At 33.1% G+C, this 72,089-nt stretch overlaps 2 protein-coding genes, 2 long non-coding RNA genes and 2 pseudogenes across 7 annotated transcripts; 4 read left to right on the plus strand and 2 right to left on the minus strand.

The window, feature by feature from the left end:
* The first annotated feature begins 1,747 nt into the window (after window positions 1-1,747).
* Window positions 1,748-3,804, plus strand: LOC120193245 (annotated as a pseudogene).
* Window positions 3,805-4,203: 399 nt separating this feature from the next.
* On the minus strand, window positions 4,204-6,467 carry LOC120193753 (dormancy-associated protein homolog 3-like). Of its 4 annotated transcripts, none has more exons than XM_039196216.1 (3): window positions 6,118-6,467; window positions 5,721-5,866; window positions 4,204-4,518 (listed from the first exon to the last, which is right to left on the minus strand). In XM_039196216.1, the coding sequence occupies exons 1-3, from the start codon at window positions 6,230-6,232 to the stop codon at window positions 4,408-4,410; spliced, it is 372 nt and encodes a 123-aa protein (XP_039052147.1). In that variant the 5' UTR covers window positions 6,233-6,467; the 3' UTR covers window positions 4,204-4,407. The 4 variants fall into 4 exon arrangements, with proteins under 4 accessions (XP_039052147.1, XP_039052138.1, XP_039052131.1 ...); XM_039196207.1 differs by having other exon boundaries at window positions 4,204-4,521; XM_039196200.1 differs by having other exon boundaries at window positions 5,705-5,866; window positions 6,118-6,276.
* A 5,231-nt stretch (window positions 6,468-11,698) lies between these two features.
* Window positions 11,699-12,734, plus strand: LOC120193790. The gene is made up of 5 exons (XR_005522909.1): window positions 11,699-11,780; window positions 11,951-12,039; window positions 12,377-12,443; window positions 12,535-12,609; window positions 12,713-12,734. It is a non-coding gene; the product is annotated as an uncharacterized LOC120193790 (long non-coding RNA).
* Window positions 12,735-23,496: 10,762 nt separating this feature from the next.
* LOC120193797 lies at window positions 23,497-24,545 on the plus strand. Its single transcript, XR_005522911.1, has 4 exons — window positions 23,497-23,635; window positions 23,859-23,916; window positions 24,270-24,319; window positions 24,431-24,545. It is a non-coding gene; the product is annotated as an uncharacterized LOC120193797 (long non-coding RNA).
* A 27-nt stretch (window positions 24,546-24,572) lies between these two features.
* Window positions 24,573-26,652, plus strand: LOC120193777. Its single transcript, XM_039196220.1, has 5 exons — window positions 24,573-24,660; window positions 24,749-24,847; window positions 26,273-26,306; window positions 26,391-26,489; window positions 26,587-26,652. The coding sequence occupies exons 1-5, from the start codon at window positions 24,573-24,575 to the stop codon at window positions 26,588-26,590; spliced, it is 324 nt and encodes a 107-aa protein (XP_039052151.1). The 3' UTR covers window positions 26,591-26,652.
* A 1,274-nt stretch (window positions 26,653-27,926) lies between these two features.
* LOC120193258 lies at window positions 27,927-31,778 on the minus strand (annotated as a pseudogene).
* Window positions 31,779-72,089: the final 40,311 nt, after the last annotated feature.

Consider the following 72,089-nt stretch of genomic DNA (forward strand, 5'->3'; position numbering starts at 1 on the left):
AGGAATGAAAACATATTTTTAATAAAAACATAGAAGCAATATAAAATGTATAGTAATTTAAATTTTCAGGGGCGACGATCACAACCCACCTCTTGATCCACTTCTAATTAGAATTAGATGACAATTTTCTTATAAGAGTTCTTTTTTTATTCTATTAGTAAAAATTTCTTTATTTTCCATGGTTTTCAGAACCGGACCGGTTAGCGAACCGGCCATGCTATTGGTTCAACAGGTCCGACCGATCGGAAGAACCGGACGACGTCATAATTATTTAAAAAATTAAATAAAATACCAAAAATATTTAATAAAAAATAATTATTTATATCACAAGTCATATTCAAAGCAAGTCATAACATATATATAAGTTAAAAACCATAAAATCAAGTGAAACAAAATGATTCAAATTAACTACAACATAATATTTAAGGTAAAACATATTAAATAATAAATATAATTATATAACTATAATTAAAAAATAAATTTGGGGCTAAAAAATCATAACAAAATGATATTGTTTAGTTTAATTTTTTTTAAAAACAATCCCACATGGCTAAGAAACATAGAAGAGCATCCCAAAAGTCTAAAGAATAAAAATATGAGAACAAAACAATCTCACATGACTAAGAAACATAGAAGAGCATCTCAACTAACTTCTATAAATAATAGAGGTAATTTGACATTCAAAATCATGGAACCTTTTGGTGAGCATTGAGTGAACTATTCTTTCACTTCAATCAAGCTCGAATTTTAGGCTTCAATCAAGCTTCTAAATTTTTTTTAGTTCAAGCCTTTTCGAATTCAAGTTTCAATATTATATTTCGAGTTCGAGTTGAACTTGATAATTTTTAACTCGTGAGTTTGAGTCGAGTTGAGCTTACTTTTAAAGTTTTCAAGTTCGAGTCGAGCTCAGCAATACTCGAGTTCGACTTGGCTCGTTTAACAAACGACGTCGTTTGGTTTAATTTTTAAAAAATAAAAATAAAATTGGTGTTTTTTTTTGTTTTTCCCGGTTTTCAGCCGGTCCGGTTCGAACGGTTCAGCGATTTCGGCCGGTTCACTAGTAGCGGTTCAACCGGTGTAGATTGAACCGAACTAGGCAGCGGTTCCCGGTTGAACCGGCCGGTCCGGTCCGATTTTCAAAACATTGTTATTTTCATGTAGTTTTTTTTTTCAAAAATATTTTTTCAAATAGAATATTAATGTCGATCGGTATGATTGTCGATATCTTTTAGGATAAACGACACGTTTATTATTTCAACTATCACTTTTGTTTTGTTTTTTTTTGTCATCCAATTTTTTTTTCAAAATCATATTTAATATTATGTTTTGATTTTATTTTGGTCACTCAAAAATTAACAGTGATGTTGATGTAACACCACAAGGTAATATCACATCTTCTTTGAAAAATTTTAAAAATATCACATCAACAGTTTACTAATTTTTTAATGAGTGGCCAAAATAAAACAAATAACGTTAGATATAATCTTCAAAAATAATAATTAAATGATCAAAATAAAACAAAATTGATAATTGAATATTAGGCGTTGTTTACCCTGTCTTCTAACATATATCTAGTCTGGCCTAGTATATGCCTTTTTTTTTGTCACTACTCCAGTGTATATTCGATTTCGTGTACTATCACATCGATCCACAATTATTTGTATTGGCGTCAAGTGGTTAAAGTCCATATTTTAGCATTAAATTTCCCCGGACCAATCTGATTATATATTCATTGTTGTCATCTGCAGTTCCATTTGCCGGTCCAGGGCTTTTTTTTTCTTCCCTTTTCACTTTCGTTTGCATCTGAATTCGCATCAAAATGCTTACTTTAGCCACCAGCTGTGGTTTACTAGGAAATATAAAGTAACTCCATTTTTATCTTTTGATTCATCAAGATGAACAAATCCCAGAATGAATGCATGCATGCAAAGTATCATTGATCTCTGCTGACATGTTTTTTTTCAGGTAACATTACCACGGGTCTGGTTTACCTTGCACCAGTGTAACCTGTGAAATTTTAAGCTTTAAAGATCATGATTCATCGAAACCTATACGAATCATGTGTAACTCGATTCTTGAATCATTTGATTGTCGTTGTTTTTCAGGAACACATTCTGGCATATCGTACAAATTGGATCGACAGAAGAATTCGATAGCCTTCCGTATGTTGTGAAACTATTAAACGGTGCCTAACACTGTTCTCGTTGCCACTGTTAATGGCTTTGGTGCTTTACTCGAACTCATATATGTTATCATATTCCTAATATTTGCACCTCCAAGAATGAGAGTAAGTTTTAATTTAACATTATAAATGAACCCCCAAAGGACTGAAAATCGAAAATTTGACCCATTTTGTTATAATACTTTGTGGGGAATATGTAAATTTCAGGCCAAGACTGCCATACTTTTTGGGACTTAGGATGTGGCGTTCCCAATTGCAACCGTTGTGATAACTCAGATGTCATGTAATAGAGAAATGCATATCAGTATTGCAGGCTTCTTGTCTTTGCTTTTCATTGTTGTTACCTATGCTTCACCTCTCTATCATGGCAATAGTGTTACAATTCTAAGTTGTTACTAAAGGATACAAAATTTTATGTCTGGGAAAATTTATAAAATTTTAGACAATAAAATTAAATCGTTAATAAAAATATAAATAATTAAATTATATAAAATTTTAAAAATTTCAAGGACGGTTACTCTCAACTCGCTTGATCCATCCTGTTAATAATGCTTGAATTTTTTATTAGTTATGGTTATCCATGAGGTGCAGAAAACAGTGGTGACAACAAAGAGTGTAGAGTACACGCCTTTCCTCTTATCTTTCATCCTTTTCATCAATGGATTAATTTGGACAGTCAGTTCTGTGATTACTCGAGACTGGTTTATCGGAGTAAGTTCTTATTCACAATCCTCCGTTAATTATTTACTGAATTCTACTTATATATAGTGGATATTGCTGGTAAAAAATATCGATGCAAAACAACATAGTTAGAATTTAGGGTAAACTAATCTTTTAGTATCCAAACTATCAGTTTTGGTCAGTTTCAGTACTTAAATTTTCAATTTTTTTAAAATCTTACCTAAAATTTAATTTTTGTTTCATTTTAGTACCGTATTGTTAAAAACTTAATGCGTTTAGTAGCTAGACTATCAATTTTGATCCATTTTAGTACCTAAACTTTCTATTTTTTCAAAAGTTAACATGACGGGTACTAAAAAGAAACAAAAACTAAACTTGAGGTATGATTTTGAAAATTTTGAAAGTTTAGGTACTGAAATAGACTAAAACTGATAGTTTAGGTATCAAATACGTAATTTACCCTAGAATTTATTAGAGTTAAATTTTGTACAAGTGTAAGTTCTTTGGATTACTATAGTTTTCACCTAATTACCTAATTAGGTTGTGCTTTTTTCTTTATATAGGATTAAGAGTTTTTAAGGAGATTCACAACTTGGGTGGTGTTATTATAAATAAAATATTCTGTCAAGTAAAAAATTGATTATCACATAATAAAGAAAGAAAGAGAAGGATTGATAATGATTTTTACGTATTTATCGTGAATATAAAGTTAACACATGCTGGATTTTGGGTGTAGATACCAAATGGGAGTATATTTTTCTTTGGAACAGCTCAGTTGGTGCTTTATATATGCAATGTATTGGAAACCTAAGCAATCAAAGAGGAGGTTCGATCATGTGGTGGAAGAGGGATGCCCAACAGAGCATCTCCTGGACCATTCTGGTCCATTGCTACACAAATATGAGAGCAGGGCTGTGGCCAAATCTCATTTTGCTCCGTAACGAAAATAACAAATAATATCTGTCAATTCGTGTATTGGTATCGTATTTACGTATTTTTATACAATCGTATCGTACTTATAATTATGTTTGAGATATTTTACCTTCTATATATTTGTTTGAAAAATGTCTTGCTTGAAATGAACATCTAATGGTTCAATCTCTTTTATTTTATGTGGTGTTTAAACTATTATGCTTTTGGTTAGAAGAACACCATACTATCTGTTCACGAATAATTTTATACTTCCAAGGATTTGCAGGCAGCTGGTACGGTAAATCTGTGAATGGTTGCATTCTATGTAGCATGCACTACCGAACTGAATCCGAATCCAGCATCGAATAAGTGAAAACCGAAACCGAAATCTTATTTTCAACAAGAGAAAAAGAAAACGTACATTGCCATCTCTACATTGTTTACAGATCTTCAGCGCCGTCTATAAACATTATCCCATGCTAAAGCTATATAGCCAGAAGTACACATTGCTTTGCAAAACAGACGCAGCAAACTCTATTTGACATTACATTGTAGGCTTCAGCAGTAAAGACGTCATCCTCGACACTAAGCAAATATCGATACTTCGTAGAATAAAGGATCACCGGAGAGGCTCACATCTCACACGTCATAAGGAGGAGGAGCGCTCCTGGGTCCAACATCGCTCCCGGATTTTTCGTATGCATCCGATGTAGGCCTTCTCCGAAATCGAAACGGCTCCTTACCTCCTATACGACATTTCATCCACACTAACAACATTAGTCTAATATTTGTATATTTATAAATATTATTAGTTTACATCAATATATAAGGACGGAGCCACAATTAAATATTGACAGAGGCGAAATATTAGACTATTTAAGAAAAAATATAAAGACTTATTAGGTATTTAAACTAGAAATTCAGCATGAACAAACGACCTTAGTGATTAAGGGGTTGTTGTTATCCTTGAGGTTCCGAGTTCAAACATTGCGTATATAGGGATATGAGCGTTCATTGTCAAATAGTTGAAAGTCTTTGTACATACACTACCTTGTATTCACCTTAAATTTATAATAAAAAAACTCAAAATTCACAAGACAATTTCTAATTTGTCTAATATTTAAACTTACAATGACCTAAATTGTAATTAGATTAAAAATTTGAAAAAAAATGTATTTATCATTATTTAGTTCGAACAATACTTGATTAAATATTTAATAATTTTTTATATTCTTTTAAATATTTATTTATACATGAACCAAAATACTATTAAAGTAAATTATATCAAATATATAAATTTTAACCGGGAGCGAGACCTATCGGTTCCTAAGGGAGCTCGTACCTGTCAATATGAGACATAAAATTACAAAAGGACGTAGCTACTAATCGGGACAGTGCACGCAAATGTAGGGCATAGACAGTCAAAAGAACAAAAACTTTTAATAATGGTACAACAAATGAAGAAAAATCCTGCATGAAATTACAACTTAATGTGATATGTAGCTTTGATTTTTAGCGTCAAAATATGTAGATTGTTGTGACATTATACCCCACGTATTTAAAAGAAATTCCGTCTAGCCTACTTAATGGACCAAAGTAGGGTATATATGTTCCTTAAAAACTTTTTTTTCTTTGCATGCATTATTGTACGTCAACGAGGACTCTATTGTCATTTCATGACACCCGGACAAAATACACGCTTGCATAAACCTAACGTTGCATTGATCTTTGTCCATCGAGGAAACATACAAAGTTTCCAAATGACATAACTACCCTCCTAAAGTCCGCTTATCAGGTAACACAAATGACGTTTACCGATTAACCCTTCGAGTCCTCGACAGTCCACCTTCCAGGGAGGACAGTTCTGTGGTTTACGAAATAATTACGGACAAACTCGACAATCACAGATGATTTTTTACATATATATACCAGAAAAAGGAGATACCGGAGGAGTAGATTCGGCCGGCGAAACCGGAGACGATCCGCTCTGGTAACGAGGCGATTTTACGATCATGATCGAACGTGTCACTTTGGTCGTTTTCTCCGTCGACGTTTCATCATTGAACGATCTCACACTCTCGCCATCGGATTCTGTTCATCCACATCGGAGAACCAAAATGAAAAATTGATGAGTTAAAAAAGAAATAAAATCTTAATCTTCTGACTGGAAAATAATAAAGTTTGGTTTTCGTAACGATTCTTCTTTATTGATAACTGCTCAGCAGTTCAATTCAAGGCTTTTCAATTACCTTTGGTGACAATTTTCAATATATATATATATATATATTGCTGTTTTGATGTACAGCAGAAGTAGTAAAGTGGAGTGGCCTAACTAAGCATACCCTTGGAGGAGTTAGGCCGGGAAGTGAAAGAGGAGTGCTTGCGGAGCTTGCCCAGACCGTTATCGGGTCGAGGACCCGCAACGGTGTCGTCCCACAACTGGTCAAGTAGCCCCATACTGATCAGAAATCTTAAGATCTTTTTTTGTTTTAAAAAGAAGTCGATAGCCGGGATGGAGAGGTGACTGAACGGAGATATTTAACGACGAATGAGGGGAGTTAAAGGTCGAACAAGTTAGGATAAACTTGGACCGTTGATTTAGATCGGAGGAAAAGTAACGACATGGCAAATAAAAGGAGGGCGCGTGGTTGGGGATAAGATCAGGTGGGACCCAAAGTGTCTAGCATCGCTTTAACTATCACTGTCACGTGACTAGGTCATCTTCTACGAAGTTGAAGCTGAAAAACCTAAAATGCCCTTGGCTTTCAATTTTTTTAGATTAATATTAAAATTAAGTGTTTAGATTGTATTTTAAATTGATTTTTTAAAATTGATTTTTAGTGTTTAGAAATGTTTTCATTAAAAAGTAAGTATTTAATTTTTTTATTATACTTTTATGTACATATCGTTAAGAATAATCGTTAAGTAACTCATGTCATATTTATTTTTTTTAAATATTTTAAAATAATATTTGTTTTTGAAAAAGTAAAAATATAAATATTATGTATGTCACTTAATGATTTTTTTAACAATAAGTACCTAAAAGTGTAATGAAAAAAATATTAAACACTTATATCTAACGAAAAATTTTAAACATCAAAAATTAATTTTAAATATAAATTAGACATTTATTTTTATATTAAACATTTTTATTCACCTTGACTTTCATTTGGATGTAAATGGATAAGGATGTTATATAAAAAGGCATAATATCAAAATTATTATTCAATGTTTATCAAAATAATCATTTTGGTTTATATTTTTTTAGAATATTTTGACATAATGCTTCATTTTAAGGTAAAATATCTCCTAATATTTGATAAAATAATTACTTTAACATTTATTTTTTATATAATATTTTGACAATCAATATTTTATTTTAAGATAAAAATACCTCTATTTAAAATATTAATTGTGTGCTAATTAATAATTTTCATCTATAAAAGTGACTTATTGTCCCAAAATATAACAATAAGGTAAAATACTCCGGAGAATAAAACATAGGTGAATATGATTATTTTGATAAATATTGAGAGTTAAAATTAGTTTATGTTTATAAAAATATTATTTTATATTTGAGATAAATACAAAAGATAATATCTATTTAAATTATATTAATCATTTAATAATAAACTTTTATACTTCCAATATTTATAATTCTCAAATTCTAGACTTTATAAAATAATAAGAAATCTCTTAACAACGATTTTTCCCCCTGCAAGAAAACTTTGACTCATGACAGTATTGGTGATTATTAACTCCTCTCCTATATTCTATTAAAAAACACGCACTCCTATATTATATATTATCAAAGGTTAATATATATTTTAATACCTAAATTCAAATTTGAAAATAGTATTAACTATAGCTTTTTAATTGCTGTTATAGATATTAAAACATTTAGAAAGGATGTAACCCGAGTGACGTTATATTTATTATAAATATTTTTAATTATTTAACAATAAAAACTCACTTATAGTTTCAATATGTTATAATTTTTTTAGTAAGCTAAGATAATTATAAAATAATATTTATTTTAAATATTCTCAATTATTTGACAATGAACGTTCAATCACCCTGTCTATTATAATCGTTAGTGTTCAAACCCGTTATGTTTAAAAATTACAACGATTCTTTCAGTTACTGAAGTAAATTAACTCATACTTCAAAATGATATCTCGTGACCTTTAAAAATAACAACGATTCCTTCAATCACTATCTCCAGACCTCAAGACTTCTAAAATAACGACTCTTTGAGCTACTAAAGTACATTGGTTCGTACTTCAATATACTATACATAGATCATGTTCACTCTTAAACAATGAATTAATTAACAGTGATTACTTCATTATTTAAGAACCTTTTAGTGTATAAGTTGGAATGATCATCTAGCTCAGTTGGTAAAATACAAGGTTCTTAATCATGAGATCGAGTTCCACGGAGGACATTTCATAATTCGAAGGTCTTCTACAGAAACTGCTCTCAACCTGGTGTTGAGAACAGCCTACTATCCTACATCTCCTTACCCCGTTACATATGAGAATAAAGGTCAACTAATTTTTAGTGTATAAGTTGGAATCATTTATTGATTAAGCAAATGGTGAAGAAATTAAGTTGTCAAGTCGATTTCTTTTGTCGCTGTCCAAAGATTTAAAGTCAAATTCAATTCCTACCCACAGGCATAAAAAATCTTTACTGGACAACAACAATTTTCATGCACATAGCTTTAAGAAATTATATCGATTGTATCGACTAAACACCAGGATCTCAAACAAAAAAATAATAATAAAAATAGTAACAACATTTCACCTAGTTTGGAAATGAAATAAAAGTATGATATATTCTATAAATAAGATGGTGATGATCATTTACCAAGAGAATACAAATTCAACCAATCAATATGATAATAAATGTTTAATACAAATTGGAATCAGCCATCCATCAATAGATGAAAAAGAAAAAAAAGCACTCTGTTTTCTGTAAATTGCTCAGATGAAAACTTAATCTCAATCCACTCAGAAGCCCCACATGTATGTTTTATGTAAATAAGGTAAATAGTTGAAAAGAATGTAATGAGGAATGGGGCAAAATTAATCAAGAGTCATCTACTCTTTGTGCGAGTATGGAAGGTACTTTGCATATGGATCGGGTTTCGGCTTGTTCCTGTGATCATAGTATTCAACTACTGCAGCACCAGCTAGTGCAGCCAATGTAAGGGCTTGTGCGTGCAACCTGAATTAAAGGCGGATGACAATGAGTTACCAATGAGGCACGGTAAGTAAAGAAAGGTGTAGACATAGAAAGCTATCAGAAGTTGAGAAAGACAAAATGAAAGCTCAGCTCGAACAAAAAGTGTGCAATACATATCAAATCAAATAATCCCCTAGAAGAAACCATTAATAAGCAAGAAGAAGATGCAAATGAGTAGAGACGAACTACAATGTTCATAAACCCTTCAACCGCGACCCCCTTGTCAACCATTTTTGTCTTTTTAGGACGAGGCAGATTATGCAAACATCAATTTTGCAACAAATACAAAACAAATGCAACAATAAAAGAAGCTACATAATAAGCAAAATGATAATGGAAAAGAAGAGTAAAGCATGGTTTAAAGAGGTAACAATCTTGCACATGTAAAAGGACATAACTATATTTTGTAAACCCTTGAAACCCTTCTCTGTACCCCTCCTCCCCCACAAACCACCACGTTTTAACCATTTTGGCTTTTAGGCATAAAAGCCTAAGAGGTACACATATAGTCTTTAAGCAAACTTGCAGAATAAAACAGAAAGTGTCACATAAAGCTCAAGCAAAGTAACATGCAGCGGTATTTTCAGCTGCATGTGTAAAAAGAGAGAAATTCTGTTCTGTAAACCCTTGAACCCCCCAAAAACCAAATTCAACTGCTTTTGTTCTTTTGAATATATTTGGCATAAAAGACTAAAGAGGTAAGCATATACCCTTCAGGCAAACTTAAATAATGAAACAGATCATCTCACATGAAGTTCAATCAAAATAACATGCCACGGTAGTTTCAGCATAACTTTGAAAAAATCCAATCATAATGAACGAAGGAAAATCATTCCACCCGTTCGAATTCATTTATTGCCCCCCACCCCCAAAAAAAGGTTTTATAATTACAGTTCAATTCGTCAAATATCAGAAATTCTGCAAAAATCCAAACATAACAAATGATCGTAACTCCACTGATGTTGGAAGGGAACCCACACAGTTCTCAAACCCCCTATTTCAGTACAGAAGATAAGACTTAAGAGGTGAGACCTAGGAAGAATTGAGGAAGGGAAATTCACAAATGGGGAAGTGGGGATTGAACCCCAGCCTTGCTGGAATCCAGATCTTAAACGAGGTGGATGAACCATTTTGGGATACAACCTCTCTCATACCATACCAAATTCATATCTAGCAACCGCTATGGAACAAAAATCAAATTCAGGCTCCAAATATAGCATTACTTGCATCATCTAGCTCAGATGGATGATATACATGCCTCATCTAATCAAAACCAACAGCTACAAACACTATTTGGATGATATCTAGCGTGTTGTTCTGTTGCACAATGTTGACTAGTTTCCCTACCAGATTCGCCTCTACCACGTGGAGATTTCTTATCAACTCTATTTGGAAATTTTCCTTCCGAATTTTTTATTCTTTTAATTTTGAATAATTATTCTAAATTATTTAAAAATTTCAATTTTTTAATATTAAACTTTTAGAAAATAAATTTGGGTCCAATTGAGTTTAAGTACATTGTAAACTTCTTTTAACTCCACAAACTTAAAATAATAATATAATTATTTTTTATATATTTATAGATTGTTATAATAGTATTTTTATATTTATATATTTTTTTAATTGAACAAATTTTAGCTGATTTTTTCTTAAAATCTTAAATTCATTTACCTATTTTTTTGGTTGATAGACGACGTCATTAGTCTTTTTATTGGTTGTTGTCGTTGATTTTTTTAATTTTTTTCTTTAATTTATTATATTATAACTTTATTTTTTTATATTTATATATTTTTATGTCATATTTTCGATCGTTTAGTCGTTATTTTAGTTTATTTTTTTAAGGTTGTATTCGACGCCACAATTAATTAATATTACATTTGTTTGTTATTAAGTTGATATTCTCTATTTTAGACCATCTTTTTGTATTTAGATACGTGATTTGCGCTCGTGAATAGTTTTTTTCATTTCGTTTGATTCTGATTTGTGATTTGTTAATGATCTTTTCACAATTTTATCTTCTTTTACGGTTCGTTTGTCGATGCAGACAGATCTATTCATATCTATCTTTTGTTTGATCCTTGTGTAATCTTAAGTGACTAGCTTTCGTGTCAATGGTTATAGAAATTTTCTAGTTACATGATTATTTTACGTCTGTAATTGTAAACATTCATTGTAATTTTAGATATTTCATATTTCGAATAAAACTAGTGTCTTCTATTAAAGATATTTATATATTTTTAATAAGATGTCAATTTTATGAATAAAAATAAGATTATGTATATTTGTCTTAAATTAGATTAAGTCAAGTATGAGTTTTTTTTTTAAAACCAGGTAAACCCTTTTAAAATTAAAATCAAATAAAAAAATAAGGTTAAATAATGCTCAAATTAAATATGAGTCGAAAAAAATCAAATCCGACATATGTACACCAAAAATTATCATAGACGATAATGATAATAGAAATACGGAGAAGCCCAATGGGCGACTAGGATTGTGTCAGTAACCAGCCCTTATATGATTTTCAGAATAAATAGAGTAGCGTAAAACCGCAAGGCAAAAAGAATCAAAAGAGGAACACCGAACACGTGACATGAACGTAGGAAGAATTAAGAAACTAGAAGTGCGTCTCTCGTCCTTTAAATTACACCTTCTAATGTAAACTCCTTCCGAAAGCCACGAAAGCCTTCCAGATTAATCTATTTTCCCTTTGAAACCAAACTTCCCTCAATCTTTCACCATTCAGATCTCTTCCAAGGTAAGTCTTACATATTTACACTCGATTTTTATTTATATCCTTGTGTGTAGTCTGCTTTCTTTAATGGCGACTGAAAGAGGATTGATATATGTATCCTCGGGATTAGAGAGCTCTTATTGTTTAAAATTGAAGTTTTCTGGAAATAAATCTATATATATGCTATGTTTCAGGGAAAATGGGTCGTTCAAGCCGCACGCTCTATGTGGGCAATCTGCCTGGTGACACTCGTCTCAGAGAAGTCGAAGATTTATTTTACAAGGTTTTAATTTCTTTTCTTTTTATTGTTCTCGCTTTTTTAATTTTTTAAGTACTTTTGTTCTTGATTATTTAGTAAATATATCATGCAAGCAGTACTACAAGTAAAAGTGTCTTCAGTTGTTTTTATAGGTACGTTTGTAGATAGCCGAGATATTGCGTATGATTATATACTCAGAGTGAAAAAAGATTGAAGGATTTCTTTATATTTAATTAACTTTAGCTTAAAACTACAATAAATTAATGAGTTTCCAAATGATTGTTCAATGCATTTTTTTCTTAAAAAAAGAAGAATTGATTTTTTTTGTGGCTTTTGTGTTTTCTGTGTTTCTATACTGCAGTATGGGCCCATTGTTGATATTGACTTGAAGATCCCACCAAGTCCCCCCTGGATATGCTTTTATTGAGGTGAGGTTTCCTACTTCGTTTTTATGGGGCAACTGGCAAAGAAATAAGAAATAAATCTTTGAGTTTTAGTATTCCAAATGGATAATTGCAGTTTGAGGACCCTCGTGATATTGAAGATGCAATTCGCGGTCGAGATGGGTACGACTTTGATGGCTACTATTTACGGGTTAGTAGTTAATCTTGCCTTGTTTCTGCTTTCAGGTTATAGTCCCTTTTCAGTTTAAGAACTTTTGACACTCTAACAACGTGTATTCTTTTCTGTATTTTAGGTTGAACTTGCTCATGGTGAGCACTCATTATCGCTCGGAGTTATTTATATATATATATTTATTATATATATATATATAATAATATAGTTTGTGAAAATGTTTTTTGATGAAATATAATATATAGTTTTCAGAAAACGATTTTCGAAATTTTATATATTATATAGTTTTTGAAAACATTTTTAAAATATATATAATATATAGTTTTGAAAACATTTTGAAAACATTTATATATTATATAGTTTTTAAAGCAATTTTGAAAACTTATATAATATATAGTTTTTAAAAACATTTTTGAGAAATTATATAATTTATCGTTTTAAAAATATTTTTGAAAAAATTTTATAATATATAGTTTTAAAAATATTTTTGAAAAATTATATAATATATAGTTTTAAAAAACATTTTTTGAAAAATTATATAATATATAGTTTTAAAAATATTTTTTGAAAACTTATATATATTTTTAAAACATTTTGAAAACTATACAATGTATAGTTTTGAAATCTTTTTTAAAAATATAATATAGTTTAAAAATATTTTTTGAAATATATATATATTATATAGTATTATTATTTTTTTATTTACTTGTTTTATTATTTATTTATTTATTTATTTATTTATTTATTTTTTCGTTTTGTCCAAGTCCAAGAGAGTCCAACGGGTCCAGTCACGTTTGGGCCTGACCTAGCCCAATCTCGGGTTAGGGTTTCCAGATGTTCAACAGGAGCCTCAAAGGAAACAGGGAGACCGAGAGCCAATCAAGGCACATCACAACGACGCGAGATTTACGGCCGAGGAAATCGGGACTGACCCATTCCGAAATCCCCGGTCAACAACGAGTGTCACCATAGTAATCGGAACCAACAGGCCACCGGTGGGGTATAAATACCCCCACCAAGCCACAACCATGGAGGAGGAAGAACACACAGAACCCACGACAGTACTTACGGGGGGAGACAGAAACGAGCATCTAGAACTCACAAGACAGAGAGAACCACAGAGAATCACCGAGGGATCAACAGAAACCCATCGCAACAAAGGGTACGAACAGTATACCGAGAACATATCATCGGAGAGAACACAGTAAACAGACAACCATCACAGTGAGCCAACAACAACGAACCGAGAGCTAACGAGAACAGAAACAACAAACCAAACGGCCAGAAGCCGAAACACAAACAATCCAAAAACATAGCCAACACAAACCACAACCATAGACAAAACCACAAAACCATAGTACACCACAATAGACAAGCAAAGCAAAGCAAAGCACGAGAACAAATACACCGGGAGCCGAAGAGTCATCGTTGGTGAGGTAAAAATCGAAACTAAAAAATGTAGATCTACTTTTTTTGGGGTCGTTTTATGGGATTTTGTTTATGGATTAGTGTTGAGGAGGTAGAGGAGGTTATTTTGGAGAGGTTTGGGTTTTTTCAGCCGCCGGTGGTGGCGGCCGGTGCGGTAGGTGGCCACCGGAGTGGTGGCCGAATTTTGGCCGTTTTCTGGGAGAGTTGAGAGCATTCTCTCGGTTGAAGGAGAAAGCATTTGAGAAAAATGTGAAAATGAAATAAAATAAGGTGTTTTAGCTTATTTATATACCAAGGACCATCCTGCAAATACAAGATTCTTAAATTCCTTCAGCAGTCCCTGATACTTTGAGTCGCAGTTCATTTTGGTCACTACCTGTAAAGTTGCCTCTGAATTTCCAATTTAATCAATTTAGTTCATGTTTATATTTTTTTATATTCTGTGAATTGACCCCCTAACTTTTTATTTGTTCTTTTACAGTTCATTTTCTAATCTATTAAGCCCAATTTGTTCCAGTTTGATCCTACAATTTTTTATTATTTTATGTTTAAATATTTTTTAAAACTAACATTTTGTTATTATTATTTTTTACTTTATTTCGTTTTTTATTTATTATTTTTATCTATTATTTGTATTTTTTTAAATATTCTTTTTCATTTTTATTATCTTTTTTATATATCCTTTTTTATATATATCTTTTTTCTATTTTATTTATTATTTGTTATCATGTTAACATTTTTTCGTATTTTTTGTTTTTTCTCTAACATATTTCGTTTCAGTCGTAATTCCAACCGATCAAAGGGTAAGTAATTCGGATCGAATAATTTAAATTTTAATTTAAATTACAATTTTCGCAAATAAAGACAACCGGTAAAATAATTGGTACCGAAAGGGCGGTTCAAGGGTGCTAATCCTTTCTTGACCGTAACCGACTCCCGAACCCGACACGTTTTTGGTACAACGCAGATCAAGTAAGATGGTGTCCGACCCACCTAAATTTATTTTAAAATGGTCGGTGGTGACTCTAAAGCATTTAATCCAAGTCGAAGCCCAATTCCGGGGCCCAACCGAAAGCCGACAGCTTGGCGACTCTGCTGGGGACCGTTAAGTGAGTCAAGTCGAAATTAATTTTCGGTTGTCTTTTTAGCGAAAGTTATAAATTTAAATTTTAATTTATTTATTCGATTCTAATTATTTACCTTTGATTATTTTTGAAGTAAATAGTTGTACTGACGTTTTTTAATGATTTTAGATTTTTCAAAAATTTCATCTCAGTCTCTATACCCGAGCTCAAAACCCTTTTAAGTGGGGGTGAAAGCGACGCCTTTGTGTGAATTTATTCACCGTATGAGCTTAGCAAGTAACATTCGGGATTCATATACCTTATTCCTTCGTGTGAATTTATTCTCCGTATGGGCATAAGGGAACGTATCCTCTCGAGTTTAACTTAGTCCACACAAGCCTGTGATTGGTTTAGGACTAAGGGTCTGGCAAGCCCAAGGGGGCACCAGCAAGGAGAACTCGAGTACCTTTTTAGAACCTAAACCAGGAGAGTACAGGGAATTAGAGCCCACCCCAAGACCTCATTCCAAACCTTAGGCTACTTTGTTTCCTTCTTTATTTTTTGTTTAAAGCATGCGAACTAGACAAATATGCGGTTATGATTTATTTGAAATTAACATGCGGGATAGAGATCATGTCCGGGTAGAAATTAAAGCATGTGGGGTAGATATCATGTGGGGTAGGATTTTTCATTTTTATTATTGTTTTGATTTACCTCACTAACGCTTTTTATTTTTTGTTCTCCTTTATTTTGTTTTCATCATTCGCGTCATTTAAAACAAGGTGTTGATCCACCAAAAACATGTTTGTTAAACATGAATAATCTGCATTAATGGACAAAGGGGTTGTAATACAAGAGATGAAAAATGCAGAGGACAGTCTACAAGGCGACTATGTGTCGCATTCAATCCAGAAGACGTGGTGCCCACAATTGAAGAGTGTATCACTCTGCTGCATTATAAAGGACTCAGAATGAATCGAGTCTACATCAAGCACAATGAAAGTCTATCTTTGAAGAACTGACTGGCAAAGGTTGCAGGGGAAAGATGAAAGGAGTCCCTTCAAAGACAACAATGACAAAACGATAGCTAAAATTGGAGACCATATCTGACGAATTCAAGAAACAGACAAATGAACTTCACATAGTTCCTATCAATTGAGGGCTCCAACGACGTATTCGTGGGGAACAGATTCAACAAAAGATAAATGCCAGAGATGTAGTCATTTGAAACTTCTTGGGCTAGTAAAAAAAGCAACTCAACTTTTGCACGGTTCTTCCAGAGAAGCCAGAGCGGTTCGATAGGTTATTCAACCGGTGATAGACGAAAGCAGAAGACTAGTCAACATGTCAGAAGCTGCCAAGATATTTTTCTCTTAAAAGATAAAACACTTTTATCCCAAATAAGGATTATTTATAATAACAAACATATTTTTGGATCAATACCTCGGATATTTCATGCATCATGTATTTAGACATTTTGCATTTTGTTATTTTCTTTGCATTCACATTAACTAACATATATATGTCTCATCAAAGAGGAGCAAATACTAGATACACCACCTCAAGCGTCGGACGCACCCCCATCCGCATAACACCCGTTTGAAGAAGAAGAGGATGGAAGCCAGAATTACATAAATCGAGGAGAATATGTTGAAACTACAGAAAGAGCTAGAAGATAAGATAAACCAGAACAGTCGAAATACTCTGGAAACAATCATAAAGAACCAAGAGTCCTTGGTTGATCAGATCGTTGCCAAGTTAGTTGGCCTACAACAGACCAGTGCGCCTGGGGCAGGTTCACCGGAAAGGGTAACTATACAATCTACCCCGCAAGTGGTTATCTCACCTGAAATCTTACCAGAACTTCGAGGGGACTCATCTGCTGCAAAAGTGAAGCCCTCGTCCTCTGTATTTAACCCTAAGAACAATCTGGGTTATTACCATGTACCGGATTTGGACGAAGATGACAAAGCGAAGAAGATGGAGGAAAAAATCAAATAATTGGAGGACCAAATAAATGTAGTCAAAGGAGACCATGACTACCATGAAATCGATGCAGCGGAACTTCCCGGACTTGGTTCTTCCTCCGAAATTTAAGTCCCGAGAATTCGAGAAGTTTGACGGGAACAGTTGTCAATCCGCTCACATCACCATGTTCTGTCGAAAGATGACAGGATATGGAGGAAACGACCAACTCGTGATCCACTGCTTCCAAGAGAGTCTGTTGGGATCAGCCAATTCGGTGGTACAACCAGCTAAGCCGATCAAATATCAAGACGTGGAAGGACCTGGCCAAGTCATTTCTGGAACAATACAAGCATGTCAATGACATAAGACCAGATCGAGTTATGCTACAAAGCATGAAAAAGAAGCATAACGAGAGTTTCAGGCAATACGCACAGAAATGGAGGGACTTGGCTGTGTAAGCTCATCCACCGTTGGACGAAAAGGAAACCCGAAAGCTCTTTGTACAGACCCTGAAGGCTCCATACTTCGGGCACCTGGTTGCGATCACATCAGGAAGCTTTTCAGACTTGGTTATGGCCGGAGAAATGATTGAGTCGGCCATAAAGCAAGGCAAAATTAAGAATGGGGAGGCCAGTAGGAAACCTCTTATGCGAGAGCGGGATAGAGAGATTAACAACATCAATCATGCCAGTAAAGGTGTTACGATCTCCAAACCAAAATCAACTACAGCTGTACCGTCAGGTACTTCTAAACAAGATTCCAAAGAACCAAGGAAGGAAAGGGAACATTTTGACCCTATTCCGATGACATACAAGGAACTCTATCAACAACTTCTTGACACCCACGTAGTGTCACCATATCCGGTGGAACCCATGAAGCCCCCATACCCCAAGTGGTATGATGAGAATGCACATTGTGAATATCACGTCGGTGTCCCAGGGCACATAATTGAGAACTGTTACGCATTCAAAAGAGTCGTACAAAAGATGCGTAACCACAACTGGATCAACTTCAACAACTTGGGGGCATCCAAGTGAGGAATATCATTTCATCATTCGAGGCATTCTGTTTGAACTTATTTTTTTCCCACTTTTTCAAGTTTTTGTAAAAACATTTGAATAAATTTATGTTACTTTAATGATGACGAGCAATGAATCACATTTGCAAACTTGCAATTCTTTGAATATCATTTGAATTAAGAAACTCTGTGAATGGTTCAAAGTTACGGATCTTTAACAAAGTAACATGTTTTAAAGCAAGGACCTTGACCTTACCCAGAATATACCCTCAAACACCGTACCTTACTCTTACAATTAACCAATACAACCTTTTCCTTTCATAAGGTGCGGACAACATGGGGCATCATTTGCATATGACAATTACTATGCTTTTCATTTAAGACGTTCAGTGATGATCATGATCTTTACAGATGGAATATTCAAGTAAGTGAATCTAGTTTAGGTCAGTTGCTGGAAAATTGAACTCTAAAGATGAGATTCCTTGACTTTCAAAAAACACCTAGGCTATGACAGGTTCTTCTTGACAAACTTAAGAAATTAAATCCGTAAAGCTGAGCTATTCCACTAAGGCAATTGGTTATAGAGGAAACTTGAAAGCCCTGGTCTTATGAGTAGATTATGTTCAAACCGTGACATTGCTCGAACACTTGGCAATTCGGTGTTTGCTCCACTGCTATTGTCCGGTCGAAGACTTTGTGATGAGATGAACCCTTCAGTGAACTTGATAAAACTGATTATAATGTTAAGTTGTCCCTCTAAAGCAATTGGTTAAACGCCCTGGCTTTATGGATTCAACTAGCTAGATAACGATAAATTAAATCAAATTTATCTAAGCAAGAAATTTTCGGTAATGATGGACTAAGGGAGTTAAGGAACACCTGTTATAGTCAACTACACACGAGCACTCAAGAATTTCATTTTTAGACCAATATTTTTTGCACTGCCTTTGTTAGAGGAGTTTACAAAGCTTGAACAAATGGAAGATTTCAGAGGACCGAAATAAAATATATAGTAATTGATCATGCTAGTTGTGTCATTTTGTCCGCACCCAATTGAAATGCCAAAGCATATTTCGATATTTTAAAAAAATGACATTTTGGGGTTACCAAAACTTTAGAAAGGAGGCCAACCTAAAGCCAACTCATCCATTTGAACATTTGTTAAAGAGTTGTAACTCTGAAAGCATTAAAAGAGCTCTTTGATTCCTTTGATATTCTTTAAACTCACATTTATAATTTGATTCAATTGCGAACAATATTTTACAGCATTTTTATCATTTTCCCTCCTAAAACAAGAAAAAGGAGAAAAACATTTTCAAATAGAACAGTCTCATATATGAAAGGTCCGTAAAGCCAAAACTCAAAAAAATAATGGGGCACGATCGATTCCAAGGACCAGATTGGCAGACAAAGCATGAGAATACATCCAGGAGATAACACATAATTCATTCATGTTGCATGCATCTTAGACATACCTAGGTGCATCACATTCATCATTTTTAGCATACATGATTTTTTTTACAGCTTTTTGAGTTAAGTTTCAACTTCAAGACGAATGATACTCGATTCAAAAGCACATTTAAAGATCGATGGTGGTTGCTTAACTCAGCAGCGAGAAGCTACCCCTCAACTAACTCGACAGATTGCAAGATTGTCAATCAACTTCAAATGAGTTCGAGAATTTATTTTGAAGAAATTCATTTCTGCTAAGCTCAACAACGAGTAGCAGGTTTCCAGTTAACACTTTCAAGCCAGATTTCAATTCCATGACGGAAGATATCCGGTAGACAGAATTTATCAGTGGACTTTCCCGTGAAGATGAGTCATCCAAAAAATCATATTACTTGGTTTAGACCCGCTCAGAGGAACCACCTGAAGAACTATGACCGGCTTAGACCTGTGAAGGGAAACCATTTTTTTAAGACAACGTTTGTAACATAACTTAAATCGAGAAGGGTTATCTGCCAACCAAAGACCTTTGAGTTTGACTACGCTCAGCTCTGAGGCACATCATTTGCAGTATAACTTAAGTAGAGAAGGGCTATCTGCCAAAGACCCCCAAGTTCGATTACACTCAGCTTCGAGGGCACATCATTTGTAGCATAACTTAAGTCAAGAAGGGTTATCTGCCAACAATAGACCTTCGAGTTCGACTATGCTCAGCTCCAAGACACATCATTTGTAGCATAGCTTAAGTCGAGAAGGGTTATCTGCCAAAGACCCCCGAGTTTGATTACACTCAGCTTCGAGGGCATATCATTCACAGCATAACTCAAGGCTAGAAGGGTTATCTATCACCAAGGACCTTCGAGTTCGACTACGCTCAGCTCCAAGGCATATCATTTGCAGCAATAGCTTAAGTCGAGAAGGGCTATCTGCCAAAGCCCCCCGAGTTCGATTACACTCAGCTTCGAGGGCACATCATTTGCAGCGTAACACAAGGCTAGAAGGGTTATCTGCCACCAAAGACCTTTGAGTTCGACTACGCTCATCTCCAAGGAACATCATTTGCAGCATAGCTCAAGGCAAGAAGGGTTATCTGTCAATAAATTGTCGAGTTAGATTCTATTCAGCTCGGTGACACCTCAATCACACTACTATCCGGCTGCAATCGAGGTTTTCAAGTCAAGAAGAAGACCTGGATTAACTGTGCCTTAGTGACAATAAACCATTTTCCGGCAGCGTAGCTTAAGTCAAGAAAAACTATCTGTCAACGAAGATTTTTTGGGTTCGATTTTATTCAGCTCGAGAGCTTGTCAACCAGATGGTGGAGTCAAAGAAATATTTTCCAGTTGAATTTTCAAACCAAGGTCTTCAAACCGAGAAAATACCAAGGCGAGAAGCCACATTTCGATTCAAACTCCGAATTACGGTTTCATAACATATATTTCAAGATAGACTTGACTTCGCAACGGAGGAGCCATCCGTTACCCAATTCGACAGGGAGTTATTCTTCAACTCCATCAGACGAAAATTTGTGTCTTTTTATCTTTGTCCTACTTTTTGTTCCACGAAAAAGGACAAAGAGGGGCAGCTGTAGACACTCATTTTCTCCCGGAGTTATTTTTATATATATATTTATTATATATATATATATATAATAATATAGTTTGTGAAAATGTTTTTTGACGAAATATAATATATATTTTCAGAAAACGATTTTGAAATTTATATATTATAAATTTTTGAAAATATTTTGAAAATATATATATATATTTTTGAAAACATTTTGAAAACATTTATATTATATAGTTTTTAAAGCAATTTTGAAAACTTATATAATATATAGTTTTTTAAAACATTTTTGAGAAATTATATAATATATCGTTTTAAAAATATTTTTGAAAAAATTTTATAACATATAGTTTTAATAACATTTTTGAAAAATTATATAATATATAGTTTTAAAAAACATTTTTTTTTGAAAAATTATATAATATAGTTTTAAAATATATTTTGAAAACTTATATATATTTTTAAAACATTTTGAAAACTATACAATGTATAGTTTTGAAATCTTTTTAAAAATATAATATAGTTTAAAATTTTTTGAAATATATATTATATAGTATTATTATTTTTTATTTACTTGTTTTATTATTTATTTATTTATTTATTTATTTATTTTTTCGTTTTTGTACAAGTCCAAGAGAGTCCAACGGGTCCAGTCACGTTTGGGCCTGACCTAGCCTAATCTCGGGTTAGGGTTTCCAAATGTTCAACAGGCACCGCAAAGGAAACAGGGAGATCGAGAGCCAGTCAAGGCACATCACAACGGCGCGAGATTTCCGGCCGAGGAAATCGGGACTGACCCATCCCGAAATCCCCGGTCAACGACGAGTGTCACCATAGTAATCGGAACCAACAAGCCACCGATGGGTTATAAATACCCCCACCAAGCCACAACCATTGAGGAGGAAGAACACATAGAACCCACGACAGTACTCACGGGGGAGATAGAAACGAGCATCTAGAACTCACAAGACAGAGAATCACCGAGGGATCAACAGAAACCCATCGCAACAGAGGGTACGAACAATATAACGAGAACACATCATCAGAGAGAACACAGTAAACAGACAACCATCACAGTGAGCCAATAACAACGAACCGAGAGCCAACGAGAACATAAACAACAAACCAAACGGCCAGAAGCCGAAACACAAACAATCCAAAAACATAGCCAACACAAACCAAAACAATAGAAAAAACCAAAAAACCACAGTACACCACAATAGATAAGCAAAGCACGAGAACAAATACACCGGGAGCCGAAGAGTCATCGTTGGTGAGGTAAAAACCGAAACTAAAAAACGTAGATCTATGTTTTTTGGGGTTATTCTGTGGGATTTTGTTTACTGATTAGTGTTGAGGAGGTAGAGGAGGTTATTTTAGAGAGGTTTGGGTTTTTTCGACGGCCGGCGCGGTAGGTGGCCACCGGAGTGGTGGCCGAATTTTGGCCGTTTTCTGGGAGAGTTGAGAGCATTCTCTCGGCTGAGGGAGAAATCATTTGAGAAAAATGTGAAAATGAAATGAAATAAGGTGTTTTAGGTTATTTATATACCAAGGACCATCCTGCAAATATAAGATTCTTAAATTCCTTCCGCAGTCCCTGATACTTTGAGTCGCAGTTCATTTTGGTCACTACCTGTAAAGCTGCCTCCGAATTTCCAATTTAATCAATTTAGTCCATGTTTATATTTTTTTATATTCTATGAATTGTCCCCCTAACTTTTTATTTGTTCTTTTACAGTTCATTTTCTAATCTATTAAGCCCAATTTGTTCTAGTTTGATCCTAAGTTTTTTTATTTTATGTTTAAATATTTTTTAAAACTAACATTTTGTTATTATTATTTTTTACTTTATTTCGTTATTTATTTATTTATTTATTTATTTATTATTTTTATCTATTTTTTGTATTTTTTTAAATATTCTTTTTCATTTTTAATATCATTTTTATATATCTTTTTTCTATTTTATTTATTATTTGTTATCATATTAACATTTTTTTTCGTATTTTTTGTTTTTTATCTAACATATTTCGTTTCAGTCGTAATTCCAAACGATCAAAGGGTAAGTAATTCGGATCGAATAATTTAAATTTTAATTTAAATTTCAATTTTCGCAAATAAAGACAACCGGCAAATTAATTGGTACCGAAAGGGCGGTTCAAGGGTGCTAATCATTCCTTGACCGTAACCGACTCCCGAACCCGACACGTTTTTGGTACAACGCAGATCAAGTAAGATGGTGTCCGATCCGCCTAAATTTATTTTAAAATGGTCGGTGGCGACTCTAAAGCATTTAATCCAAGTCGAAGCCCAATTCCAGGGCCCAACCGAAAGACGATTCCGACATAAGGCGACCTCATCTTCTGTGGATCGCCATAGCGGTTACAGTGGTAGCAGTAGCCGTCCTTCCAAATGCTCTGACTATCGTGGTAAGCCTTTGACAACATTGTTGAAGTTTGCCAAACTGCTTGCTTATTAAATTAATCTTATTATCGCTTAATATGCAGTTCTGGTGACCGGTTTACCCTCGTCTGCCTCATGTCAAGACCTAAAGGTGAGTTGTTTAACTGTTCTTTCTTCTTTAGTTGTTTCCATTTAGTCAAATTGTATAACCAGTACATAAATGACGAAACAATAAAATTTTAGTAGAATTCTTCAATTATACTCCATATGAAAGAGTAACATAGTCCTTGCTTAACGGTTTTCAAAATGAATATTAGTATGCTGCTCATTTGATATGATTTATTTGCGTTAAATGGTCTTTGATTTATGACCAGGATCACATGCGCAAAGCTGGGGATGTTTGTTTCTCTCAAGTGTTTCATGATCGTGGAGGTAAGAAGAATCCTTATTTCATGCATCAATGCATCATCCCATATGTTTCAGTTGAAATAGCTTAGATTCCTGTAGGATACTTAACACTGAATAGCTTGTTTTGAGAATGCTGGGTCTATATACTATACAGACTGGGAGGAGATCTCTGATTGTAATGTGACCAATGAATCAGAAACTGTTGAGCCAGCCAGTTGTTTCCTAGGTTGACAGATGAAATTCTATGTATTTATTTTACGTGATGCATTGCAAGTGTGGTCCTGCATTTGATTGCCTTCTAAATTGCATTTAATTGACATTTACCTTAAAGAAATTATATGTGATGTTATATAAGTAACATTGCAATTTCTTTGCAGACATGACTGGGATTGTAGATTACACGAACTATGACGATATGAAATATGCTGTAAGCTGCTTTGCTTTAAACCTTGTCACATTTATGCTTTAGCTTGTTTATGTGGAGTTGTGTTTTGTTGAGTCTTTTAACCTGCTTTAATGAGTTTTATTCGACCAACAGATAAGGAAGCTTGATGACTCTTTGTTTCGGAATGCATTTAGCCGGGCTTACATACGGGTATGTTATGATGCATATTTAATTCCTGATCCATGCTTGTGCAAAACTACTTGATCAAGTATACGTCCTATTCAGGTGGAGAAGTATGATTCTAGGCGCAGCTACTCCAGAAGTCGTGGTCCATACAGTCGAAGCCCTAGTCGCAGCCACAGTTATGGTAGCAGAAGCAGGAGGTCAGTCTTCATTGTTTGGTGAAAATAGCTGTTAGGATATTTATGTTTCACTCCATATTCAAATTACGTTATTTGGTCTATCTTACAGCAAGTCTCCGAGGGCAAGATACTCGAGCCGGTCTCCACCTGTATCTAGGTCTGTTTCACCGCGTTCCCGTTCAGTGTCACCAGCCCGCTCCTTTTCAAGGTATTGCATAAGTGTATTTATTATTTCTTCCTTTGCATGTTGTTGATGTTTTTATTACTGTTTTTAATGGTTTTATCCTTTTCTTCTGCTAAATGCAAAAATTGCTTTCACGCTGAATTTGTTTATGTTTAGTGGTTCACATCTTTTCTTTGACCACTTTTATTTAAACGGAATACTTCATTGTTTGATACTGCAACTGTTCTTAAGAATCTTGAGGTGCATTTTTCAAGCTCTTTGTGCATGGTGTCAACATTTTAAAACCTGCTCATAGTTCGATTAATGTCGGCTTTTGGCTTTGACAAAGAAAAGTTTGCAAACCTCGGATATTGTGTAGGCAGCGAATTGCTTATACCTTTCCATGTATGAGCCTCCTTTAAGTATCTAGGAGTTTTCAGATTGCATGTGCTGTTTTTAGAGTTTTAAGCTACCTATTTTTATCCATTGCTTGTGGGGTTTTGTGGTATCAGAATAGGGATTGTGTGTTATATTCAACCAATGTCATTTTCACTATTAAAATATGCTTTACAATTTAGTCTCAAATAAGGATCCGAGGTTTTTTAATCTATCTTTGTCACGTTGAATGCAAGACCAAAGCACTATTGATGTTCTCTAATCTAATAAAATTCCAGACTAAAAAGCTCTTCATCTTTCCACAGTGTGTTTTGTTTTGTGAACCCTTAAAACTCTTTTATCAGTTTGAAGTTTAAAACCAAAATCCAAACTGGCGGGGTAATTAAGAAAAAAAAGTTTACTTGGTTCACCAGCTTTCATACCTTTTTCATAAGGGCTGCCTTGTTTCCTTGCTAGATCTGGCAATTTGCGGCCATCTGGGGATGGGATGTTAGGAACTTGATGGGGTGTGGTGCTCAAATGCCTGCAACTCATTTCTTGTTGAGGTAATTCTGTTGTTGCCGAGCACCTAAGGAATCTGTTGAAAGGCCTAAAAATTATAATTATATTGTGATTTATGGAATTCAAAGAGGGCTCGACTGGATCAGAATAAATGAAAGGGTGTTGCAATTTAAAAGCTAAAGCACTATGAAATAAATGCTTTTAATTTTGTTACTCCATTCTCCACAATCAGGGAATATGCCGAACTTGGGACTCCATCATCTAGTGTTGCAAAGGAATGTCTTTGGTGTAGAGAATTGGAGGATGTTCTTCATTGTTTCAAGTATTTATGTATTTTCATTGCTCTACTGAGTACTGATTTCATCCTCTATTTTTATTATTTCTTTATTTACATGTTACCTTCCGTTAAAAACCAATAGTGAGTTTTTAGTAGCGCTGGATTCTGGTTAAGATCTTATAATGTAATCCATTTTTATGGTTAGCTTAACCCAAGGTGAATGTGATGATGCCTTGGGACCGAAGTAGAAATTGCGGTGGATATTTTATTAATTGCTTCTGGAACTTTTATTGCAGATCTTGCACTAGGTCTAGGTCACCAATCCCATCGGTAAGCTGAAGCTAATTCAGGTGTAGTTATTTCAATTTGGGAGGGAGGTTTTATCGAGTGTTTTGCATTTACTTGAATGTGCAGCCTCACAGTAAAAATGAGAGAAGAACCCCACCAAACCGGAGCCCTAGGAGCAGGAGCCGGAGCCGGAGTCGCAGTTTATCTCGTTCTCGTTCACCATCTGTAAGTTACTTGAATCACTTTCCCTATTCCCCAAAGATTCTTACCATTGCCATCTCCTTGCATGATTCTGATAAATGCCTGCTTTTGTGGTTGATAGGTGAAATCTGATTGAGCACAAGGATCACAAGCTTACATCGTTATAGCTGGTTGTAATATTTTCTTAGCTTGAATATCAGGTTACTTGTCTAAAGGATTAGCATTTGTATTCACATTTAGTTTTTAAACCTTGGCTGTGGATTAAAACATCAACTAGTTGGCCTGGACTTCATGGTTGCATGCTCGAGTATTTTTCTTTCATATGAAATCATCTTTCCTAATCGGGTATTCTCGATGCTCATCTTGTTTTTATGTAGAGGAAAGTGAATCGATGGAAGATCCCGAATTAATTTTTTAAGATATCGGGATTCATAAACTAGATATTTAATTTGATTTGTTTTGATCAAACATCGAGTATTAATTAAAAATTCAAAACACTATAATTTTGGTTTCATTTTGTGGATGAACACCTTAAGTAGAACTTGGCCAAGTTGGTCGAACCCTATCTAATTGTAAAATAGAGGCCATGCAACTCAAGAAAAAGTTAACCTACAAGCTAATGATATGGTTGCAAGGGGTAGCTCTCCTGTAGTCCAAAGGGGTCTCGATAATTTTGATCTAATAGTATTTTAGATAATGAAAATATAAATATTCATATTTGATAATTTTGATCTAATAATATTTTAGTTCATGAAAAGTATAAATATTCAAATTAAAAATGATTTATTAGTATTTTAGTTCATGAAAAAAAAATATAAATGAATATTTAAAAAATGATTTAATAGTATTTTAATTCATAAAACTAAATATTCAAATTAAAAGATGATAATAATAGTATTTTATTTCATGAAAAACTAAATATTCAAATTAAAAAAATATAAAAATTAAAAGATGATAATAATAGTATTTTATTTCATGAAAAACTAAATATTCAAATTAAAAAATATAAAAATTAAAAGATGACAATTCAATGTTTTTAATTTTTTTGATCCAATAATAATTTAAGTCAAAATAAATTTAAATATTAGATAAATTAAACATTATTTTCTGAATTTTAAGTTTATATATCTAATAAGTTATTGTACTTTTTTTAAAAAATTAATATTTCAGTGGAAAATTTTAATATTTCATTAATGTTTATATCTAATTTTTACTCCGTCCCTTTATGGTTAATTCAATTCAACCACACGCAACTGCAACTGCAAAGCGATAAAGCTTAATCCGATCATACTATCCAACATTTGTTTTTCCAATGTTTTATTGGACATGCCTCAAAGCCAAAGGAAGCAAAGGAGAGGAAGCCATCTAGCTACCGAAATTGTTGATTCCGGAGCCTCGTACCAAGTTTTTCAGCCTGCCAGGATCGACAGTTTCAAGCACCATATATCTGTCTCTCAAAGCATACACAAACTTTTCAGTTTCATTCATGGTAGGGGTAGTTTTGCTTCAGCCAGCAAGGGTGTAAATGAGGAAAGATAAAGTTATGAATGATCTTGTCATTCCATCCTCTCAGATCCGTGCCTGTCGAAAGCTGCTGTATCTTACACCAGGATCTAATGCACCCGCAGCGGATTGATGGAATGTGCCCCAACTGGCTTCTCTGTCTACCTGGTTTAGTGAAAATGATCTCTTTCCCATCCATGGAACCGAGTTGGTAGAGGATTTTCTGCCTCTTGAAAGTTACGGCCAGATGGAATGAAATAAAAGCCACCCACCTGGTCAGATGATGAGCTGCTGACCCAGCTTGAACATGATTTCTATGACTGCTTGATCTTCGGGAGCTGGAAATAATGGGTGTCCGTAAGCCAGGCAAAGTGCTAGGAAGTTGTGGTTGATAGTATGCCTGGAGAGCCTGTACTCTATCACGGGCCCGAGCATTGCTACCAGGGTAAGGAGGGATCAATGAGGTAACAACTGAATTCCCTGTTCTTGCACCAGAACTGCGGAAACAGAGCACTTGAATTAAACTAGTTGGCAGAAAAACCACCTTCCATATGATTATATCTATATAATGAAGAAAATGTGACCGTGAGTAAATGTTCTCTTTTCCGAGTGATGAGTCCGTGATAAAAAAAATGCAGCTCATAAAAGTCGAACTTTATGTTTTTGTCAACTCGTCTCGTATTGGCACTTTTAGGGAATGAGTAATTCTTTGAGGGAAGAGATTGTAGATGTTCTCTAGGAAATGGTTGCAGAACAAACTGGTAAAATGTTCAACATATTTTCACTTTTCATAAAGAAAGTACAAAAAAACTCAAATCACATCACGAATGTCATTGTATTGACGAATACCTGTGTCCAACAACAACTGGATGCATAAAAGATCCTGGTCTTGGCACATCAGAGCTGCTCCTGGTGGACCTTTGACTGATAGGCGGATTTGAAGGTTGATCAGAACTACCAATTCGACTGCTTGGTGTGGAGAACGGAAGGGAATGATGCTCCCAACTATTATAATGGAGACCCATAGCAGGAAAAGCATAAGACGCAGGCATCTCACCAGGCACTGATGGACCATTCCAGTGACTGTGAAACTAGAACTATCTGGAACGCTTCCACTGGAATTTGAGGATGAGGGATGAATAGTTGGCCCGAAGTAAGCTACATAAGGACATGGATGAGCTGCAGATGCTGAATGTTCGGCAAAGATGGCTTGTGGTCCCAGCAACTCATGATCTGCATTCCAGCAAAACTTATAATTAGTATATAGGCCAGAACCTCCATATATAAAACCACCCAACACATAAGCATTACTCAAAAATAAAAAAAGAAGGAAAAATCTTACATGAGGTGATGAAAACTCTCCTACCCTGAAAATGATTAGGGCGGAAAAGAAATGTTAAAGGAAAGAAAATAATTGAACTTGAACAAGGCAAGAAGAACTAGCAGACAAACTGTAATGATTTAGAGTAAAGGAATAAAATGGAACGATATACTTAAGCAGCTTTTTCAACTTAGAATAATAACAATTTGTAACTTCCAACCAAAAAACAATAGGCTGCACTTATGCCACGATTCTATACTCCATAAACTTAAGCTCATGAAATACTTTCGGTCCATAGATGAATCTGGTGCATAAACCTGGTGCATCCTATATGGAAAGAATTTGCATCTGAAAGAAAACCATCGAGAAATTTTAGTAGTTGGGCAGCATGACATTAGTTTCAGGTTTAGATTGTTTATGACAGCTTAAACTCACTCAAGCAGGAGTTTATTTAATTTTGGTTAGGTTAAAGGAGGTCCTCTAATTGCTTGAATTCCAATGTCATTGGCCATCACAAATAAGAAGCAGAGATTAATCTTCTCCAATTTGAAATCAGTATCAACTAAGAAAGTACCAACTTCCCACCACTCTCTCTCTCTTGAAGTTATTATCACAAAGATCGCCATGCAAAAAGTAAAAGATGGCAGATATTGATGTTGAAGAAGAGACAAAGGACCACCACATTTCAGCACTGAAAATTTGAAGCAGAAAATATTCATGCTTACTCAAATGAAGGAAGTCGTGCTAAGCTTCCAAACGGACACCACTGAACTCCAAATGACTACAAATACAATATAAAGAAGAAAAAGAAAATAATAAGAAGGAAAATATATTTCAATTTGACTTCTGTAGTAATCAAAATAGATTCAATTTGAGTTGTCAGTAAGTCTAAAGTGAATGCTACGTAGAGCCAAAGAAGGCAAAATGCAAATACTAACATGTATACGAGTTTGTATAGGTTTTGCAAAACCATGATTAGGGAGCAACGCAACTCAAACCCTAATCTGTCAAATTCCCATTTGGGGATAAATTATGAACTTAAGAAACCCACATAACGAAACCATGCTCAGCTTTAGCAAAAGAGATTTGGTTCATTAACTATGAGGGTTAAAAATAAAGTTTCACTTGCTAGATAACCAACAAAATCGCTGGCCATTAAATTGGCATGACGTGGAGGGTAAGTGATGAGCAATATGATAGCCTATCAGATGCAGAAAAGAAATATATAAACCGTTACCATTTCAGAGTAACTTAGACCATAAGGTCCTCATCATGTGTCAGATCATCCATATTAAATTCCGGATATGAACAGCTACTGTTGGCATAAAGCCATTGACCTTTTTCGATTTCCTACAATTAGGGCATTGCATTGCACCTTTATGTTGAATGCTGAACCAATGCAATCTGGTGAAAATCATTGCAAACATATTATAATTGATTAGAACCCTTAAAACAGATTTAAAACAATCATCACCTCACACCGTTAACGACCACATCAACAAATATAATATACGACCTATGCTCAAACCCTTCAAATTCCACAAATGTATGCCAGTAGCCATTTACCCCATGCTGCAGCCTATGTTACTCGGGCTCAGGTGCAAGTGTCAGGACAAAGGTATGTATCCGAGACAGGTATGGATAGATTTCTCTAAGTTTTCTATATATTGGAGGATCCTCGGAGGTCAATCCCCATGTCCGAGTGTCGGAACATGCAGTACATGAAAAATGAAGAGTCCGAGCAACATAGGCTGCAGCTCATCAAAATATAAGATAAAACTGACTGAGCCATCCCAGCTCGTATAAACTTTTGCTTCTATCTTTACGATTCTTCACTTCACCATCAATCAAAACTAAACTAAACACACCCAATAAATCAAATGCGCAAAACTTCGAGCTCAGATCTTCCAATCCCATTTTTTTTTTGGAGAATGAAAATTCCTTGATAAAATCAGTTTCAAATCATGACAATTTGACTTACCCAAATGAAATTGATGCCCACATGAAGCTTAGCCACGATCGATCACCATTATCAGTAACCGATTCAAGGCAAATCGAGCATGAAACCGAACCCAAGGATTTCCCTCCACTTTCGCAATCAGCACCACCAACACCTCCGCCACCGTCGTCCACCACCATCTCCCCCACCTTTACTCCCTAATCCCATAATTAAAGCAGTTATAAACTCAAATCTAAAATTAATCCAACCCCAATATCCCAAAACCTAAATTCCTAAGATTCAAAAAAGAAGTACACCTTTAAATCAACCCCTCCTCTTCTCCCTTATTACGTACTCGACCTCAGATTTCAATCGGATACATTTAAAAAAAGACTCGTCGTCCTAAACTCGTTTTCTGATTGACTAACAAAAAACACAAATCAGATTCTTTTTCCCAAAGAAATTTAGAGATGAAAAGAGTGCAAAATGAAAATTTTCTTTGATCTTCTGATCTTTTTCGGGCAGAGTTTTTGTGTCTTTTAAATTTTGACTTCTCTCTTTCAATTTCTTTTCATCTCTGGGTGTTGAATGACAAAAATAACTGCTGTCTGAACAGAAATCATCGAATGGCTTAGATTCTTTTCAAGTTGTTTAACGGACAGGATTGCTTTTATGGCATTAGTTATTGAAAATAAATAAATTAATATTTTCCTTTTTTTATAATTATGTACATAATGTAATTGTCCCAAACTATTAAAATAAAAAAATTGATCAAATTGATGAGTTTTATTCCACTATTTAAATTTTATAGACAAGAATTTAAGTTTCTATTTAAGGTAATTGTAATTATTTAAATATTATATATATATTTTTAATTAAATAATTTCTCTAATTATTGCATCATATTAAAGAGTTTTATATTAATATATGATTATTAGATTTAAAAAATCATAGATGATATTAACAGTTGAAATGAACAAGTAAAAAGATGCGATGATGAAAATATGTGAAGTAATTGAGTTTTTAATCAATTTGTCACAAATCATTGTGCATAATATAAGTAAATTTATTGTCACAAAATTGTTATAGATTGAGAAAACCTTAGAATATAATGCCATTAAGTAAAAGAAATGGAAATAGATATGGAAAAGTCGGGATTTGCGGCAAAAAACAAGCTGAAAAGAAATCCAGGAGACGAGGGTTCTCTCTTTTGTCTGCGGTTTCAACACTCAAGTGAACGAGGATTTGTTGAGCTCACATCTTAAGTGCTTCCGAACTCACCTGTCCATGATATTAAGAATCTCACCTCATCCACATTTACTCCCTTTCATTCACCCTCACTGTTAAAATTGCTTAACCACGCATAATCCACTGGTCATGCCCATTTATCGGATGGGTCGGTATCCAAACCTAATGGATCTCGACCTGATCTAATGGTTGAGTCAAATTCTTTTTAAAAAGGATTTCGTGTTCAAATTGGAATAGTTCTTTTTATTTATAAATAGTTAGGGTTGAGACAATTTTGAATTTATGGTGAAAAATATTTGACTGACCCTAGTAAAAAAATTACCTTTTATATTTAGGGATAACTACAAAGTAACTCTCTATATGTTATGTTTTCAATTAGATCTCTAATTTATTTAATAAAAAATATTTCTTATACATATATTTATTTTAGGCCGGTGGGTTAGAATAAGTTGGGTATATTAAATATCGACTCGGATTCGGGTGAAATAAAATCACCCTTAAACTGAATGGGTGAATTTCGAATGAAATTTATATTTTTGATCGGATCAGATTAACTGAAAATCTAACATGATCTAACTGATACTAATCCCTAATTTTACCCTACCAAAATTTTTATTATAAAGTTAATCCTATTAGATATTCTCGTGTATATTATACGCTTTAGATTATAATAAAATAAATCTTAAAATTATTTTATTTTAAACCTGTGAAATCATTTTAAATAATTATTAATTTAATAATAAAAAATCATTAATATCTTCTAACTTAATTTTTTTATTTTTTATATTTTAATTCACGTTGACTCCATATCTCATTATTATGCCACGTAGGTAGATATTTCAATCAATAATAAAAAATCATTAATATCTTCTAACTTAATTTTTTTATTTTTTATTTTTAATTCACGTTGACTCATATCTATTATGATCCACGTAGGTAGATATTTCAATCATTAAGGGGTCGTTTGTTTACAGTTGAATAGAATCATTCAGCGCTGAATGTTGAACCGTTCATCATTCAGCGTGTTTGATTTTCACTCTAAATGAATACTATGCTAAATGAAACAGCAAAAACACTGCTGAATGATTCAACATTAAAGTACATTCTGAATCATTAAGTACCCGATATTACCATAATACATAATTTTTCACATGTGTTTTTAAACAATCTTATAATATAATAAATCATTGTGAAGGTAAAAATGAAAATATTCATAATTCAATTGTACATTCAGAACCATTATCAAACAGCATGTCACATTCAAAGCCAATTCATACAGAGCCTTTGAATCATTTAGGCCATTTAATCATTCAGCGTTTAATCATTTTATTTATCAAACAACCCCTAAGGGTTTATTTATTTAATTATTCTCTCTTTTCTTAGGAAAATTGTGAATATCTATACATTATTTGTGCAAATTTTAATTTTAATTTTGTAAAATTTTTGGTTTCTTTCTTTCAAACTAATTTTAAGGTCACTTTTAAATCGATAAATTTTTAGTTATTTTTTTACGTATTATTTTTATTATGTTAACATCTCTAAAAAATGTGACGTTAATATTCATTGATTTATTAGTTAAGATAGTATATTTTTAATGCATTTAACGTAATATTTTTAATTCTTTTAATAATAATAATCGTTTCTATAATGTTAATACTTATTAAGTACTTAGGTTTGCGTATTGAGCAAGACTATTGCATTGAAATAAAAATCTTTTACTGTTTTAGATAGTTTGCTATTTTTACGCAAAAGGGTACAAGAGACCTTTGTATTTGTCTAAAAAAATCAATGTGGTCCTCAACATTTCTTTGTACTCAATGTGACTATCGATACTTTTTTGCATTCAATGTGGCTCTCAAAACTTATAAAAGAACTTAATATGACCCTTTGACCAACGGTTTCCGTCGTTACTGTTATGATGCTGATGCAACATTTAACGGTGCTAATGTGGTGATCCACAGTGATAACATGACAGATGGGCTAATTGTTTTTTTCTTCTCAGTTTGAGGGCCAAATTAATTTTTTAAAGTTTAAGGGCTTATTTAATTAAAAATAAAAATAAAAAAATTAAATTCAAAATATAAAGATAATCAAAAACTTAAATATAATAATTAAAAATAAAATAAAATAATTCAAAATAAAAAATATATATTACTTTTTTACCTTCAAAATAAGTCTTTAAAGTTCAAATTATGTTAAAAATATCATTAAAACATTTTAGGACAATTTTTTAAAGTCATGTCTTTTTTAAAATGTCAAAAATATCTTTTAAAACAAGCTTTTGACTAGAAGTTTCGAAAACTTTCCAAAAATAGTAGGCTTTGGAGTTTCGATTTTTCTCAAAGTTTCAAAACTTTAACAAGAGTTTTGAAACTTTCCTTGAAGTTTCGATACTTTGATTTCAACGGTCATATTTTTAGTTCATCTTTCGAGAGTTTCGAAACTTTGTGTGCATGTAGCCTTAAATGCGCGAATTAATTCTTCAAACGGCTCCAAACTCCTTCCAACAACCAAGAATGACTAGAAATCAACGAGGACGTATAAAAGGGGTATTCAAACAACCAATAAGAGACAAGAAAACTATTCCAACAATCAACGAGCAATTAGAGCCAAATTTATTCCCTTGTGTCTTTCTCCAAACTCTTCCAACAACCAAGAATGACTAGAAATCACGAGGGACGTATAAAAGGGGTATTCAAAAACCAATAAGAGACAAGAAAACTATTCCAACAATCAACGAGCAATTAGAGCCAATTTATATTCCCTTGTGTTCTTACTTACATAAAACAATAATGTTGAACAAACTTTTGATTTTGATATAACATGAATTTTTAAATATTTAAGTTGTTAAAATTTGCATTTCACAATTTTATAAAGAATTTTCATAAATGATTTTAAAGTGTTTTAAAGTGTGAAACGTAATCATGTGTTTTTGAGTAATTAAAAATTATAAGTTCTGTTTTAAAGATAAAAAACACTTGTATTTTAGCAAAAATCCGTCTAATCTCGAGACTAGGGGCTAGTCTCGATATCGAAATCCCAGAAGGCTTATCAGTCTCGAGCATGGTACCAATATCGAGACCGATGGTTGAGTATCAATACTTCAAGCAATATCGATAACAAGGGTTCAACAGTTATAGTTTTTTAAATGCTCAAAATTAACGATTCTGATGACTTAAATCAATCCCCAAATGGCTCCAAATGGCTAATTGATGTTAGAAGACATAAAAGGGACCAAGATTCAAATGGAGAACAACAAGAAAGTTAATTGCAAGATCAAATCAACTCAATAGAGTTTTAGAGCAAATATTGTCAAATTCATTTGTAACACACTTGTAAGCTACATTGTTTAATTTGTGCAAACATATTTCCTTTGTAAGATTTTTTTGGTTTGCTAAATTTGTAATTACTCTTAGGAGAGTGTGTATTTGGATTTTGGGTAAAACCTTGAAGTATTTGTAAGCTTACACCTTGTCCTAAAAGGTTTGCAAATCTAGTGGATTTGAGAAATCCTTAGTGGATGCTAAGGTAGTGGATGTAGACTTTGGTTTAGAAAGTCAAACTACTCTAAATTCCTTGTGCAAAATTTTATTTTTTTTTGATAGCTTCCACATAATGTTTTTAAAGGCCAATTCAACCCCTCTTGGCTATTTCAGTTGATTGATAAGTCAACAATTGGTATCAAAGCGGGTCACATTCGACGGTTTTAACAACCTTGAGAAAATCCTAGAAGAGCTCTATCAAGTTATTCTATCAACCAATAAAGATGGCTTTAACTTCCAGCTCCTACAATGTTGAAGACTCTCAATCCATTTTAAGATCTCCATACTTCAATGGTGTAAACTACTACTATTGAAAGAATAGGATGAGTTTGTTCATTCAACCTACCGATCTTGATGTTTGGGATGCAATCGTTGATGGTTCTCCCTAACCTGACAAGAAACCTGTCGGAGTGGACCAATAAAGATAAGAAGCTCGCCAAGTCACGCTAAAGCCATGCATATTCCCTTTTGTGCACTTGGCCCGGACGAATAGTAAAGTATCTTCATGCTCTAATGCTAAGGAGATACAGGGAAACTTGGAGGTGACTCATGAAGGAACAAACCAAGTGAAAAAAATCCAAGATTGACATTTTTACTCTCAATTACGAGAAATTCAAAATGAATCCTAATGAAGACATAAATAAAATGTCTAATTGGTTCACTTTAATAATCAACAATTTGAAGAACATTGGGAAGGTCTATCCCAATGAAGAAGTAGTGAGAAATATATTTGCCTTATTGCCTACATCTTGGGAAGGCAAAGTAACCGCCATCAAAGAAACAAAAGATTTGGAGTTGTACGCCCTTGATAAGCTAATTGGGTCCTTGTTTACTCATGAAATGAAGCTTCAAAGAAAAGAAGAAGAAGAAGGAAAGAAGGAGAAGAAGAAAAGGAATATTGGCATTACTCTCAAATCCACCAATGAACACAAAGAAGATTCAAGAGGTGGATGATGAAGATGAGAGATGGCCAAGCTCTTCAAAAAATTAAAGAGATTCATGTCATCCAAAGAAAAAGAAAAGAAGCATGAATCGAAAAAGGAGAAGTATCCTATCATATGCTACCATTGTCAAAAATCGAGACACTTTAAGTATGATTGTCCTCACTTAAAGAAGAAGGATTTTGTGGCTACATGGTCTGATGAAGACTCCGCTGATGATGAAGAGGATGAAGTAGACAATCTTTGCTTCATGGCCATCCAAGAAGATTCAAATGTGTCATCTAACTCATCTAATTTAAATTCATATACATTTAATGAGTTGCATGATGCCTATGATGAATTTGGTTTTAGAATATGAAGTCATGATCTATAAATAAAAAATATTCATTCAAAGTTGAAATAAAAAAATGACTCACTTTTTAAGACTAATAGTGAACTTGAAAGCCAAGTCAATGATTTGCAAGAAATATTAAATTTTTTTAGAAAAAGAATTTAGACTTACAAAACTTGCTTTCCAAATCAAATTTTGTTAAAAATGACTTTTACAATAGACATACTTATTCCCCCAAATTTTATAAAGGAAAAATGGTTAGGAGTATATGGGTCCCTAAAGGACTTATTGCTACCAAAATTTTGGATATCATACCTTCATGGATACCTAAGGGACTAGATTGTTCAAAACTAACATGAATGGACCCAAAAATATTTTGGTACCAAAAATTGCATAATTGTCTATTGTAGTTGTGCTGAAGCTATTGTAAGCAAAATCAAGCTATTTTGGAGATCCAAAAACACACTAAGGAAGAAAACTTGAAGAAAGGAAGACTTAACCAATCAACCTTACTTTAAGTGGTAAAATATTTCAATTTCATACAATTTTATGTTTTTATGTGATTATACTTATTTTTGTGCTTGATTGTATGTCTCCTTCAAGTGACTTGTTACATTTTGTCAGGGGGAGTTATTATTGCATTAATTGGATTCTTGTGGCCTTATATAATTAATTTGATATCTTATGGCCTTAAATTCCTTTTGGTATGTTTTGGACCTTGTTTAATATAGCTAATAATTTTTTCAAAAATCCATAACATACACTTAGTAAAGTACTAGAAAAACATTAAATTTAGTATCAAATATTTATCTATAGTGAATAAATAAGTTTCTAGTGCTTCATATAGTCTTAAAATCAGTAGGTTCTTATTCTAGATTGTCTTGAGGGTTTAAAATGACATTTTTGGCATTTGTAGGATATTGGTATTGAGATCGTTCTATCGATATTGAGACCAAAATTCCAATAGCCAAAATTATTATCGATGTCGTCTTTTAGTATCAATACCATTAGGGGAGTCTCGAGACCGCTTGTCTCGGTATCGAGACTGGGGTCCCTGTTCACATTAAAATGGGGTTATTTTCCCCCTAAAACTCATATATTTTTAAAAGTTACACATCCTTTAAAAATCTCACTTCTCCCCTCCAATTAATTACACTTTTGTGTTAAATTCCTTGTTCCTTAATTATCTAGAGTGGATTAACATCATCATCATCATCGTATTTTCTCTTCAAAAAGTTAAGGTAATCAATTTTTAAACCCATTTTTTATTTTTCGAAATTTATGTTAAAAATTGATTTTAATTCCTGTTGTTAAGTTCCTTTCGATCTAGAAATGTTTTATAAGTTGTTTGAACACATATTCATTGTTTTAATAACATGTTTCTCTAAACAAATTTCAAAATTTTTTAAATTATGAATTTCAAATCTTTTTAAACTTATATAATTTTTGAAAAAAATTGATGAAATTATTGGTTTCATGGGTTTATTATATGTTTCATTACAGGAGGTTAACTCATTCACCAATATTTTCTTAGAACCATTGTTTTAGGTTTGTCCTCCAGTGATCGATAAAAATCCTAAAAGAGTTATCTCTTATCTTTAACCACTATAGTTGTATCATTATTTACATCTTTAGGGATAAGCTAGTGTTCATCATGTATGACCACTCCATTCCTCTCGTTAGTATCATCGATCTCAAATCAGCCCACAAGGGTTATTGGGATTTCAATATAAGAACCGGTGAGTGACGTGCTTTTAGATGACATCTCGAGGACGTCGTTGAGGAACAAGAAAATGAAATGGATGAGCCACCGATACCCCCACCTTAAGAGGAGATTTAGATGAAGACCATGTATGATTATATGGTTTAAAGCTTCGGGAACATAAATTCTCGTTTGTAGACATTTAAGTGTAATGTGGATCGTCGCTTGGATGCACATGAGCATGACATTCGTTTGATACGTCATCATTTGATGCCTCTCTCTCCTTCTCCATTGTATCCGGAAGATTAGACATTTTATGCTTTTAGGATTATTTCATTATGACTTATTTCATGCATCTTATGAATTTTATTTTAGCACTTTATTGTTTTATCTTGATACTATTTTATTTTGGTACATTAAGTTTGAACTACTCTTGTGATGAATTTATGCTTATTTTATCTTTTAAACTTTTTTATTTTATGTTAAGCATGAATTTGATCTTATGTTTATTGTTGAATATTTGAGTTCCCTATTTCACTAACATATTTTCTCTTGTAAAGCTAAATTTGATTTTGTTATAACAAAAAGGGGAAAAATATGTGTAAGTGAAAATTTTGGTAGCCAAAAAATATTTTACTTAGGGAGAGATTTTATTTTTCACAAAACTAAATTGACAAATCATTTTTAAAGTTAAAACAAATTTTTACAAAAGGTTTTGTTATATCAAAAAGGGGGAGATTGTTGAACTAACTTTTGATTTTGATATAACATGATTTTTTAAATAAATTTAGTTGTTAAAATTTGAATTTCACAATTTTATAAAGAATTTTTCATAAACAATTTTAAAGTGTTTTAAGTGTGAAAAATAATCATAAGTGTTTTTGAGTATTTATAAAAATTATAAGTTTTGTTTTAAAGCTAAAAAAACACTTGTATTCTAACTAAAACCCCTCCCAGTCTCGAGATCAGGGTGCTAGTCTCGATACCAAAATCCCAAAAGGATTATCAGTCTCTAGACCATGGTACCAGTATCGAGACCGGTGGTTGGGTATCGATACTCAGTCAAACAATATCGATACCAAGGGTTTAACGACTATAATTTTGACTGTTAGGATGCTCGCTCTCAATATCAACATCTCGGTATCGATACCAAATGTGTAGGTGATCATTAAATGCTCAAAATTAATGATTTGAATGGCTCAAATCAATCCCCAATGGCTCCAAACGGCTAGAATGATTTTAAAAGACATAAAATGAACCAAGATTAAAATGGAGAACAACAAGAAATTCAATTGCAAGATCAAATCAACATCAATATAGTTTTAGAGAAAAAATTGTCAATTCATTATAACACACTTGTAATCTATATTGTTAAATTTGCTCAAGTGTGATTTTTAGTGAGTGCTTAATTTGTGCAAACATATTTATCTTCGTCAGATTTTTTCTTTTGTTTGCTAAATTTGTAATTACTTTTAGGGATAGTGTGTATTCAAGGTTTTGGGGTATAAACCTTGAAGTGTTGTAAGGTTACACCTTGTCCTAAAAGGTTTGCAAATCTAGTGGATTTGAGAAATCCTTAGTGTGGATGCTAAGGTAGTAGATGTAGACTTTGCTTTAGAAAGTTGAACCACTCTAAATTCCTTGTGGAAGTTTATTTTTTTTGATAGCTTCCACCACAAATTTTTTAAAGGCCAATTCATCCCTTCTTGGCTATTTCGGTTGATTAATAAAGCCAACAAATATTCCATTCATTGTATTTTTCATTCTAGAGTTCTTAAATATGTGTGAGAGCTTCAATTTGCAAACATTCTATCTTTGTGAGGATATTCAAAGTTTTCTCATTTGTAATTACTTCTTGGGAAGGATTGAACACTTAAGACTTTGGGGTATAAGTCTTAGTGTTATGTAAGTTACACATTGTCCTAAAAGGTTTAAACAAATTAGTGAATTTTTTTAAGTACTTAGTTAGGAAGCTAAGGTAGTGGATGTGGACTTCATTAAGGAAGTTGAACCACCCTAAAATCTTTGTGTCATTTTCTTACTTCTTGTCAAATCTTCCAACAATTTTTAAATTGCCAATTCACCCCATGTTGGCCATTTTCTATAAACCAATTGACTATACAATTGGTATCAAATATAGACTCATTGAAAGGTTCTATAAACCAATTGACTATACAATTGGTATCAAAATATAAACTCATTGAAAGGTTTTACCATCTCTTGAGAAGATTATAATTGAAAGGTTTTACCACCTCTTGAGAAGATTATAGAAGAGTCAAGTCATCCATGGCCTCTACATCAAGCTTCGACGTTGTCAATGATTCTCAACCTATCAACAAGCCTCCTTGCTTCAATGGAGTCAACTATGCCTATTGAAAGAATAAGATGACGTTTATCATCCAAGCTAGTGATTTGGGAGCTTGGAGCATCATGATGAGTGGATATTCTACTCCAACTAGAGCTGTGGCGAAATTGAGTGAAGAAGAAAGAATATTATTCCAATTCAATGCAAAGGCAATGCACATTCTATTTTGTGCAATTGGACCCGATGAATATGAGAGAGTTTTATCTTGTTCTAATGCCAAGGAGATATGGGACAAACTTGGGGTTACTCATGAATGAACTAATGAGGTAAAAGAAACTAAGATTAGTCTTCCCAATCATAATTATGAAAACATCAATATGAAATTGGATAAGGATATTAAAAGCATGACCGATCAAGTTTTAGTTATTTTCAATGGTCTCAATGGCTTTAGAGAAGTTATTCCTAATGATAAGCTTGTTATAAAGATGATCTATAGTCTTTCCAAGTCATGTCAATACAAAAAGACCGCTCTTGTAACACCCCAACCTGTATCCGACCCGAATCCGAGTCCGAGGTGTCACATTGACTCAAAATCTAATAAAAATTCAGTTTTACATTTCAAATGAACCAAATAACTTCTATTATATAAAAACATATGGTTTTACAAACTTATCAGAGCGTATCTAATACAAATCTTTTATATTACATGGCAACTACATTTCAAATAACAAAATAAATAAAATTTAAACTTTTTATGATATGATGTTTAGGAAGGTGAAGCTGACCTGACATGCTCATCTTTGACCCCTTTTTCCTCTTCTCGGAACCTACGTGTGAAACACTCACACGCTAAGTCGATGACTTAGTGAGACATTAATAAACTTAAATATAAAATCTAATTTCTAATTTCTACTATGAACACTTCATACTAATTTATCAAACTCATTATGCATCCAAAACATAAGTACATACATGTACCTATCATACCAACTCATATATTCTTTTAGGTAATAGTTATACATATACACACATATCATTATTTATATTCATAACCTTATTATATATATTATTATTGTTTATCCCTTTTATCTTATCATCTTATTTTTATCTTTAACACACTTACATATCATATAATATCATATCACCAAACAACCATATAACATCACATAGAATTTTATCATATTATATCTTTAATAGCCCATGTACACATGTGAGAACTATAGATATGTGAGTCTATAGAGGTTGTGCACTAATATTGTCACCACAGCTCGTATAAATGCACCGAAGTGCAATGTAGGATTGCACCGAAGTGCCACATAAGATTGTACCAAAGTGCCGCATAGAAATGCACTGAAGTGCCGCGTAGAAATACACCGAAGTGCCATATAAAAATGTCCCTAAGGACCACATAGAAATTCCTTAAGAATCATATACATATTCTAAGGACCAAGTATGTGTCTCAAAGGACCTTATAGATGTTCCAAAGGATACATATATGTCCCGAAAGACCGCGTAGACCCTCGACTCTTGGCATGCAAACTATACCCCTAGCTCTCATGACAAATAACATGGGCACTAATATTTATGCTATCACACATTCACATATGCATATAATATATACACATAATCTCATAGTTCTTTCACATAGCTCATTATCACATTTCATAAGATCTCACATAGTCACGTAGTTTATTTCCATATAATTCAAATATACATATACTCATATAGCTATTATCATTTCTCCTGTAATCACATAGATCACGTCTCATAACATACACCATGTATGTATAATAACTTATCTCACATCATATATAACTTATGGTTTATACTTTTATACTCACATAGATCATGTAACATATTATAACCCATAAACATATGTCACTTATACATGTATTCATGTACATATTTTCATATAGTCTATATATATCGATAAATATATCTTAACTCCAGGTTTTACATAATTACTTATCTCACATCATTTATATACTAATTTCATATATTTACTCAGTTCAATTTCATATAGCTTATCATATATACATGTCTTCTCATAAATTATCATCAAATAGCTCCTATAACATCTTCTTATGGCTTCATAGATCTTTACCATAGATCTTATTTATTATAGGTTCATTTAAGCCTATAAATCTTCCCCATATAATTTATCTTACATGTTCATATAATCACTTCTATCAATATCTCCAAATTTTATATACTATTCTCATATTGTCCTATAAGTCAATACCATTTAACTTATCTCACATCATATAACATATAATACGAACCAAGCATATTCATATAATACAAAACATAATCATGCTTCTAATCATACAATCATATATTCAGAATATCAAAAACATACTTGTCAAAAGTCTAATTTCCATATACAATACATATATGCTAATAGTATACACTTACCTGGCCTCACTAGTCAATACTGATCTCTTATCTTTCCTCGATCGATCTTACTTGCCCAATGTTCCGGAACTTGATTAGGCTTAATATCTACATAATTATAATTTCCAAGATGATTATTAGAAGCCTAAACATTATAATTCGATTCTAATAACTTAAGCTAATTAATGAACATAATTCACATTTTTCCATTAAGGGGGTATCAGTACACTACTATGGTATCGATACCCAAATTAAATTCAAAATTCACAGGCATTGTTACTTGCCTGTGGGTATCGATACACAGGTATCGATACACTCCTTAATGTATCGATACACCATGAAGATGTTATTCAAAATTGGTCTTAGGGTATCGATACCCATTCATAGGGTATCGATACACCCTGCCTAGAACAAACTGCTTCACTCAAAAATTATCATCTCTTTACTTAATTCTTCTATTTTAAACTCCCTTATTTTCATAAAACCCAACTACAAGCACCGTAACTAACTTTTATCATTCCAACACCTTCTTATCTTCCATATCTCATTCAAATTCTTAAAACTAAAAATCTTACTAAAATTTTCCATATAATCCAAACTTAGTTTTAACACTTATAACTTCTTATTCACACTTATGACAAGTCAAATTTAACTTCCAAATTCATTTAAACCTTCTCATTCAAAATTTCACTTAAAAACTCTATTTACTTAATCTCTCCTAACATATCCATCTTTGAGTTTTTACTTATCTTTAGACTTCCTTAAACTTTCTTATCATCTCTGTTGAAAACATTTTGATATTTCGATATAACAAATTAAGTTAAATGAATTTTAAGATTTTCCAAATGATTTTCTAAGTATATTCGATAAAATTATTTGAATATCAGAACATTACTCTAAATCTTTCAAAGATCATTTTTAATCCTTACTCAAAGTGTAAAATTAAGTTTTAATCTTAAAACAATTTCAAAATAATTTTACAAAGTATTTCGAACCATTTCAAAACCAAAAATTCCAGATTGCTCAGAGGGAACCGATTCCCCCCTAAGGGGGTACCGATTCCCCCTGAATGGTTTGGCTCCGAGAATTTCAGTATGCTCGGAGGGAACCGATTCCCCCCAGGGGGTACCGATTCCCCCTTGTATAACGGTCAAAATATTTGAATTTTACACTTAGGGAACCGATTCCCCATATGGGGTACCGATTCCCCCTACGCTCCAAGCTGTTTTATTAAATGTTTTCACACTAAAACGGCTATATGATCTTCACTAATCATCCCCAACGTTCAAAAGTGATTCAAGGTGTATTTAAACAAGTTCTGAAGCCCTTGATCAATAAGAAATCATAGAGAAACAAGAGAGAAAGCATCAAACACCAAGTTTGTGCAAATCAAGCCAATTTTCCTTTCAATATTCATTTTGCTTTCAAGAACACCATTTGTGCTCATTTGTAATTATCTTTGAGTGTTCTTTTCTTGTTCTAGAATTGTGCAAACATCTTACCTTGTGAGGTTTTCCTTGTAAGTTTGCAAATTTGTAATCTTCTCTTTGGGAAAGATTGTTCTCAAGAATTGGGGTATATTCTTGAGGGTGTTGTAAGGTTATCTCTTTTGCCTCAAAAGAAAGAACAAATTAGTGAATTTGTTGGAAAATCCTTAGTGTGGATAGCTAAGGTAGTGGACTTAGACTTTGATTGAGAAAGTCGAACCACTCTAAATCGCTGTGCAATTACTTTCAATTTTTTGCAAAAACTTCCACCAAATTTTTAATTGCCAATTCACCCCCCTCTTGGCCAATTTCGTCAATCGATTAACTCAACAATTGGTATCAGAGCCTAAATCATTTGAAGGTTTAATCGCCTCTTAAGTCGATTCGGGAAGAGTTATATCGATAATCAAAGTCATCAATGGCCTCCGCTTCAAACTTCGACTCCGGTCTCGACTCGATGCCCGTCAACAAGCCTCTTTTCTTCAATGGAGCTAACTATGCCTATTGGAAGAATAGAATGATGTACTTCATTCAAGCAAGTGACATGGGAGCATGGAATGCTGTAGAAGAAGGATACATCAAACCTCTCACTCATCCAAGGTTGTGGAGTGAAGGAGAGACAAGAATGTTCCAGCTCAACTCCAAAGCCATCCATATCATTTTTTGTGCTCTTGGACCAGATGAATACGGAAGAGTTTCATCATGTACAACCGCCAAAGAAATATGGGACAAACTTCAAGTCACTCATGAAGGTACCGATGAGGTAAAGAAATCTAAAATTAGTATTCTAACGCATAGCTATAAAAATTTCAAGATGAAACCAAATGAAGATATCAAAGCTATGACAGATAGATTTTTAACGATTGTCAATGGTTTCAAATCATATGGAGAGATCATTTCAAATGAAAAGCTTGTGAGGAAGTTAGTCTACTACCTCCCAAAATCGTGGCAATCAAAGAAGACGGCAATCATCGAGTCTAAGGACTTAACGTCCTTAACTCTTGAAGAGCTGATTGGGTCACTCCTCACTCATGAAATGATGCTCGAAGATGAGGTGGACCTCGACAAGATTGACGAGACAGCAAAAGAGAAGGAGAAGAAGAAAAACATTGGAGTTGCTCTCAAATCCACAAAAGATGAGAGTGATTCGAATAACGATGACGATGACGAGGAAATGTCATTGTTTGCCAAACGGTTCAGAAATATGATGAGACCTTATCAAGGAAGAAAATTCAAATTAAATGAAGGCCTAAAAAATGAACCGAAAGAGAAGGACCCAATCATTTGCTACGAATGCAAAAAGCCAGGGCATGTCAAATATGATTGCCCACAATTGAAGAAAAATGATCAATCAAAGAATAAGCACAAGGCTCATGTGGCTACATGGAGTGATGAAGAAAGTTCCAATGAAGAGGAACAAGAAGTAGCTAACTTGTGCTTGATGGCATTTGGGGAAGATTCTAAGGTAACCTCTAACTCATCCGATTTTGATGATTTATCCTATGATGAGTTATTAGAGGAATATAATGGGTTGGCTTCGGATTATGAGAAATTATTTTTAAAATATAAAAATGATGTTTCAAAATTGAAAAATGAAAACAAACTCATATCCAAAACCAACAGCTATCTTGAAAGTAAAATCAAAGATTTGCAAATCAAACTAGAAGAGTTTGAAAAGAAAAATTCAGATTTGCAAAATTTACTTTCAAAGATCAATGATGATCATCAAAAGAAAATTGATGATCTTAAAACTTCTTTTGATAAAGTTGGAACAAAACATTTTGAAAAAGGTGGAAATTCAAAATCCAACTTTGTTAGAAAAAGTTTTAGAAACTATAATCATAGAGGTCCCCAAAGAACCTCTAATGGAAAAATCGTTAGAAGTATGTGGGTTCCTAAAGAACTCATTACTACTAAAGATAAAAATATCCTACACAAATGGATACCTAAGGGGACTAGGATTTTGGAAACTAATGAATATGGACCCAAAAGAATTTGGGTACCAAAAATCAAAAATTAATCTATGTTTGTAAGGAAAGGAGCATTGCTACCAGGCACGGGAAACAAATTCAAATTCATGGTACCTTGATAGTGGATGCTCAAGACACATGACCGGAGACAAAAGCTAGTTCATTGAGCTTAACGCCAAAAATGGAGGAGAGGTGACTTTTGGAGACAATTCAAAAGGTCACATTGAAGGTATTGGTACAATATGTAATACCTCTTCCATACAAATTAAAAATGTTTTATATGTGAATGGATTAAAGTATAATCTATTGAGTATTAGTCAACTATGCGATAAAGGATTCAATGTCTTATTTGAAATTAATGGTTGTAAAGTCATTGACATTGCATCTAATCGGATTATGCTTGTTGGTCATAGAATAGGAAACATATACATGGTGTATTTAGATTCTTTTGATATGACTAATTTATGCCTAGTTGCTAAGGATGAACATGATAGTTGGTTATGGCATAGGAGACTAGAACTACTAGCTTGGGTGGAAAACAATATGCATTTGTCTTGGTAGATGACTATTCTAGATATACTTGGGTTCTATTTTTAAATACTAAAGATGAAGCATTAGAACAATTCATCACGTTTTCAAAAGTAATCAAAAATGAAAAAGGTTACTCTATAACTAGTGTTAGGAGTGATCATGGAACTGAATTTGAAAATTTTGGATTTACTGAATTTTGTAACTATAACTGTATTAGCCATAATTTTTCAGCACCTAGAACCCCTCAACAAAATGGAGTTGTTGAGAGGAAAAATCAAACTTTAGAAGAAATGGCTAGAACCATGCTTTGTGAAAATAATTTGCCAAAATATTTTTGGGCGGAAGCCACAAATACCGCTTGTTATGTTGTAAATCGAGTAATGATTAGGCCAATTTTAAAGAAAACTCCATATGAAATTTTCAAAAATAAAAAGCCTAACATTAGTTATTTTCATCCTTTTGGATGTAAATGTTTTGTTTTAAACAACGGTAAAGAAAACCTTGGCAAATTTAATGCTAAAAGTGATGAAGGAATTTTTTTTGGGTTATTCCTTAAATTCTAAAGCCTATCATGTATTTAATAAAAGAACTTTAGTTGTAGAAGAGTCTATACATGTTGTTTTCGATGTTAATCCCCTTCCGAGGAAGGATTCTTGTGTGAATGATGATGTAGGTGTTATAAATACAAATGACGTTAGACATGACGTTGGAGAACCATCATCAAAAGAAGAAACGAAAAATGAGGAAACTCATGATCCTCTTGAGAATCCAACCATTGAAGAAAGGGAAGTATCTTATCCAAGAGAGTACAACTATGTCAAGGATGGTGAAATTATAGGTAATCCATCAAAAGGGGTAATAACTCGATCTTCTCTTAGAAATATTTGTAATTATGTTGCATTTATCTCATGCATAGAGCCTAAGAATATTAAAGAAGAATTAAATGATGAACATTGGATTATGGCTATGCAAGAAGAGTTAAATCAATTCGAGAGAAGTAAAGTATGGACATTAGTTGAAAGGCCTAGTAATAAATCTACTGTAGGTACTAGATGGGTATTTAGGAATAAGCTTGATGAGAGTGGTAATATAGTGAGAAACAAGGCTAGACTTGTTGCTCAAGGGTATACTCAAGAAGAGGGCATAGACTATAATGAAACATACGCTCCCGTAGCTAGGATGGAAGAAATTAGAATGTTATTAGCATTTACATGTTTCAATGAATTTAAATTATATCAAATGGATGTTAAAAGTACATTTTTAAATGGTTTTATAAAACAAGAAGTGTATGTGGAACAACCTCTAGGTTTTGAAGATTCAAATTTTCCGGATCATGTTTTAAAATTGACAAAAGCTCTTTATGGTTTAAAGCAAGCTCCTAGAGCTTGGTATGAAAGATTGTCAAATTTTTTAATTGAAAAAAGGTTTTTCAAAAGGGAAGGTTGACACTACATTATTTTTGAAGCATAAAGGTAAAGATTTATTAGTAGTTCAAATTTATGTTGATGATATAATATATTTGGTTCTACTAATGATGTTCTTTTCCAAGAATTTTCTAAGCTAATACAAAGTGAGTTTGACATGAGCATGATAGGGGAGCTCTCATTTTTCTTGGGACTCCAAATCAAGCAAAGAAAAGATGGCATCTTCATCAATCAAGCTAAGTACGTCAAAGATATGCTCAAGAAGTTTGGACTGGAAAATGGGAAACCTCGTGACACTCCAATGAGCTCTTCAACAAAGCTTGACTTAGATGAAGGAGGTAAATGTGTAGATGTTAAATAAGTCAATGATTGGATTTCTACTTTATCTAACTGCAAGTAGACCGGATATTATGTTTAGTGTTTGCTTATGTTCTAGATTTCAATCATGCCCTAAGGAATCACATTTACTAGCTGTTAAGAGAATCTTTAGATACCTTAAGGACACTCCTAGTTTAGGACTTTGGTATCCTAGAGACTCTAGCTTTAGCTTGCATGCTTTTTCTGATGCAAATTATGGAGGATGCAAATTAGATAGGAAAAGCACCTCCGGTACTTGCCAATTCCTTGGAAATATGCTAATTTCTTGGTTTTCAAAGAAACAAAATTGTGTTGCATTATCTACCACTGAAGCCGAATACATTTCAGCTGGTAGTTGCCGTGCACAAGTTTTATGGATGAAACAACAACGTTTTGATTATGGAATTGAAGTAGGTACCATTCCTATCAAGTGTGACAATACTAGTGCTATTTGTCTCACTAAAAATCCCATCCAGCACTCTAGAACTAAGCACATTGAAATAAGACATCACTTCATTAGAGACCATGTCACTAAGGAATATGTAGTTCTAGAATTTGTTGATACTTTGCACCAATTAGCGGATATCTTTACAAAACCTTTAGACAAGGAACGATTTTGGACACTTAGGAGAGAATTAGGTTTGACCAATCTATCTTCACTGAGTGTTTAAAATAATTTTAGCACTTTTAATAATAAATGAAAAATGCTTATAATAGTGATTTTTGATTGCATTCATTGCTATTAGTTAGGGGGAGTTTATGATTCTTGATAAAAAATTAATTTTATGTTCAAATATCGTTTAAAGATTAATTGAATTGTTTGAACATGATTAATTTTCAATATATGAGTTGCCAATACCACTAGAGGAAATTAATTTAGCATTTTGGGTGTTTAAAATCGGATTTTAGCATTTTGGTGCAGAGGGAATCGATCCCCCCTTGAGGGAACCGATTCCCCCTTTGAAGGGGAACCGATTCCCCCCCACAGGGGAATCGATACCCCCCTGGGGTTCTAGTTAAACACGGGCAGAACCCTTATTTTGTTCAAAACCCTTATTCCTTCTACCGTTTCTCTCCTTCTAAGCACTCAAATCTCCATTTTTGCCTCAAATCAACGTTTTTAATCGGAATTCACTTCAAATATCATCCTCTAAACCTGTTGGAATCATCAAAAACATGCAAACTTCATCTAATCTCACTCAAATCCGAAATCATTCAAGGTATTTTTCCAAAACTTCTTTTTATCAATTTATGAACATAAAACTAGTTTTAATTAGTTCTAGGTTGAATTTTTGATCGGGAATTGATTAATTAGTAATTAGAAACTAGATATTACAGCTAATTTCATCAAAAACACAAGATTTGTTTTTAAAATTTTCTAAATTTTCGAAATAAAAAAATTATTTTCAAATTATTGTGTTTTGATTAAATTATGTTGTTATTATGAAAACTATACATATATTGTTTCTCAAAACCATATTTTTCAAAAGTTTTTCAAAAACTTTGCCCATTAGGATTGATTTAGAGAACCTTGAAATATTGAGGACTCAATTTAGTTGTGGGATTGATTGAATTGCATACATGTGTTTTCTAAATTGCAGGTTATCAATTCTATTCCGATTTCCTAAACCATGTCCAATCCTAAACGTGCTAGGTCTTCATCTAGTCATTCACACCGTCAACCAAATCCACCTCCAAATCCTCCACTTATTTCAATTTCTAATCTTAATCCTATTGATCCTAATTTGACTATCCAAAATTCGTGTTTCAATCGTTCTGGTCCTAGAAATCATCATTTTTGGTATTATCAATATTTCGACTCTTACAAAATCCGAGAAGAACGTATTCTTTCTCGTCAAGCTATGTTAGCTATCAATTTTAAATATCTTCCTCTTTTACAAGAGTGGAAATTTGATAAACTCTTTGACCTTGAACCCATCGTTTACCATCAACTTGTTCGTATTTTCTATTCTAATGCTGTTTGTGTTAAAAACCAAACTGAAACCGAAACCATAGGAATTCGTTCCTACCTTCTAGGACAATTCTTATATATTGACTCGGCTTACATAGCCAATACATTCGGATTAGATAATGATGGGATTTCAAATGAAAAACAGGTTTTAGGATCTCGTTATAAAAGAAGGGATAGTGCAAGTGTCCTAGACCTTCATGAACGTTTTCTTCATCTAATGATTTCTTGGTGGTTTCGACCATTCGGAGGTCGTTATTCTACTCTTAGAGCCTTAGATCTTCGGTGGTTACATTGTTTCGAAAACAATATTAAAATCAACCTACCTTAGATTGTTTTTGCTAAAATTGTTGAAACCGTAAATCTTGTTCCTAACAAAAAACTCTGTTCATCTCTTGTTTACGGTTGCATTTTGAGTAATCTGTTTTCCAAAGCTGGGCTTAGAGTCGGTCTAGATGTCGTTTTCCCCCTTAAGAAACAAATTAACCTTCATTCCTTAACGAGAGCGGGATGGATTAAGGATAAGGAAACCGGTGAATGGGTTCGATCTTCTGCAAATACTCCGGGAGCTAGTTCTTCACAAGCTCCACCTGAAGCTGACGAAGATCTCGAGCTTGAGCAATTAATGCAAGAAATCGATGAAGCCGAAGATGAACCTGAGCAGCCCGAGGAGTAGCCCGAAGAGCAAGCACAACAAACACAACCAATGCCTCCATATTTCCAATCCTTTATGGAGACATTCAATTTTCGATACGCTACTATGGATTCGCGCTTTACTTCTATAGAGTCCCATTTATCCACAATGGGAGCTCAACAATTAGAAATTCTTCGGGAAATGCGTGCAAATAATGAAGCAACCAACGCACGTATTAATGACCTCACTAACGAAATGGTCGCTATGCGAGCTCGTTTTCCTCCTCCTGATCCGGATATGTGATTCAATGTTTTGCTTTGAACTCCAAACCTGTTGTTTTAACATTTTGAATATTTTAGAATGTTTGAATTTGTGGATTGATTGACTTTGAATTTGTTTGGATCCATGAATGGTTAGAAATTATCTATTTGGTGTGATTAAATTTATTCATTATTGCATCATTTACTTCATGATTAGATATATGACCAATTTTGCCATTTCACATTAATTATGAATATTGATTATGAAACTAATGGCTAACGTTTCTCTTGCTTGTGATCTTAGCAGCTTATATTATATATATAATCAATTGGCTAAATGATTTCAAAACCTTGTTTAAATTCTTTAAAATGTCTTTTTGATTTAACAAAAAGGGGGAGAAGTGTTAAAGTGTTTTTAAATGATAAATGGGAGAAGTGTTAAAGTAAGGGGGATTAATTTCAAAACTTGATTTCAAAATCTTAAAATTACTAAAATGTTTTGTTATATCAAAAAGGGGGAGATTGTTGAAAACATTTTGATATTTCGATATAACAAATTAAGTTAAATGAATTTTAAGATTTTCCAAATGATTTTCTAAGTATATTCGATAGAATTATTCGAATATCAGAACATTACTCCAAATCTTTCAAAGATCATTTTTAATCCTTACTCAAAGTGTAAAATTAAGTTTTAATCTTAAAACAATTTCAAAACCATTTTACAAAGTATTTCGAACCATTTCAAAGCCAAAAATTCCAGATTGCTCAGAGGGAACCGATTTCCCCCTAAGGGGGTACCGATTCCCCCCTGAATGGTTTGGCTCCGAGAATTCCAGTATGCTCGGAGGGAACCGATTCCCCCCCAGGGGGTACCGATTCCCCCTTGTATAACTGTCGAAATATTTGAATTTTACACTTAGGGAACCGATTCCCCATAGGGGGTACCGATTCCCCCCACGCTATAAGCTGTTTTATTAAATGTTTTCACACTAAAACGGCTATATGATCTTCACTAATCATCCCCAACGTTCAGAAGTGATTCAAGGTATATTTAAACAAGTTCTGAAGCCCTTGATCAATAAGAAATCATAGAGAAACAAGAGAGAAAAACATCAAACACCAAGTTTGTGCAAATCAAGCCAATTTTCCTTTCAATATTCATTTTACTTTCAAGAACACCATTTGTGCTCATTTGTAATTATCTTTGAGTGTTCTTTTCTTGTTCTAGAATTGTGCAAACATCTTACTTGTGAGGTTTTCCTTGTAAGTTTGCAAATTTGTAATATTCTCTTTGGAAAAGAGTGTTCTAAAAAATTGGGGTATATTCTTGAGGGTTTTGTAAGGTTATCTCTTTGGCCTCAAAAGAAAGAACAAATTAGTGAATTTGTTGGAAAATCCTTAGTGTGGATAGCTAAGGTAGTGGACGTAGACTTTGATTGAGAAAGCTGAACCACTCTAAATCGCTGTGCAATTACTTTCAATTTTCTGTAAAAACTTCCACCAAATTTTTAATTGCCAATTCACCCCCCTCTTGGCCAATTTCGTCAATCGATTAACTCAACAATCTCAAGAATCAAAACAAGCTTTAAAACGAAAGAATTAACCAGCTGAAGACCCACTTACATTATATAAGACTTCATGGTGGAGAAGAAGAAGAAGACTGAAGAATGCTCTGGATATATCTTCCTTCTTGTTTTCCCCCCATTCCACGTGGTAATATCCTTAATAAAGGAAAGATAAAAATATTTCTTATGAAATTACCATTATACCCTTCACACTTTCCATAATTACCATTTAATCCAATACTGAAATATTTCTATTTAAGTCCTTCAACTTTTAACTTTTTTTAAAATCGAGCACATAGTTTTCACAATTTGTAATATAGTCACTGATCCTAATTTGAGATGTTACAAATCTCCCATCCTTTAAGAAAACTCGTCCTCGAATTTTCTCTCCATTAATAGATAAAGATATTGTCTACACATATCATATTCATATTCTCATGTTACATTCTCAATTTAATCTTTCGTATTATCATTAATAACTTGGTTTTCATCACTTTAATTCTTCAACTATCTTTTTCCTTTATACATCCATAACATGTCACTTATCATATAGACAGTAGCATTAGTTCTTATCACTCAAAATCATAAATCAATCAAATTCCTTATCAATCTTTAATTGTCTTACCATAATAATCAAACTTTTATTCCTTCTTTACTTGATTGCCTGTAAAACTTCCTTAATACATATAAATCATTCTTTATTTCTCTGACTACATCTACTTGTCAAAGAAAAATGAAATCCTTAATTCTTCATCATAATTGATTAACATCCACTTTGCAGATTCAAACAACCTTTCGTATTACCTGACATGCCTTTCTTACTTCTAATCACACTTGAAATCTATACCTCAACATAACCTTTATCACATCTAATTCTTTAAACTCTATCATTTTCCACTTATCCTTTCATAATCAAGATTTCCTTATAACATAACTAACCCATATATTTTACCCGTGTTCTCATACTCTTTTTATTTCCCTTATACTTATCTCTGATTACTCATCTTTATTGTATCTTCATAACTCTTATAATCCATATGAATTGCCCAAAATCTTGTTCTTATACAAAATCCTTATTTTATTTTCAATATACATATTCTACTACTATCTTTAGCTTCCTTTGGATACACAAATCCTTATCTTCTTAGTTATACCATATTCATAAGATCCAATATGCAACCGTATCCAAATTTCACACCATACTTGATTAATTTACCCTGACATTATCTTCTAATCATTTGACTCAATTACACTTATTATCACATAACTTTGTTAATCAACACCATTTCTTCCAATATGAAACGTAAACATTCATCGAACCAATTTATACATTCTTTTTAATTAGAATTAATCCATCAATAATTTACTTAACTTATCAAATCCACATCCTTTCTCATACTCTATGCAATTTCATTTGCTCAAACTCAACATTCCAACTTCCTTTGTCTTGTAAACTAATCACTGATGTACACATTCTTAAACTCTTCCGAAATAATATCCACATTACTTGATCCATTTTAAATACTTTTTCTTCTTCAATTAACATAATTTCTAACAAAACTCTTAATCCACTCCTCCACCTTCATATCTTTCTTCATATCTATCTTCAACTCCTTATTAAATTTTCTAGTACCAGACTCGACTACTTAAGTGAGTATGACTTTCATCAGATTTGATCTTTTAACATAGAATACTACTGATTCTAACCATGATTGTATTTGAAACCCAAAATTTTTGCCTCTCTTTGATAGTGCTAATTATTATAAAATACCAATTCTCTTAATCATTATGAGCTCTCTCTAGAACTATAGCACAATCAACTACTTCTTGAAAAGAGAATGATTTCAACACCAATAACATTCTTTTAATCTGAGCACAATTCCTTCACAATCCACTTGCATACCTCATTTTCATGTAAATTAAATTAACAATTATTCAATCAACTTAGCAAACTACACTCTTATCCATACAAGTAACGATTCCCCTGTTTCAAATTCATAAGCTCTGGCTTCATACATCTGATAAACTTATCACAGATTACTTATTCTCGAACTTTTCTAAACTAATAACCTCATCACTGAATCTTCTAACGTTCACATGGTGACATTTGTTCACCATATTTTATATTGTCCACGAAATAACGAAACTAGTCCCTATGCTATTCTAACATGATTTCAACTTTTTGAAATCCACTTTTGATTTTACGAGGCACTTCCTGAGGTATCCGCTCTTTATCATGCTTGAACAGGGCAGGTGAATTGCTATCACCATCAGGTCTATCACCTCTCACTTCTTTCGAAACTCTTATTATCATACTTCTATTATAACGTAATAATATAATTCTATTAGCAAGACAACACACTCATTACATTATCATATGAGAAATTTTTACTTTGAGTTGGCATGTACACATTTTAAAACTCATTTGACTTCAATTCAAGTCTAGAATCGGCTAAACCTTAGCTCTGATACCATTAAATGTAACACCCCGACCCGGATCTGACCCGGATCCGAGTCTGAGATGTCACATTGACTTTCAAAACGTTTATTTGACAAAATCTAATAAAAATTCAGTCTGACATTTCAAATGAACCAAATAACTTCTATTATATAAAAACATATGATTTTACAAACTTATCAGAGCGTATCCAATACAAATCTTTTATCTTACATGCCAACTACATTTCAAATAACAAAATACATAAAATTTAAACTTTTCTGATATGATCTTTAGGAATGAGAAACTGACCTTACATGCTCATCTTCGATCCCTTTTTCCTCTTCTCAGAACCTACGTGTGAAACACTCACATGCTAAGTCGATGACTTAGTGAGGCATTAATAAACTTAAATATAAAATCAAAATTCTAATTTCTACTATGCACACTTCATACTAATTTATCAAACTCATTATGCATCCAAAACATAAGTACATACATGTACCAATCATACCAACTCATTTATTCTTTTAGGTAATAGCTATACATATGCACACATATCGTCATTTACATTCATAACCTTATTATATATATTATTATTGTTTATCCCTTTTATCATATCATCTTATTATTATCTTTAACATACCTACACATCATATAATATCATATCACCAAACAACCATATAACATCACATAGAATTTTCTCATATTATATTTTTAATAGCTCATGTACACATGTGAGAACTATAGATATGTGAGTCTATAGAGGTTATGTACTAATGCTGTCACCACAGGTTGTATAAATCCACCAAAGTTCCACGTAGGATTGCACCGAAGTGCTGCATAGAAATGCACCAAAGTGCCATATAAAATGTCCCTAAGGACCGCATAGAAATTCCTTAAGAATCATATACATATTCTAAGGACTAAGTATGTGTCTCAAAGGACCTCATAGATATTTCAAAGGATACATATATGTCCCAAGGACCGCGTAGACCCTCGATTCTTGGCATGACAACTATACCTCTAGCTCTCATGACACATAACATGGGCACTAATATTTATGCTATCACACATTCATATCACATATACACATAATCGCATAGTTTTTTCACATAGCTCATTATCACATTTCATAAGATCACACATAGTCACGTAGTTTATTTCTTCTGTAATCACATAGACCACGTCTTATAACATACACCATGTACATATAATAACTTATCTCACATCATATAACTTATGGTTTGTACTTTTATACTCACATAGATCATGTAACATATTATAACCCATAAATATATGTCACTTATACATGTATTCATGTACACATTTTCATATAGTCTATATATATCAATAAACTATATCTTAACTCCAAGTTTTACATAATTACTTATCTCACATCATTTATATACTAATTTCATATATTTACTCAGTTCAGTTTCATATAGCTTATCACATATACATGTATTTCTCATAAATTATCATCAAATAACTCCTATAAAATCTTACTATGGCTTCATAGATCTTTACCATATATCTTATTTATTATAGGTTCATTTAAGCCTATAAATCTTTCCCATATAATTTATCTTACATGTTCATATAATCACTTCTATCAATATCTCCAAATTTTATATACTATTCTTATATTATCCTATAAGTCAATGCCATTTAACTTATCTCACATCGTATAACATATAATACGAACTAAGCATATTCATATAATACCAAACATAATCATGCTTCTAATCATACAATCATATATTCAGAATATCAAAAATAGACTTGTCAAAAGTCTAATTTCTATATACAATATGTATATGCTAATAGTATGCATTTACCTGGCCTCACTAGTCAATACTGATCTTTTATCTTTCCTCGATCAATCTTACTTGCCCAATGTTCCAGAACTTGTTTAGGCTTAATATCTATATAATTATAATTTCCAACACGATTATTAGAAGCCTAAACATTATAATTTGATTATAATGACTTAATCTAATTAATGAACATAATTCATATTTTTTTCCATTAAGGGGGTATCAGTACACTACTGGGGTATCGATACCCAAATTAAATTCGAAATTCACAGGCATTGTTACCTGCCTATGGGTATCGATACACAGGTATCAGTACACCCCTTAATGTATCGATACACCATGAAGATGTTCTTCAAAATTGGTCTTAGGGTATCGATACCCATTCATAGGGTATCGGTACACCCTGCCTAGAACAGACTGTTTCACCAGAAAATTATTAGCTCTTTACTCAATTCTTCTATTTTAAACTCCCTTATTGCCATAAAACCCAACTACAAGCATCTTAACTAACTTCTATCATTCCAACACCTTCTTATCTTCCATAGCTCATTCAAATTCTTAAAACTAATAATCTTACTAAATTTTCCATATCTTCCTAACTTAGTTTTAACACTTATAACTTTTTATTCACAATTATGACAAGTCAAATTCAACTTCCAAATTCATTTAAACCTTCTCGTTCAAAATTTCACTTAAAAACTCTATTTACTTAATCTCTCCTAACATATTCATCTTTGAGTTTTTACTTATCTTTAGACTTCCTTAAGCTTTCTTATCATCTCAAGAATCAAAACAAGCTTTAAAATGAAAGAATTAACCAGCTGAAGACCCACTTACCTTATACAAGACTTCACGGAGGAGAGGAAGAAGAAGACTAAAGAATGCTCTAGATATCTCTTCCTCCTTCTTTTCCGCCCATTCCATGAGGTAATATCCTTAATAAAGGAAAGATAAAAATCTTTTTTATGAAATTACCATTATACCCTTCACACTTTCGATAATTACCATTTAATCTAATACTAAAATATTTCTATTTAAGTCCTTAAACTTTTAACTTGTTTCGAAATTGAGCACATAGTTTTCATAATTTGCAATTTAGTCACTGACCCTAATTTAGGATGTTACAAATCTTGTTGAAGCAATAACCTAAAGACTCTTAATCTAGATGAGCTCATTGAGTTTTTGCTCACTCATGAGATGATGGTGAAGGAAGAAGAAGAAAAAGAAAAGAAAGACGAGGAAAAGAAGGAAACGAAAAATAATAAAAATGTTGGTGTTGCTCTCAATTCTACAAAAGAAGACAGTGTCTCAAATGAAGATGATAAAGATAAAGAAATGACAATGTTTTTCAAAAGATTCAAGAGGTTCACGAGGTCTGAAAAAAGAATGAGATTCCAAATAAAAGAGGGTTTGAAAAATAAATCCAATAAGATGGATCCTATTATTTGCTACGAGTACAAAAATCCTGGGCATGTCAAGTTTGAATGCCCACAATTGAATAAGAAGGGATCATTCAAGAAGAAACATAATACATATGTACCTACATAGAGTGATGATGTATCCTCATATGATGAGGAGGAAGGAGTAGCTAACTTGTGTCTCATGGACATAGAAGATGATTTTAAGGTAACCTCTAATTCATCTATCTCCATTGATTATTCTTTCGATGAATTACAAGAGGCTTATGATGAATTAGCCTTATAATGTAAGAGCATGATTTATAAGACAAGAAAAATATTTCAAAATTGAAATATGAAAATGCTCTACTTTCTAAGACTAATTTTGAACTTGAAAGTCAATTTAAAGATATGCAAGTCAAACTTGAAGAGTTTGAAAAAAAATCAAGACTTGCATAACTTACTTTCAAAAGTTCATGATGATCATCAAAAGAAACTCGATGATCTTAAAGCTTTTTTTAACCGTGTTAGGAATTTTTTTTTGAAAAGGTGAAAATTCAAAACCCAAATATGTTAAAAATTGCTTTAATCATTACAAACATAGAGGTCCCCAAAGAACCTCATATAGAAATATTATTAGAAGCATAATGGTCCCCAAATGACCCATTATTACTAGTGATAAGGATATCATTGAAAAATGGATACCAAAGTGGAGAAGATTATTGGGAACTAATGTTAATGGACCCAAAAGGATTTAGGTACCAAAAATAAAAAAATAATCTATGTTATAGGTGAAACATTGCTACAAGGCACAAAACAAAAGTTCAAATTCATGAAACCTTGATAATGGATGCTCAAGACATATGACTGGTGATAAGAGCTAGTTCTTGAAGCTTAAAGCCAAAAGTGGAGGAGTAGCAACCTTTGGTGACAACTCAAAAGGTCACATTAAAGGAATTTGTTCTATTGGTAAAAACCCTTCCATTCTTATTGAATTTTTTTTGTATGTGAATGGGTTGAAGCATAATCTACTTAATATTATTCAATTATGTGATAAGGGATACAATGGCTTATTTAAGTCTAATGGTTGCAAAATTGTTGACATTACATCTAATATGATTATGCTTGTTGGTCATATGATAGGAAATATCTACATGGTGCATTTAGATAATATTGATATTTCTAATGTCTAGTTGGTTGCTAAGGATGAGCTTGATTTTTGGTTATGACATAGGAAACTTGGACATACTAGCATGAATGTTTTACAAAAACTTGTTCAAGGTATTCTAGTAAGAAATTTGCCTAAGATAAAATTTGATCTTGATAAGATTTGTGATGCATGTGGTAAGGGAAAACATAAAAGATATTCTTTTAAAACTATTAATGATGTATCATCTAGTAGATTATTATAATTGATATATATAGATCTTTTTGGGCCTATTAAAACTACTAGCTTGGGTGGAAAACAATATGCATTTGTCTTGGTAGATGATTATTCTAGATTTACTTGGGTTCTTTTTTTAAGTACAAAACATGAAGCTTTAGAAAATTTCATCATGTTCTCTAAAATAAATCAAAATGAAAAAGGTTACTCAATTTCAAGTGTTAGGAGTGACCATGGAACCGAATTTCAAAATCTTGGTTTTGATAAATTTTGTAACTCTAATTGAATTAGCCATAATTTTTTAGCCCCTAGAACCCCTCAATAAAATGGAGTTGTTAAGAGGAAAAATAGAACTTTAGAAAAAATGATTAGGACCATGTTTTGTGAAAACAATTTGCTAAAGTATTTTTGGGTGGAAGCCACAAATATTTCTTGTTATGTAACTAATAGAGTAATGATTAGGCCTATTTTAAAGAAAAATTCGTATGAACTTTTCAAAAATAAAAAACGTAACATTCTTTATTTTCAACATTTTAGGTTCAAGTATTTTTTAAATAATAGAAAAATAATCTTGGTAAAATCAATGCAAAAAGTGATTAATGAATTTTTCTTCGTTATTCTTCAAATTCTAAAGCTTATCGAGTCTTTAATAAAAGAACTATTGTGGTAGAAGAGTACATACATGTTGTTTTCGATGAAATCCTCTTTCGTGGAAGGATTCTTGTGTTGATGATGATGTAGGTATCTTAAATTCAAATGAAGTTTGTGAATCATCATTGAAAGAAATAAAGAATGAGGAAACTCAAGATGCCCTCAAGAATCTAACTCTAAAGGAAAGGGATATCTCATCCCAAGGGAGTAAAACTATGTCAAAGATTATGAAATTTTGGGTGATCCATCCAAAGGGGTAACCACTAGATCTTATCTTAAGAACATTTGTAATTATATTGCATATATCTCATGAATACAACCTAAGAATGTTAAAGAAGCATTAAATGATTAACATTGGATTATAACTATCCAAGAAGAGTTAAATCAATTTTTGAGAAGTAAAGTATAAACATTAGTTGGAAGACCTATTAATAAATCTACTATAGGTACTAAACAAGTTTATGGAAATAAACTAGATGAGAGTAACATAGAGAGAAATAAAGCTAGACTAGCTGCTCAAGGTTACACTCAAGATGAGGGAATTGATTTTGATGAAACATATGCTCTCATAGCTAGAATGGAAGCCATTAGATTATTACTTGCTTTTGCTTGTTTTAATAATTTTAAGCTTCATCAAATGGATGTTAAAAGTGCTTTTCTAAATGGATTTATTAATGAAGAAGTGTATATTGAACAACCTCTTGATTTTGAAGATTAAAAAATTTCTAAACCATGTTTTCAAACTTTTAAAAGCTTTATATGGTTTGAAACAATCTCATAGAGCTTGGTATGAAAGATTATCAAACTTTTTAATTGAAAAGGGATTTTTTCTAAAAGGAAAATTGATACTACACTTTTCATTAAAAGAAAAGAGAATGTCATGTTAATAGTAATAAAATTTGATATTCTTTGCCAAAAATTTCCTAAATTAATGCAAGGTGAATTTGAGATGAGCATGATGTAAGAGCTCTTATTTTTCTTGTGACTCCAAATTAAGCAAATAAAGGATGACATCTTCATCAATCAAGCTAAATACATAAGGGATATGCTTAAAAAGTTTGGATTAGAGAATGTTAAACCTCAAGCAACTCACATGATCACTTCAACAAAGTTTGACAAAGATGAGGAAGGTAAATGTGTATATGTTAAATTATATAGGTCAATGGTTGGTTCTTTGTTTTATCTTACAGTAAGTAGATCGAATATTATGTTTCATGTTTTCTTGTGTGCTAGATATCAATCATGTCATAAGGAATCTCATTTACATGTCATTAAGAGAATCTTTAGATACCTTAGAGACACTCTTAGTTTAGGACTTTGATATCCTAGACACTCAAACTTTAGCTTGCATTCCTTCTTAGATACGGATTTTGGAGCTTGCAAATTGGATAGAAAAAGAACCTCTAGTATATGTCAAGTCCTAGGAAATATATTAATTTCATGGTTTTTTAAGAAACAAAAAGTGTTGCATTATCAACCACTGAGGTGGAATACATTTCGACCGGTAGTTGTTGTGCAAAAGTTTTATGGATGAAACAACAACTTTTAGACTATGGAATTGATGTTGATACCATTCTAATTAAGTGTGACAATACTAGTGCAATTTTTCTCACTAAGAATCTCATCCAACACTCTAGAACTAAACACATTGAAATTAGGCATCATTTCATTCGGGATCATGTCCTTAAGGAATATATAATTTTAGAATATTTTGATACTTTGCATCAAATAGCTGATATTTACCAAACCTTTAGATAAATAAAAATTCTGGACACTTAAGATAGAGTTAGGATTTACTAGCATTCCCTAGGGCTTAGTCCATAATTTTGAATTTTTATATTTTTAAGTAATTTTTTGGCTTAAGATTGGTTCTTATAATGTTTAAGTAATTCTATTTCGTTTTCTAATGCAAAAATAGAGGGGGAGATATGTATGTCATTTCATGACTATTTAGACTTATTTTTGCACTCTTTGATTGTCTTAGCATGCATAATATAACTTAGTGTGTTCATACATAAAAAATATACTCAAGTTTATGCCATATAGCTTCAATTTTGTTTTTATATGCTTTCCAACTATACAACTCTTTCATTCATGTTAGAATTATATTTTTGGGTATTTTAGGACATAAAATTAGGAAAATTGTATTTTTTTGCATCATTAGTTTCAAAACCATCTATAAAGTTTTGAAACTTTTCATAATGTATCAATACTCCCTAAAGTTTCGAAACTTCCAAAAAACAGTGTTCTTAAAAGTATCAAAAATTTGCTAATGTTTTGAAACTACGCCTAAAAGTTTCGAAACCCCTGGGTAAGTTTCGAAACTTGTCGCGCGACCCAATTTTTAAAATAGGTTTTAAACCTATTTTCTCAAACTTCCTCTTCATATTTTCACCCAGCTGTTTGTCCCTCTCTCAAACACCCATTGCCAAAATCATTCAATCGCCACCCAATCAGCTCTGTTCCGACCTCTGACCGCCTTCTCTCCTTACTTCTTCTCTCTCACGCTTGTTCACAGTAATCTCGTGAATCCTCTTTTTTATTTTAATTTTTTAGTTAAAATCTTAAGTTTATTTCTCTTGCATTAGTAAGTTAAAATCCTTTTTGAACATTTTCACTCAAATATTATTCATAATTCTTTTAATCTCTTGAAAAATTGCTTCAAACTTGATTTCAATATTTCCTTTAATTTTGCGAAAACTGATTATATTTGTTGCAATTGGGTTGATAATTAGTGTTATATATTTATGTTTTTCTTGCAGAAAGGTTACCCATTTAGTAATTTTTGTTATAACCTTCGTTTTTAAGTCCGCTTACCAACTATTCGATAAAATCCCTGAACCAAATTTTTATCTTTAGCCATTGTTTTGTCACCTAAAATGGCTCCCAAAACTTCCAAAAAACTTCCTACAGTAAGCCAATCATCTGATTCATCCAATTCCTTTAAGTCACTTTGTTTCGAATCCAATAAGGATCGTCGTAGGTTTTTTCAATGCTATTGTGATAAACCTATTCGACCAAAATGTAAATTCAATGAAGATTTCCTTTTTCCCCAACTCTTTACTACTTAGCAGTGGCTCGACTATGTGCATTCCAAATGTCATATATCTGGATTTAGTTTGAGCCTTCTTTTACAATGTCGTTCTTCTTCATGAAGAACCTAATCCAAATATTCTTCCGCAACGTATAACCCAAAAGTTCATTGCTATACAATCCTATCTAGTGGGAAACATAATAGAGCTTACCATACAATTTATAACCACTGACCTATGAATTCCTTGTGACGGTCCTTTCAATGAGGATGCTCCTATTGCCATAGGTCATCTTCAAGGTCACAATCCCACAATTTTAGATTATGAAGAGCGTCTCTTGCACCTTATTGTCACTTGATTTCTCCTCCCTTCGGGCAGTGTGTAAAAAGGTGCATCTGAGGCGCGCCTAGACACTAAGGCAAGGCGAGGTGAGGTTGAGCACCTAATTGAGGCTAGGCGAGGCGATTTCGATCAAAATTTATATTGACGATCTAATTTTATACCATCAAAATTGTATAATTTTGTACCTCTAAATTAATTAGTTAAAGTTAATTAATTCAAATTAATTCATTTCATAATGTCTTCTTTCCGAACCATCTTCGTCATGTTATCGGCCAGCCTATTCGCTTATCGCCTAACCTGAAAAATTGAGACTAACCAATTTGTATCAATCAACACTAGTTTAAAATGCTAGATAAATGGCGATGCTATCCAATGAGAGATCCGAATGGATAAATTAATCAAGAATTTAAATTTAATCAAATTGATAAATTCAATCCAAAAGTTAAATTTAATCAAATGGATAAATTCAATCCAAAAGGCTTAAAAAATATGGTAAAAATAGTATGTCCAAAAAGGATAAAAACAAAATAAAATATGATGAAAATATGATAAATCCAAAAAAGGTAAAAAGGGAGAGATTAACGATTTCTTCTATGTAAAAAGGGGGAACTTGTTTTCTTCCTCAGCAAGCTTTGGCTATATCTCCATCTCCATGTATTTTATAATCTATATACCTTATTTTTTTTATCACCAATGTAAAAAAAGGAATTGAAATATTGCTTTTCACTGTGGGTTTAGAATTTAGAGTAAAAAAATTCTAAAAATGCCATAAACAGAGTTTATAAGTTATACAGTGTTGAGTGTTGACTCTATACGACTATAATCCTCATATGTTCCTCATGAACCTAATAGAAGATGGTAATTAGCACAAGCATTATGAAAGCAACTTGACTGTCTAGCAAGAATATGTAAATACCAATTCCTTCAAATTGGTTTCTGCTCTATTTCACGGTGAAGCTGGGAATAAAAGTACATTGATTCAATAATTGATTAATGAAGAACCTTAACTAGCCATTTCTCGATTTTCTATAGTTTGAGAAGAGACTTAAAATCTTGCTTTCGCACACTTACAATAAGAATTAGTTCACAAGATACAGTGGCTTGCTGCTATGCATGCTTTCACTCGGGTTTTATTGTTGTAATAAATTGTTTATTATTGCACATATTTTATTTCATTGATTTATTATCTTCTAAGAAATAAATTGTTTTTTTTTTCAGCAGAGTCAAACAAGGAAAATGAGAGAAGATCTAATTTGGGTTGGAATCATGGTTACTTAGCCGATCCTAAGGTCACAAACAATGTAACCTACAAATATTGTTCGAAAGTTGCCAAGGGTGGAATCCGTAGGCTTAAACACCATTTAGCAGGTGGATATCGAAATATAAAAGATTGTAACAAATGCCCTGATCATGTGAGGTAAGAAATAATTGAATATTTTCTCTTAAAAAGGGAAGAACGAGAGAAGATGAATTTGGTGCATAACCAAAATAAGTATGGTTATGCTCAAATGGATGACATTAATGACGAAGATGAAATGAAAGTGTTAGGATCCGACCCAAAAAGAAAAAAATTAAAGCATCAATGAGTCCATATGTTAAAAGGGCGAGAAAAGTTGGTCCAATGGATGCAAGTGTTGAAAGATATTGATGATAGCAATGAATGGTTGAATGGAAGGACATATGAAGATGCCCAAGATGAGTTTATATTCAAAGAGGATGAAAGTCTTACTTGGGGACACGTTGCGAATTAACTTGAGATCAAGAGGGAGCTCACCAGGAGGAAGAAATGGTAGTTCTTCACAAGAATCCCTAAGGTAAGGAGATGGAGATGAAGATGAGGAAGACGACAAAGGCTACCACTCACTTGATGGAGATGATATGGAGACACATTTGATCGAGGAAGATGATTATATATGATGTTATGTTATCAAGTATCCTTTTTGAGATTATTATAAAAGTAACTTTGTCTATTTATAATATAAAAAATTTCGTATTGCATGATTAAATGCTATGTCATTTGCTTTTGGATTGGAAATTTAGGTTGGTAATGATCAATCCCACATAGTATTGGAAATACTATTGGGAATGGGTATTTATGATTTGGATTTCCCACTTCCTTGTTGAGTGAAATAGAACAAGGGAGACTCTCGCGCACCGTCACCGCCGTCCGTCTCGGCTCGGCTCAAACTGTTATTTATAGGTTGCTGAGGCTTGTTTAAATTTAAATGATAACAATTGGTTTATGAGAGTTATCAGAAATTAAACAGTTTTTCCTAAATTAAATAAAAAAACGTTAAGATGTATCTGGACTGATTTCTAGCTTTGTACAAACGGGACAAGCTGTTAATATCAGGAGTTACAGGAGTTATTTGATTTAATTCCAGGGGTTACATGATATAATTTTGGGAATTATAGCAGCTGAATAATGATGCAATGAACCTGGACTATTTCTGAGTCAGGTTCATCTATACGTTTCAGCTGATACAAAGAAGAGATTTAATCCTGAAATTTTATGGATGATTTTAACCCTATTTCTAGCCTATAAATAGAGAGCTATACTCAGCTTCTCAACTCACTCTCAGCATTTCAGAATTCACTCTCCAAGTGTTTTCTAAAGTTCTCTCTGTGTGCTTTCCGATCAGAAGTGCAATACCATCAACAGTCCACTCCAGTTTCGGGTGTACGAAATTCGAAGCCACCGTGCTAACCTCGGGGGACGGTCCGCCTACTGTAGTGATTACACACATTGGGAAAATTCGTTTCTAAGGTAGTGGTTATACCTCGACACGGTTTACCAATCTGTTCTTTTTCAATCACTGTTTATCTTTCCTGTCAGTGCTAACGGTGTGGTTTTGCAGTCTATTTTACCAACTATTTAAAGGTAAATGAAATGAAAAGCTTTTGTTGAACTTATAGTCTCTTTTATGTTGGAAGTGATGGTTAATACATAAAATGTTGATGATGAATATTCCTTGGTGTTTACTTATAAGATATATTCTTTTTTCTTGAATATACAATTGGAAAAGCGTTGTTAATGATGAACTAGAATTGATAATGTCTAATCATACTTGGGAATTAGTTGACTTACCTAAGGGATTCAAACCAACCTCTAACAAATGGGTCTTCCGGAAGAAACTAAGGCCAGATGGTTCGATTCAGCGGTACAAGGCAAGGTTAGTCATCAAAGGGTTCACTCAAAGGTTTGGTTTAGACTACTTTGATACATACTCTCCCGTTACAAAAATCTCAATGATTCGTGCATTATTTGCACTAGCCTCTATTCATAAGTTATAGGTACATAAAATGGATGTTAAGACTGCTTTCTTGAATGGGGATCTAGATGAGGAGATTTACATGGAGCAACCACTAGGTTTTGAAGTACCTGGTATGGAAGGAAAGGTCTGTAGACTCAAAAAGTCACTCTATGGACTTAAGCAGGCTCCTAAACAGTGATATGAGAAATTTCATAAAACTATTCATAGTTTTGGTTTTGTTATGAATGGTTCGGATACTTGTGTGTATTCGAAGATGTTTGACACTGAATGTGTTATCATAAGTCTTTATGTTGATGACATGTTGATTTTCAGTTCTAACATTGAGTCCAATAAAAAAGTTAAAAATTTCTTATCCACTAAGTTTAAGATGACATATTTGGGAGAAGTAGATGTAATCTTAGGAGTCAAAGTTACCAAAACTGAGAAGAGATTTTCTTTATGTCAAGCACATTATATAGAGAAAGTGCTAAAGAAATTTGACAGTTTTGATGTCGTCCCTGTTTGAACTTCTTATGACCCTAGCATACATCTAGTTAAGAAATTTGGATGGTTCTAGTGAGAAGGACTTATTGAATTTACCGATAAATGAGGTTGAATATTTATTCTTAATGACTTATTAGCCCAGAGTTTGGGAGGTTTATTTATAATGAACTTGAAGAAAGTCACCATACTCTTTGTGAGGTCGAGCTTTTATAAAAGCTCTTAATTATTTCATATCCCTGTTAAGGGTGGTTTATATCGAGATAAACTTGATGAAATAACCTATGTAAGTGAGAAGGGTTAGCCGCCTTCTATGAAAAATGTTGGGCCATTTTTCTAGCACACTTACTACAATCCTGAGGCAAGATGGCTAAATATATACTTTTGTATATATATATATATATATATATCTTACACATCGAGGACTCAGGTGGATGAAGGGGTTAGTTGTGTGTTATGAGTTTACCCCTATCTTAGAAAGTTCCAGACTAATTTCACTTATCTAAGAGAATGATTGCTCATTATCACTATGTACTAGTTTCAAATACGTTCACTAGTGCTTAAGCAACTAATCTCGCTATTTCTCTTCTGGAAAGTTTGTTTTTGAGTTTCAGAAGAATTCTTTCGCATTAGTGGGGGAATGTTGGTAATGCTCAATCCCACATAGTATTGGAAATACTATAGGGAATGGGTATTTATGGATTGGATTTCTCATTTCCTTGTTGAGTGAAAAAGAACAAGGGGGACTCTCGCGCACCGCCACCGTTGCCGTCCATCTCGTCTTGTCTCGGCTCGGCACGGCTTGGCTTGGCTCGTGGTCGTGGTCGTGGTAATACGTGTCTTCGACACGTCCGCGCGGATACTATCTTTTTAGAGAAAATTATTGAGGAATTTCTCTTTGAAAGAAACAAATGGAAAAATGTGAAAGATTTCAACTGATATTTATAGGCTGCTGAGGACTGTTTAAATTTAAATGATAACAACTGGTTTATGAGATGTATCAGAAAGTAAACAGTTTTTCCTAAATTAAATCAAAAACGTTAAGATGTATCTGGACTGATTTCCAGCTTTGTACAAAGGGGACAAGCTATTAATATCAGGAGTTACATGAGTTATTTGATTTAATTCCAAGGGTTACATGATATAATTTCGGGAGTTATAACAGCTGAATAATGATGCAATAAACCTGGATTATTTCTGAGTCAGGTTCATCTAGACGTTTCAGCTGTTATAAAGAAGAGATTTAATCCTAAAATTTTATGGACGATTTTAACCTTATTTCTAGCCTATAAATAGAGAGTTATATTCAGCTTCTCAACTCACTCTCAACATTTCAGAATTCACTCTCTAAGTGTTTTCTAAAGTTCTCTCTGTGTGCTTTCCGATCAGAAGTGCAATACCATCAGCACTCCACTCCAGTTTCGAGTGTACGAAATTCGGAATGACTTTGTTAACCTCGAGGGACGGTCTGCCTACTGCAGTGATTACACACATTGGGGCGAATTCGTTTCTAAGTCAGTGGTTATACCTCGACACGGTTTACAAATCTGTTCTTTTTCAATTACTGTTTATCTTTCCTGTCAGTGCTAACGATGTGGTTTTGCAGTCTATTTTAACAACAATTTAGAAATGAATTCAAATATACTGCAATCATGTCAACACCTTTGAGCAAACTGATACCCAATCTTTCCAAGCTTGATGCACTTGATGGAAAGAATTATATAAGGTGGTCCCAAAGAATCCTGATATTCTTTGAGCAACTTGATCTTTACTATGTGTTGCTTAAGCCACCACCTACCATGCCACCAAACCCAGCTACCAGTAATGATGGTGATGCGGTCCTCAATGATGATGCCCTAGCAATTGCCGCTGCTGCACTCGCTACCTACGAGAAGTACGAGAAAGACAAAAAAACGGTGCGAGGATATTCTCAGTCGCATGTCAAATAAATTATTTGATATGTTCCTTAAAGAAATGAGTGTCAAGTCAATATGGGATACTCTCGATAAAAAGTATGGTGCGGACGATGCTAGCATCAAGAAGTACGTTGTCGGCGAATGGCTCAAATTCCAGATGACTGATGACAAGCCGATAATGGATCAAGTCCATGACTATGAGAACCTAGTCGCTGACATCATCACCGAAGGGATGCAAATGTGTGAGGTGCTGCAAGATAATGTTCTCATTGAGAAGCTGCCCAAGTCCTGTTTGACTACCGCAACTCTCTTAAGCATAAGAAGAGAGAAATTTCGCTTGAAGAGCTCTTGGGCCATATGAAGATTAAAGAAGCCAACCGTTTAAAAAATAAGCTTACTAATTTTATGAGTAATTTATCTTTTAGAGCTAACTTGGTTGAGTCTAAATTTAAGAAGATCATAAAACGTGGGAATCAAGACAATAAGACGAAACCTCAGAAGGCTACCAACTTCAAGAAGTCAGGAAATGCCAAACCTGAAGGAAAGACGCTCAAGTGCTATGTCTGCGGTTTACCCGGCCACAAAGCTTACCAATGCCAACACCGCTCAGATCGCCAGAATGAAAACAAGCCATATATGCACGTTGTAGAAGATGATGATGAGACCATTGCTGCGGTGGTCTCAGAAGTCAATCTGGTGAAAAACAGTTCAGAATGGGTTGTTGACACTGGCGCTTCAAAGTATTTCTGCGTAAGGAATGATTTTTTCACTGAATTCGAGGATGAGAACATAGGTGAACGTGTGTACATGGGGAACTCTAGCAGCTCTGAAGTGTTAGGCAAAGGCAAGGTTTTACTCAAGCTGACCTCTGGTAAAACTCTGGCTTTAAATAATGTTCTGTATGTACCTGCCTTGAATAGAAATTTGATAAGTGGTGGGCTTCTGAATAAGGCAGGCATTAAGTTAGTTTTTGAGGTAGATAAACTTGTACTTTCCCGAAATGGTGATTATGTTAGGAAAGGGTTTTTAAGCAATGTTTTATTTGTCATAGAAACTCAATTTAATGAAAATAAAGCTACCACTTCTGCTTATATTGTTGAATCCATTGATATGTGGCATGCTAGATTAGGACATGTGAATATTCATTCTTTAAAGAAATTAATAAATATGAATGTTCTGCCTAAACTAGACACAACTAGCTTTAACAAATGTGAGATTTGTGTAGAAGCTAAGCATATGAGACCTCACTTTAAGACTGTTTCTAATAGAAAGACTGAGTTGTTAGAACTTATTCATATTGATCTAGCAGATTTTAAAAACACTGAAAGTAAAGGAGGAAAACACTACTACATAACTTTTGTAGATGATTATTCGAGATATACAAAAGTTTATCTCCTAAGGACTAAAGATGAAGCTGAAAACTTCTTTCTTATTTATAAGGCAGAAGTTGAAAATCAGTTAGATAGG

This window comes from Hibiscus syriacus, unplaced genomic scaffold (assembly GCF_006381635.1).
Source record: "Hibiscus syriacus cultivar Baekdansim isolate YM2019G1 unplaced genomic scaffold, ASM638163v2 tig00004355_pilon, whole genome shotgun sequence".
Lineage (NCBI taxonomy): Eukaryota > Viridiplantae > Streptophyta > Magnoliopsida > Malvales > Malvaceae > Hibiscus > Hibiscus syriacus.

Coding starts and splice junctions, on each gene's coding strand:
- LOC120193753 (XM_039196193.1), bottom strand. CDS start 6,232: ATGGGGCTACTTGACCAGTTGTGGGACGACACCGTTGCGGGTCCTCGA. Junction 5,867..6,117: donor CCGGCCTAACTCCTCCAAGG/GTATGCTTAGTT, acceptor GTGGATGAACAG/AATCCGATGGCGAGAGTGTG. Junction 4,522..5,704: donor TCCGGTATCTCCTTTTTCTG/GTATATATATGT, acceptor AATGTCGTATAG/GAGGTAAGGAGCCGTTTCGA.
- LOC120193777 (XM_039196220.1), top strand. CDS start 24,573: ATGATTCTAGGCGCAGCTACTCCAGAAGTCGTGGTCCATACAGTCGAA. Junction 24,661..24,748: donor TATGGTAGCAGAAGCAGGAG/GTCAGTCTTCAT, acceptor TCTATCTTACAG/CAAGTCTCCGAGGGCAAGAT. Junction 24,848..26,272: donor CCAGCCCGCTCCTTTTCAAG/GTATTGCATAAG, acceptor CTTTTATTGCAG/ATCTTGCACTAGGTCTAGGT.